At 39.4% G+C, this 72,089-nt stretch overlaps 1 protein-coding gene across 1 annotated transcript; it reads right to left on the bottom strand.

Moving 5' to 3' along the window:
* Positions 1–15,210: 15,210 nt before the first annotated feature.
* Positions 15,211–64,927, bottom strand: TTC1 (tetratricopeptide repeat domain 1). The gene is made up of 8 exons (XM_078150538.1): positions 64,807–64,927; positions 63,321–63,672; positions 47,534–47,594; positions 43,529–43,641; positions 40,288–40,324; positions 35,375–35,523; positions 22,846–22,900; positions 15,211–15,859 (listed from the first exon to the last, which is right to left on the bottom strand). The coding sequence occupies exons 2-8, from the start codon at positions 63,651–63,653 to the stop codon at positions 15,723–15,725; spliced, it is 885 nt and encodes a 294-aa protein (XP_078006664.1). The 5' UTR covers positions 63,654–63,672; positions 64,807–64,927; the 3' UTR covers positions 15,211–15,722.
* Between the last annotated feature and the right edge of the window lie 7,162 nt (positions 64,928–72,089).

Below are 72,089 nucleotides of genomic sequence, written 5' to 3'. Positions count from 1 at the left end.
TTGGCTGTTTCCTTGACAATCTTTTTAGCTAGTCATAACTGGCAGCTGGGGGCGGGCAGGAATTCAGGGTACTAGCAAAGCCTGGATTAGTTCCACAAACTGGAATCATTGGCTGGGAACCTGCAGTTTGGTTTCATATGCTGATGTATTCCCATCCTCTTAAATCCAATTTAGCAAACATTTGTTAATTCCTTACTAGGTAAAAGGCATTGGCTATTGGGAATACAAAGTAGAAAAATATGGCAATTCTTCCTTTCAAGGAGCTTACATTCTATTAGGAGGAGTGTCATATTTACAGAGATACAAGAATACAAGGTAACTAGAAAAAAAAATTCCATTATTTATTTTTAAGAATTCTTTTCTCTTTAAATTTTGAGTTCCAAAAACTCTGCCTCCCTCTCATTCCCTCCCAGTCCACTGAGAAGACAAGCAATATATCAATTATGCATGTGAAATCATGCAAAACATATTTCAATAAAGAAAATGAGAAAATTATACTTCAATTTGTACTCAGAGTTCATCAGTTCTTTCTCTGGAGGTGGAGAGCATTTTTTCATTATGAATCTTTTGGAATTGAATTGAATCATTGTATTGATCAGAGTAGCCAAGTCGTTTCACAGATGATCATTGTTACAACTTTGATGTTACTGCTCACAATGATTTCCTGGTTCTTCTCACTTCACTTTGCATCAATTCATATAGATCTTGCCATGTTTTTTTTTTTCTGAAATCACTCACCTTGTCATTTTCCACAGTGAACTCCATCACAATCACATGCTACATCTTGTTCAACCATTCTCCAACTCACCAATAGTTCATTAGAGTGCCTATTTTTTCCTCACCTTCTCCAGCATTTGTCATTTCTGATAGGTGTGAGATGGCACCTCAGAGTTGCTTTAACTTGCCTTTCTCTAATAAATAATGATTTAGAGCATTTTCTCATATGACTATAGATAGCTTTGATTTCTTCTTCTGAAAACTGCTTGTTTATACTCTTTGACCATTTGTCAATTGGGGAATGGCTCTTATTTTTATAAATTTGATTCATTTCTATACTCAATATATATTTGAGAAATGAGGCCTTTACAGAGAAATTTGCTGTAACTTTTTAATGTTAACTCATTGTCTTTGCTACCTTTTAGCAAAACATAGTTTCTTTGATTATCCTGTTTAATTAGGTCCATTTTTGCTTTTGCTTTGTCTGAGATGATTGCTACCCTGCCTTTTTTTTTTTTAGTTTACCTGAAGCATAATAGATCTGCTCCAACTCTTTATTTTAACTGTGCCTTTCTGTTTGAAGTGTGCCCCTTGTAAACAACATATTATTGACTTCTGGTTTATGATTCATTTTGCTATCTGCTTCTGTTTTATGGGTGAACTTATCCCCTTCGTATTCACAATTATGATAACTATGTATTTATCTCTATCCCATTTTCTTCTATTTCTTCTCTCTTTTTATCCTGTCCTTTTTCAAAGGTCTATTTTGCTTTTAACAACCGCCCCCTTAATTTGTCCTCTTCTATAATCTCCCCACATTCTCTTATTTCCTTCCCCTCCTTATTTTCCTTATTTCTATATACAACTGCGTATATATTTTCTTCCCTCTCTGAACCAATTACAATGAGGTGCAAGCATTGTCCCCCTGCCATTTCCCTCTCCATTGTAAAAGCTCTTCCTTGCATGCCTCTTTTATGTGAGAAATGTTTCCTCATTCTGCTTCCCCTCCTTTCCCCCTTCTCCCAATGCATTCCTTTTCCTCCCTCCATTTTTTTGGAGCTCATTCCAATATAATTGACTCCCACCCATGCCCTCTGACTATGTAAACTCATTTTAACTGCCTTAATGATGATAAAGTTCTTAGGAATTACATGTATGATCTTTCCATATAGGAATGTAAACAGTTAACTTATCGAGTTCTTTACAATTACTCTTTCATGTTTACCTTTTTATGTTTCTCTTGAGTTTTGTGTTTGAATGTTAAATTTTCTTTTCAGCTCCAGTCTTTTCATCAGGAATGTTTAAAAGTCCATTTTGCCTGTGAAGAATTATACTCAGTTTTGTGGGGCAGGTGATTCTTTGTTATGCTTTGCCTTCTGAAATATGATATTCCAAGCCCTCCACTCCTTCAACATGGAAGCCGTTAAATCTTGTGTGATTCTGACTGTGGCTCCACAGTATTTAAATTGTTTCTTTCTGGCTGCTTGAAGTATTTTCTCTTTGGCTCTGGAATTTGGCTTTCTGGGAGTTTTCATTTTGAGAGCTTTTTCAGGAGGTGATTGGTGGATTCTTTAAATCTCTATTTTATCCTCTGGCTCCAAGATATGCAGACAGTTTTCCTTGATGCTTTCTTGAAATATAATATCTTTGTTGTTTTGGTAATGTCTGATTCTTTGTGACCCCATTTGAGATTTTCTTGGCAAAGACACTGGAGTGGTATGTCATTTCCTCCTCTAGCCCACTGAACTTAGGAAGATGAGTCTTCTTGACTCCAAGTTTGGGACTCTATCCATTGTGCACTTAGCTGCCCAATATGATGTCTAAGCTCTTTCTTTGATCATTGCTTTTAGGGAGTACAATAATTTTTAAGTTATCTCTCTTTGAGCTATTTTCCAGTTCTTTTTTCAATAAGATATTTCGTATTTTCTTCTATTTTTTTTCATTTTTTAAACTTTGTTTTATTATTTCTTGATGTCTCATGAAGTCATTTGCTTCCACATGGTGAATTCTAATTTTTAAGGAATTATTTTCAGGAGCAGCTAAATGGCAAAGGGGATAGAGCACTGGCCCTGGATTCAGGAAGACCTGAGTTCAAATCTGGCCTCAGACACTTGACACTTACTAGCTGTGTGAAGTGATTTGCCCAGGGTCACATTTTCTTCTGTGAGATTTTGTATCTCTTTTTCCATTTGGGCAATTCTACTTTTTTAAGGTTTTTTTTTTTCTTCAACGAACTTCTGTACCTCCTTTTCGATTTGGCCAATTCTGCTTTTTAAGGGTTTTTTTTTCTTTAGTGAATTTTTGTGCCTCTTTTACTAAGCTGTTAATTCTCTTTCCATAATTTTCTTGCATTTCTCTTGTTTGTTTTTTCTTCTTCAATTTTTCCTCTACTAGCCTTATTTCTTTCTTTAACTCTTCCAGCAATTCTTGTTGGGGTTGGGTCCAATTACCATTTTTCTTTGAGGCTTTGTTTGTAACTTTTCACATTATTGTCTTCTTCTGAGTTTATGTCTTGCCACTGTAGAAGCTTTTTATGGTCAAATTCTTTTTGTTGTTGTTTGCTCATTGTTATAGTCTATTTCTTGACTTTGAACTTTATGTTCAAGTTGGGCCTTGCTCACTTGGGAGTGAGGAGGTACTGAACCAAGCTTCAGGCTTTTTTTATGCTGCTTTTTCAGAGCCAGTTCTGGGGGGTCTGCAAGTTTTGGGTACTTCCAAGGTGGTATGATCCTAGGAGAGATGTAGTTACTGCTCTTCTGGTCTGCGCTCAGGTCTTTACCCAGAAAGGGTCGTTAGTCCCCTGTAGCCACAAGTATTAGTGCTTCTCTTTGCCTTGGAACTGAGACCAGGGCCTCTGCTCCCTTGTGGTTGACCCCCGGTGCTCCTCTCTTCCATGGAACTGTGACTTAAAACTGCATATGGGCAATAGAGGTGCCAATCAGTGCCAACTATACTCAGTGCCAGCAAAGGGTAACTAGTTGCCCTTACCATATCTGGGCTCAGAGCTCCTGAACCTGCCGCTGTAGCCATTGCTGTTACCGCCATATGTGTATATTCAGAACAGGCTTCCACCCTGGTGTCACCCTGGAAAAATGTTTCACTCTGACTTTTTTTTTTTGCTTTGCTGCTCCAAAATTTGAATTGAGGCATTATTTTCAAGTTGTTTGGGGGAAAATGTTGAGAGAGTTCAGTTGGGTTGTCTCTAATCTGCCATCTTGGCTCTGCCCCCACCTCCCCAGTACAAGGTAATTTAAGGAAAGAGAGATCCTCAACTACTCAGGGGAGCAGGGGAATCCTGGAGAATTTTGTGGAGGAGATGGCAGTTGAACAGAGATTTGATATATAAAAATCCAGAGGACCAGAGAGGAGGAGGCTAAATATGGAATTGGAAATTTAGGGAATAGCTTGCAGTCTGGTGAGCTTGGCTGAAGTGCAGAACATGTGAAGAATAATGTGATAAAAAGCTGAAAAGAATAGTTGGAGCCAAATTTTAGAAGGCTTCCAAATGCCAGAGTGAAGAGGTTATATTTTATCACAGGACAATAGGGATTTACTTAGAGCAGGAAAATGGCCTGACATGTTAATTAGGAAGATGATTTTGAAATCCAAGCTATCATTAGTTTGATATATGAAAAAATGCTCTAAATGACTAATAATTAGAAAAATGCAAATTAAAACAATTTTGAGGTACCACCTCATATCTACTAGACTAATGAAGATGACCGAAAAGGAAAGTGACAAATGCTGGAGATGTGGGAGAATCAGTATCCTGATGCACTGTTTGTGGAACTGTGAACTATCGCTGGAAAGCAGTTTAGAAATATGCGCCAAAACTATTAAACTGTGCATACCCTTTGATCCAGCAATCCCTTTAGTAGGTCTATACCTTAAAGAGATCAAAGAAAGGGGGAAAGGACTAAAATGTATAAAAATATAGCAGCTCTTTTTGTAGCAGTAAAGAATTGGAAACTGAGGGAGTGCCCATCAATTGAGGAATGGCTGAACAAGTTATGGTATGATTATATCTTGGAGGGTGGAGCCAAGATGGCAGAGTGAAAGCAGTGACTTGCTTGAGCTCTCCCCCAAACCTCTCCAAATACTCAAAAAATGGCTCTAAACAAATTCCGAAGCAGCAGAACCCACAAAAAGACAGAGTGAAACAAATTTCCAGCCCAAGACAACCTGGATAATTGATCAGAAAGGTACATTGCACCGGGCAGGTGGAGGAGTGCAGTGTGGCATGGGTGCCCAGGCTTCAGTGAACCTGGAGCAGGCCTCACAGGACTGAATCGTGGGCAGCTGTGGTGGTTTCCAGACGCCTCAATCCATGAATGCCAAAGACAACTTAGAAGGTCAGTGGGAAAAGTCTGTTTCTGCGGTGCTGAGAGAGGAACTCGGGGTCTCAGATCCATTCCCCAAAAGTGTGGCCCTAGAGGGGCAGCTGCCTCCTGAGCTTCCAGCCCATAGACTGAGGGGGAATCCAGTGGCTGATCAGAGAGGGATTGCAGGGATCTCTTTGCCAGTGCTGAGGCAGGAATCTCTTGCTTTGCCCGTGTGTGGATCTGGGTCACACTTCTGGGCAGCAGTTCTGGGGTGAGGAGGAGCTCTGGCATGGTGGAGCTTGTAGTGGCTGTGAAGAGGAACCCCTCCTCACAGTTCCAGGACAGAAAGGAGTACTTGTGGTCACAGGCCAGGAAAGGAGTAAACATACTACCTTGGAAGAATTGAAAATTTACAGGGCCCTACAAGTATCTCTGAAAACAACTGTACAAACACCCAAAGCTTGGGACAGTACATTCTCCACATTGGAAGCAGACTCTTACCTTAACAAAGAGTTTAAAACTCAAGTAATTGGCCAGGATCATGAGCAAGCAGCGCAAAAAGAGTCAGACTATATTATCTTACTTTGGTGAAAAAGAAGATCAAAATATACAACCAGAAGAAGACAACAAAGTCAGAACTCCTATATCCAAAGCCTCCAAGAAAAATATGAATCAGTCCCAGGCCTTGGAAGAGCTCAAAAGGGATTTTGAGAAGCAAGTAAGGGAAGTAGAAGAAAAATTGCGAAGAGAAATGAGAGTGATGCAAGAAAATCACACAAAAAACAAGTCAACAGCTTGCTAAAGGAGACCCAAAAAAATACTGAAGAAAATAACACCTTAAAAAATAGCCTAACCCAAATGGCAAAAGAGGTCCAAAAAGCCAATGAGGAGAAGAATGCCCTAAAAAGAAAAATTGGCCAAATGGAAAAGGAAGTCCAAAAGATTACTGAAGAAAATACTTCCTTAAAAATTAGAATAGAGCAATTGGAAGACAGTGACTTTATGAGAAATCAAGACACTGTAAAACAAATCCAAAAGAATGAAAAATTAGAAAACAATGTGAAATATCTCATTGGAAAAACAACTGACCTGGAAAATAGATCCAGGAGAGAGAATTTAAAAATTATTGGACTATCTGAAAGCCATGATCAAAAAAAGAGCCTAGACATCATCTTTCAAGAAATTATCAAGGAAAACTGCCCTGATATTTTAGAACCAGAGGCAAAATAGAAATTGAAAGAATCCACAGATCTCCTCCTGAAAGAGATCCCCAAAGGAAAACTCCTAGGAATATAATAGCCAAATTCCAGAGTTCCCAGGTCAAGGAGAAAATCTTACAAGCTTCCAGAAAGAAACAATTCAAGTACTGTGGAAACACAATCAGGATAACACAAGATTTAGCAGCTTCTACATTAAAGGACCACAGGGCATGGAATATAATATTCTGGAGGGCAAAGGAGATAGAATTACAACCAAGAATCACCTACCCAGCAAAACTGAGTATAATACTTCAGGGGAAAAAATGGTCATTCAGTGAAATAGAGGACTTTCAAGCATTCTTGATGAAAAGACCAGAGCTGAATAGAAAATTTGACTTTCAAATACAAGACTCAAGTGGAACATGAAGAGGTAAAACAGGAAAGAGAAATCACAAGAGACTTATTAAGTTGAACTGTTTACATTCCTGCATGGAAAGATGATATTTATAACTCATGAGACCTTTGTCAGTATTAAGGTAGTTGGAGGGAAAAATTGTATGTATGTATATAGATAGATAGACAGACAGACAGATAGATAGATAGATAGATAGATAGATAGATAGATAGATAGATAGAGGGCACAGGGTCACATATGGAGAATAAAATTAAGGGATGAGAGAGGATTATACTAGGAGAAGAAGAAAGGGAGAGGTATAACAGGGTAAATTATCTCACACAAAAACAAAAAACAGAAAAGAAAAGTCTCTTACAGTAGAGGGGAAATGGGGAAGGTGAGAGGGAATGAGGGAATCTTATTCTCATAGGATTTGGCTTAAGGAGGGAATAACATACACATTCAATTGGGTATGGAAATCTGTCTTACTACAGGAAAATAGGGGGAGAAGGGGACAAGAGAGCAGGGGATGATAGAGAGGAGGGCAGACTGGGAAAGGGGGTAATCAGAAGTAAATACTTCTGAGGAAGGACAGGGTCAAAAGAAAGAATAGAATAAATGGGAGGGCAGGATAGGAGTAAGGGAAATAGAGTTAGTTTTTCACAACATGTCTATTATGGAAGTGTTTTGCATAACTGCACATGTACAACCTATATTGAGTTGCTTGCCTTTTCAATGAGGATGGGTTGGGAGGGAGGAAGGGAGAAAATTCAAAACCTAAAGTTTTAAAAACATATGTTTAAAAAAATGTTTTAACATGCTACTAGGAAATAAATACAGGAAATGGGGTACAGAAGTCTATCCTGCCCTACAGGAAAATAGAAGGGGAAGGGGATACAAGAAGGGGGGAGAGATAGGAGAGAGGACAGACTAGGGGAAGGATATTCAGAATGCATGCCATCTTGGGGTGGGGGGAGGCGTGAGATGGGGTGAAAATTTGGAACTCAAAATCTTGTGGAAGTAAATGTTGAAAACTAAAAATAAATTTATCTTAAAAAAAACAAGTTATGGTATATGAATGTGATGGAATACTTTTTGTACTGTGAGAAATATGAAGGAGATGGTTTCAGGAAAACCTGGGAAGACTTGTATGAACTGATGCAAACTGAAGTGGAGTAGAACAAGGGGAACAATTTATACAATAACAACAGTATTGTAAATATTGTTTTGTAAAAACTTTGAAAGACTTAAGAACTCTGATCGATGCAATGTCCCACCACAATTCTGAAAGACTCATAATGAAACATGCTATCTACCTCCATATAAAGAGCTGATGGACTCCGAGTACAGATTGAAGTATGTTTTTTCTTCATCCCTCCCTTTTTTCTCCCTCCCTTTTTTCTCCCTCCTTTCCTTCCTTCCTTTCTTCCTCCCTTCCTTCCTTCTTCCCTTTCTTCTTCATCCCTCCATCCCTCTTCTCACTCTTTTTTTTTTTGGACATGGCTAATATGGGAATTTATTTTGCATGATTATACATATTTATGATGGGTTTTGTTTTTCTTGTCTTCTGAATGGGAGTGGGGAGGGAAAGAAACAAGAGAGGGAGAGAATTTGGAACTGAAAATATAATTGAATTAAAAAAATACATTGGAGACTTGATATACTTCCATTGCTGTATATGTAACATGTGGCTTCTTTAGATGTGAGATCACTTGTATTTGGGTAATTCCTTTCTCTCAGTGGGGTCTAAGAAGGATTGTCCTTATACTGAAAGCTGCTCTAATAACACAAGATTGTTTTTTCCCATTATGAAAGGCAGTATGGAACTGAGGAAAGAACCCAGTATGCAGAGTCACAAACCTGTGTTTGCATCCCAATTCTGCTTCTTTTTAGCTATGATACCTCTAGGAGGTCACTTAAATTCTCTGAACTTCAGTTTCCTCATCTATAAAATGTGATAATAATATTTGTATTACCTAGGTCATAGGCATGTTATTATCAAACCAGATATTATGTTAAAAAAAAAGAATATGATTTTGTTTCTGTGTCGAGGGTAGATTGGAGTGAGAGTAGATGTGAGGTGAGGAGACCAGTTAGGAGGCTAAGCCATAGTCCAGGGAGAGGCAAGAAGAGCCTGTTTTTTTGTGGTAGCCATGTGAGTCAGGAGACCAGAAAGGGGAAAGGGTTAGGATGATGCTATGGGGGTAGGATGGAGATGAGGGATTGAGGGTAAAAGAAGAATTAAAGATGACTTTGAAGGCACTGACCTGAGTGATTGGGAGAATGGTGGGACTGTTAATGTAATGATGAAAGTGAGAGAGGAGCAGTGTTAAGGTATTAAGTATATGAATTCAGTTAAGGATATGAGATTGATGTGGCAAAAGAGCATCCAGATATGTCTGGCAACATGGAGGAGAGATTAGGACTGGATATATGTATTTGGGAATCATCTACATAAAGATAATTGAACTCACAGAAATTAAAGAAAATAGAAGCAGATATAGGGAAAAAAGAAAACAGGGCCAAATTCAGAACCTTGGCAGGGAAATCCACTTCAATTAGGGGGCAGGAGATGGATGATTATATAGATAAGAAAACTGAAGAGTGATTAGACTACAGAGAATCAGGAGAATGCAATGTCATGGAAACCAAGTGAGAAGAAAGTATCCAGGAGGAGGGAGGGGTTGACAGTGTTAAAAGTTTCAGAGAGGTCAAGGAGGATGTGGACTGCAAAGACGTCATCGAATTTAACAGTCAAGAGATCACCGGTAACTTCTGAAATAGCTTCAGTACAATGGAGGAGTCAAAGGCCAGATGACAAGGAATTGAGGTTAGTGAACAGTGAGTGGGGGTGACTTTCTAGGATTTTGGCTGTGAAAGGCAAGAGAGATCTAGGACAAGAGCTTGACGGTAGGGTTAAATTAACTTTTTTTCCTGAAGAATGGGGGAGACATGGGTATATATTCGTAGGCAGCAGGGGAAAAAGTAGGTAAGAAGAGACTGAAAATGAGATGATTGATTGGAGAAACTCCATTGATGAGGTGATAGAATAGGACTAAATAAAATGCACTCACACAGGGATTTGCCTCATCAAGGAAAATAACTCCTTCCCTAAACAGGAGTAAAAGAAAAGTGAAAAGGTGAAAGGAGTTTAGAGTCATGGAGTAGGAGAGCCTAGGGAAGTCGAGATGGATGGCTTCTATTTTCTCAGTGAAGTAGGAGAGGTCATATGATAAGGGAAAGGAGTGGGTGGCCTGGGGATAGTTTTGGGGGGCTTAAGAACGTGTTTGGAAGAGCTACTATGGAAACATATGATTGAGAGACAATCATGGAAGAAAAGCAATCGCTTTAGAACAGTGAGTGCTTCGTCATGCAATGACTAAGATTGTTAAACTGAACCCTTCTCAGCATTACGAGGATCTAAGACATCTCCAGAGGCCTCGGGATGGAAAATGCTGTCCACATCCAAAGAAAGAACTATGGAAGCTGAATTGCCATCACTTATTTTTACCTTCTGTTGAGTTTTGTTTTATCTTTCTGATGGTTCCTCCTATTGGTTTTATTTTTTACTCACAACTTCACTAACGTGAAAATATGTTTAATGGGTACGTGAATGTAAAGCCTATATCAGGTTGTGCGCTGTCTTGGGGAGGGTGGGGGGGAGGAAGGGGGGAGAAAAACTTTCAACTTAAAAGCATATGGAAGTGATTGTTGATAAGTCAAAATAAATTAATAAAATTTAAAACAAAAACAGTGAGTGAGTGCTTATGTGAAAATAGATATCCTCTCTATAATGCCAGACTCTTGATATGTTGGTTAGTTTTGCTAATGGTTCTCCTTTCCTACCTCATCTCTGTTTTATTCTGAGTTACAAAGGATAGCTCTCTGGCAAGGAGAGAAGGGAAGGATACATTAAAAAATGTGGCTGATGGGAAAACAAAATATATCAACAAAATTTTATTCAACAAAAAATAAGACATTAGATAACACATTCAAGCGGGACTTTTCTACGGGATCTTGGCTAGAATTAACAAGCAGCTTTCACAGAAATACATCCTCTGGCAAGGGAAAAGAGTAAGCATGTATGGGTCATATCACTATTCTCAGTCTCAGTTTTCCCATCTGTAAAATGTGGATAATAATAGCACTCACCTCCCAGTAGTCTTAGGTACTTTCAAAAGTACAAATCCAAAGAGGCTCCCTCCAGAAATAACTGTCATTCTATCAAACACTGTGGCCTCAAGCACTTTTCCAAATACAAGTCCACTGACCTCTTATACAAATGCAACAGTTACCCCCAGTTCTACAATAAGATGTTAGGGAAACCTAAGATGGAAGAGTGGCAGAATATTACAACATTTTTCACAGATTGTTTTTTTAAAAGAAACTGGGTACCTGCAAGTGAGGAGACTGATTATAACCGAGTCTCCTCTAGTTACTCAAACAGCATTTAAGTTGGGAGTTCCCATTCTGAGTCTGGGAGAAGTACAGCTCATGTCCAAACTGCATTTGTCACTCATTGGTGGATTCACTATATTTCAGGGTGAGTTGTACCAGCCACAAATGGCAGCCATACTTCTGGCATTCTGTGTGCACCAAAGCAAGGTGCGAGAGGACCTTTGATTTTTCTGGCAACAGGCGTTTCGGACATCTTTCCCTTCTTCACCATATTCCAATATACTCATTCCTGGGAAATCTCATCAAACTGAAAGATCCAACCACCTTTGTTACTCACACCCATCCGTACGTGGAAGCATAAGCTCTTCCATCCAAGGAGCTGGACGGACATCTCATTTCCCACCTGGCTACACTCGTTTTGGACGTCTGGTGGTTCTTCCATCACGTCCCTTCCCCTCCGTTTATGGGATTCTTTTTGTGTTGTCTCTGAGGGCAGGGACTGCTTTCCTTTTTGTATTTGTAAACCCTTTGGCACTTAATATTTATTGTAAATTGTTTATTATTGTTTATTCAATATACAGCTCCTTCCAATCGTTCAAATAATGTATTTTTCTAGGTTTCTCTAGAGTCTTGTATTTGTACTTCAGAACGCCTACTCAGCAGCTAGGTGCTACAGTGGATACAGAGCCAGACCTGGAGGCAGGAGGACCTGGGTTCAAATCTAGTCTCATATACTTATTAGCTGTGTGACCCTGGGTCAATCACTCATCTGCCTCAGTTTGGCCATCTGCAAAATGGGGATAATAATAGCACCTACCTCTCAGAGTTGTGAAACTAAAATGAGTTATTAGTAAAATGCTTTGCAAACCATAAAGATTTACATGTATATATATCTGGTATTTTCATGAGAAATGCTTGAGAAAGTCTCCTATTCCATTAAGGATTCATTCCTCCCCTGCACCTCACCTCCTTCCCTTAGGATTACGCTCAGTTTTGCTGGGTAAGCCTTTATCTTTTGCCTTTTGAATATTGTATTCCTAGATTTCTGGTTTGTTGAACATGCTGCCAAATCTTGTCCGATACTATGGTTCCTTAGTATGTGAGCTGCTTTTTTCCCAGATGTTTGTGGGTATGACATGGACGCTCTGGATTTTGGCTGTGACAGTCCCAGGACTTTTCTTTTTGAACTTCCTTTCAGGTGATTGGTGGATTGTTTTAAATTTTTATTTGGTCCTATGGCTCTAATAGAAGCAGGCAGCTTTCATGTATGATTTCTTGAGATGTGGTATCCAGGCTTTTTTTTTTTAAATGGTTTTCAGAAAGTCCAATGATTTTTTTTCTTCCTTGTTTTCTAGGTTAGTTGTTTTTGATATCATATATCATTTTATATATATTTTCAATTATTTGATTTTGTTCTAACATTTCTTGCTGTCTCATGGAATCATTGGTTTGTTTGGTCTATTCTAGTTTTCAGGGATTCAAGTTCTGCTTTTACTTTCTCTTCTAAAACACTTTCAATTCTTTAAGTTTTTATGTCACTCTAAAAGATCTCGGGTTAATTTCTTCTGGGTATTCACGCAATCCTTGTGAAATCCATTTCCCCCTCTGAGACTGCTTGCAGTTGCTGTGGAGATTTCAAGTCATTGTTGATACTGGCTGATATTTCTTTGATTCGTGCATCTCTGCGGCTTTAGTTCCTACATTGGAATTTTTTGCCAGGTCAAGGCTCTGCCCCTGCTCTGCTTTTAGATGGGGTCCTGCTAGGCCTTGTTTTGGGTCTGTCTCACCCTCCTGAGGCTTAGACATTCCTGGACTTTGCTTAGGTGCCACCAGACCGTGTTAGGGACCTCAGAACCCCTTTGCTGAGCTCTGCAGCACAGTGCGAGCTGTTTGCTGCCTCTCCCAGGACATATAAACTACCTATCCTGGGGCTTTTTCAGGGCAACCCACCACTCCTGCTGCCTTGAGACAGAATCTTGTAGGCTACATATCTCTGGTTGAGTTGGAAGGCGAGTCTGTGTCAGCCAGCATTGGCTTTGCTGGTGGGATCTCCTTTCCTATTGTCCGTGGGCTTCTCGCTGACCGCAGTTCTGGGGTTAGAGAAGTCACTGTAGTTTTTCATTTAATTTCTTGGTTGTTATTTGGTTTGATGTGAACTTAGTTCAGGGTTTTACTGGAGTTGGTGTGGGCAGCTTGCCTCTCAGTTCAGGGGGCCATCTTGGTAGGGAGTCTAGGGCTAAAATTTCTTGGCTTAAACACAGGAAATGTGTTCTGAATAGTACTTCCATGATCATGAACCCCATTTTCCCTCTCTAAATTGTGCTATTTTAATCAATTTATAACAAGAGTCCAATACTGGCATTACTCATTTTGGTATTGTTATGTGTGTAAAAGTCAGAGAGTTGAAGAAACTGAATACTCACCCACAGCCAACCTGGGAAGTGATGCCCTTGATTATCCCTCCCCCAGCACTCTTTCAAAGACCATTTTTGGGGGACGGGACTATATTTTTAATGCAGGGCTTCAAAAAACCCTTAATTTTAGACTATCTTTGTTCAGCTAAGCACAAGGTTAAGTAACTAGGACAATGGTAGACACACAGCAGGCATCAAATTTACTGGCCAAGGCTCTAAAACGGTGTTTTCCTAACTCTTCTTCCTAAAGTAATCAACCATATGTATCGCAAACCCGGCAACATTAGTCATTCCCAATCAACCTCTCCTTCATCTTTCCTATTTCGTCTCCAAAAAGAAGTTACAGTTTGAGAAAAGCTAAATGATTGCTTTGGATCCTTCAAGGTTCCTTCCAGCTCAAATTCTTTTTGATTCCGTGATCAGGCAATGGCGCCGTCTTAATACAGAAAACGGATCTGGCAAAAGATCATTCAGTAAAGACTCTGCAACATTCCCTGCACATCATCATACCAAGAGAACTTCAAGAACAGATGAGTGGAACCACAGTCATGTAATGGTCACAATAATGATAACAGGTAGCTAGCATTTTAGATAGCACCTCCTACGTGCCAGGCGCCGTGCTAGACATCTTACAAATGTAACTGATATGCACCATGCATCAATCCTGGGAGGCAGGGGTTATTACTATCCCCTTTTACAGTTGATTTTCCAAGGAACCCCCATCTTTTTGATTCCGGGCCTAGTTCTCTATCCAGTAGGCCACCTAATTTTACGTCATGTGTGACGTGTGATATTGTCCTATTTCTGTGAACACTGTGTCAGAACATTATCTACGTGAGGCTCATGCTGAGGCAGAAATTGAGCCTCCAAGTGGATGAAAACACAGAAACCACCACAGCTACTGGTGATGAGTGTTCGCCAAACAAAAGTTTCTGCACATAACATAAAAACTAACAAAATCATTTTAAAAGCTGCCTCATGCACAAGGTTAACACAACTTGGAAATGCTGGGAACGGTTTTAAGATCTGCACACATTAAAATGAAGCTACTGAAGGTTAAATTATTTTTTAAGAGGTCAGAGTAAATGCAGAACATTAAGTAAGGAGGAAACCATCATTTAGCTGAACAGGGTGAGTTTCATAACGACCTTCGGAGATGTACATCGCTGTACCACGCAAAAGAGAGAAGACTGTGCATTTCAACGTTCCAGTGCATTAATCTTTTTTTTTTTTTGCTTCTTGGTGAGGCAATGGGGGTTAAGTGACTTGCCCAGGGTCACACTGCTAGTAAATGTCAAGTGTCTGAGGCCGAATTTGAACTCAGCTCCCCGATTCCAAGGCCAGAGCTCTATTCTCTGCGCTACCTAGCTGTCCCCAGTGCATTAACCTTTTCAAGGAAATCTTCAGGGTAGGCGTTTAATATACTGAACACATCTGTGGTTCTTAAAATGCTTGTTCTGTGTTGTACTGAACTGATTGGCATTGGCTTTAATTTTTATTTTTGTCTTCTCTTTTTACAGTGCTTTTACTTCCAAATATCCTGCCCTAACCCGTGAACCACCTCTTATAATGAAGATTAGAAGAGAAAATGGTTCAACAAACTTAGCTATCACATGAGACAGTACAGGTGTAATATTTTACACCAATCCGCAAAAGAAAGGAGAGAGGTCACCGGCCTTATTGTAAAAACTGGCCCACTCTGAAAATCTTAGAAAAACCTGGTTTCCTTTGTCCATATGGGCAAAAAATTCACATCGAAATCCAGGTAAGTCACAGAAAGCCTTTATTACCACAAGGAGAGATAATAAAATATTGGAGATCACAAGAGCTTTGGCAGTGCATTTGGAGAGAAAATGGTGGAGGGGAGGAAGGGATGATGGGAAACCAATCACTTCCACTCTTTTAGACAGGCCCGGTTGATTCTCAAGGAGCTGTTTCCTGGGACTGAACAAGAGCGAATAGCTTTGTGCTGCTCAGGGGTCAGCCTTGCTTTGCAGGCCTCCTCAGAGAAAAGGACAAATGACGTGCAGAGGGCATCAAGGGCAGTAGCTGTACACCACAAAATGGAGATAAAATGAGGCCCATAGCATCAGTAAATGTATTTCACTCTGACAGTAAAACAAGAGGGAAAAAGAAGTACTGTGCTCTGTTGAATAGCTTTTCCTTTAGGTAGATGCTTTTATAAGTTAAACACTGACAGTGCCTTTTCCCTTGCTAAATACAAGCTGCACACAATTTCCAAGCCAACTTTTAAGGGAGTTACTATGGTTATCTTACGTTATCTGTTGTTATTATTTGGATTTTGAACGAAATTAATAGAGTAGGAACCAGATGAGGAATCTTGCTTGATCTGGAAGTTTTCTGTGGATAGTCCAAAAGGCCGGAGAACCAAGTTCCCAAGATCTTTTAATTTACCTGCAGTGCAAAAGAAAAAACTGATAAGTAAGGGAAGGAATCAGAGACAGGGAGAAGCCAAGTTACCTTACATTGCAACCTGAAGACAAAATGCAAAGCAAGCCTTAGGTTAGCTTTCCCCTTCTGGCAAACAAATACCTATTAACTAAAGTACCCGATGATGAATTCCAATAGTTTCCAATTCTACTCTTCCATCAAGGCCAAAATAAGAGGAAGTTGCTGTCTCAGCTATGTAGTCACTTCAATTCTGTACCCTCCCCTAGACATGTTCTCTCAATCAGAAACAGGAGAATACTGCCAGCTCTTCTTTGAAGTTCGCAATTTCCTGTCTAAACAGGCCAGAGGTATCAATGAGCTCTTACACTGGGTGAGGAAAAAAAATCTATTGTCTGTAGGTGGAGAACATCATTTCTGATGGGAGAAAATTACTGAGTCTCACGTTTCACCGTTTAGACCAGAGTACCCTAATTCTGATTGTACTACTTGTCACTCAAAATATTCTTCCCCTCTATTAGACTGCAGTTCAACCTCAACTGGCCCATGCTTGAGCTTCTTTTCTGCAATTCCTCAATAGCTCTCGTTAAACTGAACTGATGGGGCGGGGCAAAGAACAAGACAAGAAGACACACAGGAGAACATAGACTTTATTTTCTACAAAGGGAGAGACAGTATCATACTCATCTCTGTATTCTTCCCCTCTCCATCAATACTTGTACAAAGCAAGCACTCGATAAATTATTTGCTTCCCTTCCATACAAAGGTTGAGCTGCTGCCCATTAAGCAAAGAAGAGCATTTAAAATCTTTGAAACCATTTGGATTTGGAATAGATGGCCAGCTGCCGAGGGTAAACATCCTCCTTTGAAAATAACCAATACTATTAGATAACTGGGTCATCACAGGATATTATTAGCTGAAGGGAGTGAGAAGAAAGCACCAGAATTTATGAATACATTCTGGGAAAATAATGTGGTACCTAAATAAACCCAAGCAATATCAGCCCACTCAGGGGGTTAACACATCCTACAAAACACAGGTTCAATTCATGTTGGGGCTGCTTTGGTTTTGCTGGCAATCTGGCCTAGGCCTATCTGACAAAGAGTCCCTCAGATCTTCTGGGGAGCTGGGTTAGGGTCACTTTAAACCAGCACAACCTCCCATTACCGGAAAAAGAATTCTATAAATAGGTCCACTGATCTTTGTATATTAAGGATGAATCATTTTTATTAGTTAGCTTAGCAATGGTTTTATATTAAGCAACAATACTGTCCCAAAGGGCACACATATAAAACACAGAGCAAGAAACAGCTACAAGGGAATAGTAGAAATGCTCAAATATGGCATGACAGAAGTGGAACATTGTATTTTGACTCTGCCTGATCCTTTACTTCTATAGCTGGCTGACTTCTGCCCACAGAACAACTATGCATATTCTCTCTTTTTAGATGCCACCTCTGGCACTACTGCTCTGTCTTCTTTTTTTACATTCCCCAGCTTGTGTAATTATCCCTAGGCAAGAGTTCGATCTTTCTGTTTACTGGGGAGTCTTGATGGCTACAACTACAGGTCAGGCTTCTCTCACCTGCAGAGATCATCACAATAGTCTCTAAGTTAAGGAATGACAGGAATTGAGTATAATTCATGTAATAAACTTTTGCCTACTGTATTCGAGGCACTGTAGATGAAAGAGGGGGAAAAAAACCCAAACATTTCTTTCCATCGTGGAGATTCTAAAGAGAAGATAAAACATTTGTATGATGTATAATATATCCAATACATATACTGTACATATAACACATATGATGTACAGTTCAAAACAGCAACAACAACGAGTAGCATTTCTACAGCACTTCAAGGCTTGTAGAAGTGCATGTCCGAGGCGGAAGCAGAGCTCCAAGTATTCTCGGCTCCAAGCCCGGCTCACCCCTGGCTGCTTCAAATACAAGACAGAACAACGGGAGCTCAGACGAAAGGACGAACCTTTTTTTTTTTTAAACTTAGGGGGTGGAGCCAGTGGTAGAAATCAGGCAGCCAAAGTGACATGGCAGAGTTCAAAAAATGAACCAGCTTTTAAGATGCAGAAATGAAGAAAGGGGGGTGGAGATGGAAGGACAAATTCTGGATTTTAGATGAACCACAGAGGGGAGCTGTGAAGAGTTAGCGGCTTCAATAACAAGACCACTTTTTAGGAGTGCTAAAGCTCAGAATGAAGCGAGGCTGGTGATGAAGGCTAAGGACAATAACAAGGGCTTTTAAAAAGAGTTACGTTGGGATGGAAGTGATAAAGGTAATAGAAGAGATTCAGCTTATTCTACTTCTGCTTTATCTGCCAAAGCATGATCTTGGATTGTAAAGGAAAAAAAACAAAATACGGTTAACAGGGAAGTAGCCCAGGTATAGTTATGCTTATTTGGCCTCTGAAATTGCCTTTAGCTTTTTCTGTAATTCCGAGATGAAACCCCAGATAAAGAGATAATAAGAGACAATCTAGCTGCCCTCACATAGTTTAAATCATCATTTCAGGATGTATTACACCTCCCCAGGGAATGTGAAGGAGAAAAACGGCATTTTTTTTTTAAAGAGAAGAGAGTAGAGTTAAAACTATAGGCCTGTAAACTTGACTTCTATTCCTAGTAAAATTATGGAAAATATTAAAGGAATGGTTTATGAACATTTAGAAAATGAACAGTGATTACATAGAGTCAGCACAGCTTGATTGAGAATAAGTCATAGCAGACTAACAATTTCTTTTCAGACAGGATTATTAGACTGGCAAATCAGGAGAATGTAGCAGATAAAAGTTTAACAGTCATTATCCAATAACAATGCTGCCCCAACTCCACCCCCCCACCCCGAGTGCAACAACGTTAAGTAAAATCAACTAACACTGTAACCACATCTGACAGTGTATGTAACATTCCCCAACAATAGCTTTCTGCTTCTATACCAAGAGCAGGGATTATTTCCCCATCATAAGAAGTGTTTGAATGAAGGCTTGTAGGATATATTGTAGTGTGGCATCCTTTACAGTCTGGGTTAGACGGCTTCGGTGGTCCATTATTAGATATGTATCTAGAGTATCTAGATGTATGTATCTATATGTATTTAATCTGTATGTAGAGGGAAGCAGCAGAACATAAAGGCTAAAGATGTAGCTGAAAAGTCTTGAATGCTAAGCCTGGATTTCATCTTGGAGGACATAAAGACCAATGGAAAGTTTTGGAGCAGTACAGTTATGTGTTAGAGCCCTGTCTTAGGAAGATGACTTTGGCAATCTCTGCAGGAGTGATGAGACAGATGAAGCTACAGGTGGTAAGCTTAATTAAGAAGGTGTTATCACAGTGCAGGTAAGAAGGAATAACAGTGGGGGCAATGGGAGAGATCTCATGTGAAGTAATATCAATAGGATTTGGTAACTTCAAAATTCTGCAAAAAACCCCTGACATATGGACATGGACACACACACACACACACACACACACACACACACACACACACACACACACACACACACACTCTTTTTTTTTTGTTTCTTGTTTCCTATTCAGAGAGTTGTCCTGGGTGTCATGGGCTTATTCCAACTTCCCTGCACTCAAGATAGGTTCACTTTCTAGATTCACCAATCTGTTATACTTTAAAATCTGACTGCCAAATTCTACGCCTCCCCATCTGGGAAACAATTAATTAAGTGTCCTCATTTCTACTTGCGGCATGATCACTCACCAGCCTGGATGTTTCAATGAGTCCCTAACTTGTAGGAATTTCACAAGGCAAGAGACATTGTTTTTCCTTCTGAAATCCCAAGGCAGAAAGGGTTGTCCAGAATGTTGCTTGTATTGCTGGATAGGCATTTTCAGCCACTACGAGTGTGTGCTTGCCTTATTTTTTTTTAAAAGATGAATGAATTTCAGCTCTGATATGTGGTAATTTTTGTGCCTTCCAGTAGCATTAAGACCTCTCCTGGTCAAATATGCTAGTATCTCAGCAGATTCATCATACACAGTTCAGAAAGTACAGCAGCTTAAATTTGAAACTATTTTGCAAGTCAGCTGAAAGGAATAACAGAAACACCATTTGTTTTCATCACCTTAACATCACTGCTGTTTAATACACAATATAACAACTACTTTGGGGGTTTCCTTTCCCTCTAATTAGAAGGCATGAAGAGCTTAAAATTAGATCCTGACACCTCATTTCCTCTCTCATGAAGCACAAAAGTCTTAGCCATGCAGTCAGTCAATTCTGGATTTTCTGTAAGCAAAGAGATGGCCTAGTCCTGAGAAAATGAACTCCATGCCTAATGTAGAGTCACACATTAGCTACTGGATAAAAAGGAATTTGGAATCAGTCTTTCCACAGACAGTCCAAGGAGCACCAATGATTCCTGGGCAGAGGAGCTAAGAAGCAGAAAAGTGGGAAACAAGAACAAATCAAGCCTCTAGATCATTTACAAACAGGAGAGCTCATTTCTCGATAAGCAAGAATCATCTGAATTTAATGTATGAACTGCTTTGCAATAAACCACATACATAATGAGGAGGAGACAAAAAAAAAGAGACATCTTATGTATAGATCTATGTGACTGCCAGAGGTATAACTGTAATTAGGATAAGGTTTAAAATCGTTAAGACTTTAGAAGGTAGCACTGAGGGAAAGTGATACAGAAAGTCAGAACGATTTTCACAGTTTCTAAAGAGGGAATAGTGATTCCAGTTAATTCTTACTGAAGGCCCAGTAAAGCCAATATTTCTAGAAGAGAAGCAAGAAAAGACAGTCTGTCTACATGTAAACAATTTGTTATTAGTCCCAACAACACTGCGTCGGTTCAAGAGACCACTGCCTATTACTTCCATCAACCTTTTAGACTTAGAATCCATTCAAGACAGTCCTCTCAGTTCCCTGCATGCATGTGCCAATCAGATGGTCGGGAATGGCAGGGCAGAGCCAAGAGCCCATTCACATACCTGAGCATCCAGCACAGGTGGAGTCACAGGAGATGGTGGCACTGAGAAACAAACCCTAAGTCTCTCAGCAGGCTCATTATTTACTCACTATTCCAGGCAGCAGAGGTCAGCAGAACAGTAGATGAGTCAAACAACAGGGATGGTAGGAAGAAGGGGACAATACAAACCGAGGCCAGCAGGCAATATATACCTACACACAATCCCAGAAGTCCTGTTTTGGTTTCCTGAAGGTGCAGCACGAAGCAAGGGTAAAACAATGTTCACTAGCATAACTTCACCCTCCTCTGGGCTCGCTATTTCTACTCTGGACAGAGGTGACGAGGAATTCCACTTGTAGGCCAAACCACTGCTTGCTACATGCCCAATTCCATCGCCTTGTTACTCATCTGAACTGGATGACAACTGCCTCCTGCTCATTACCCCAAAACAGATTTTGTTTCAAGAGTGAGCACCTAAAATCTAGACATGGTGAACTCTTTAATCTTCAGGAAAGAAATACCAGTGCTGCCAAGTGCGGAGAAGGCCACGCACAGCCCCTTTTATTTTTCAGACGTTTTCAGCTTAGTTCATCTCCATGAAACTAAGAATCAAAACAGAGCCTAACCAAAGGAAGAATTCCTGCTGCTCACCCCTCTTCCTAATTGGGAGCTATCACAAGCATCTGCTCTGATTAGCAAGGAATTAACTGTCATCCTGAGGAATCTTCCTGAGCCCTAATGGACCGTATTAATAAATGACAGAAACTGTAAAGCCCACTAACAATTTCCATAAGGACAAGGTGCAGTAAATGGCCTCTGCTTTTTTTTCTTTTTTCTTGCTTTTTGGTGAAGCAATTGGGGTTAAGTGACTTGCCAAAGGTCACACAGCTAGTAAATGTCAAGTGTCTGAGGCCAGATTTAAACTCAGGTCCTCCTGACTCCAAGGCCTGAGCTCTATCTACTGCACCACCTAGCTGTCTCCTCTGCTTCTAATACAAAGGAAATACAACCACACAACTTTATATTTTCCAATAACAAATAGCAGCAGCTTTTGCAGGTTATTCTCAGCAAAATTACAGCCAGTTCTTCAGCCATGGCTGTCACTCCCTTGGGTACCAACACTAATGAAGTATGTAGCAAACTTCAAAAAGCTGACAGAGAAACTATATTTAAGGAAATAACACTATCTTGGGCCAAGATCGATTGTTTTCTTCCAAAGGATCTCAAAGCACATCAATCTTGGTCAGTTCAGCTGTAAAACAGAGAAAAAGTACTCCAAGGATCACTTGCGCTAAGAGTCCATGTGGAAACTGACTTTTCTTCCCTTTGCAGTTTATAGCAGGGTCACATTTAAAAGCAATATTTTAATGATTTCTATATTTACTTTAAAAATATGGCTACTGAAAAACAGCTGACATAACAATAAAAATTAAAACATATTACTAGCTGTAGCCCTTAAGTCTTCTGACAGTTAAGTACCAGATGAAAGCAAACAAGGGAATTTTGTGTGAAACAGAGGCACTGGAGATAGCTGGCAGATATCTGTAAAACCAGTGCTGCTAAGAGAGGAAAAGGACTTTTCTCTCAGGATTTCTATCAGCCAGGAGAGATCGAAATTCTGATTCCACAGAGGAACAATGGGGCCAGGTTCTGTCTGCAGCTAACTGAAAGGTCTTTCTGTATTTGGTCTGTTTGAAAAAAACAAACCAAAACAAAAAACGAAAAGAAACAAACCAAAACAATGTGTCCAGAGAGAGAGAAAGTACTCTGCCAAGCAGACTAACTGCCTGAATGGAACTTGTTCCCTGAGCAGAAAGTCTAGGCTAGTAGCAAACCACATCACTTCTCATAGCCAGTCTACAGGACTTTTCAAAACAAGATAGGACTTCACACTTTGTATGACCCACCAGAAAATCTCCCCTGAAGTCATGTAAGAACGAGTGAATGCCTCCAAGTTACCTTTCCATTAAAGTACTATGCTGAATTTATCATAAGTAGCTATTTTATTGGAATAACAGCTCCCTCAGATTGAAAGAACGCACTTACCTAACATCTCTGCCTTCAGTTTTTCGTTCCGTTCTTCAATTTGCTTAGGTAATCTCTGAGGGAGAAAAGAGAGAGAGACAATAAAGATATCTTTCTTATAGATGAAGTTTTTGGTTAGGTTACTTTGAAAACAATGATTTAGGGCCCAAAGAGGCCATATGAGCTTCATGAAGAGTGTATGGCTTGATTTTCAGATTTCAAACTACCGCTGAAACCTATAAATATGCTAGGTATTTCCCATAAATAAGGCAATCCATAAAAAGAATTTGGGAGGTCAAATAAGAATCACTACAGCAAACATGGCGTAAAATGGAAATCAACACAACTCTACCTATATATAGAACACACCTATCACAACAAATCCTTTCGCTCTTCCTACTGTGTACCCAACCGGTGTGTCCACAGTGAGAAAAAGTGACAGGCTTTATGTTTCCTAAGTGAATGTGGCAAAGACGACGGTAGGTTCATGTACTGCTCGGTAGTGTGGGAGACGCAAAAAAGGTCAGAGAAATAGGTTGTAAACAGAAGGTGCTCACCTTCTAGAGACCTCACACTAAGGGATACATGCTGAGATAACAAAGCTCTGAGAGGAATCAAACGGCCAGAATGTTCTTCTTTGAAAATCTCCTTCCTGAAGTCTTATGATTTTTTTTTTGGACCAGACCTGACATTTACTGCTATGTGGTACATATATACTCATGGTGAGGAAATCTCTAGTATATACACAAGGACAATTCTGTGACTAGCAGTCTTTAGACTGCTATACTGCCACACTGACTGGCCCAGGGTAACAGCCAAAGCCAGAATCTGTCACAGGGAGAACTCAAACCCAGGTTTTCCTCACTATGAGGCCAATTCTTCACATTGTACACCATGCAGGCAGCTCTTTTCAAAGTCCAATTTTAATGCCTCACTGTATCGAGCAGACTCTGAATTCTTGAGGGCTCAATGGGAGTAGCCAGAGTTCAGAGGCCCATCGTTAGAGTTACCCCAGGATGAGGAATTTTTTTGGAAACAGCAATTCACAAAGACCTTCTTCTGCTAAAGTTACAATCCACATTAGGGAAACCACATCAATGAAATCATGGCTTTGAAGTATAACAAAACTCTAAAAACCTGAAATGCTATCTATGCTCCTTTCTTTTATTAAATCAAATTAAGTTAGCGCAGACTAGCTTGTGCTACAGTTTTAAAGAGTAAAAACATTATAAGGCCAATAAATAAGGACAAATAAATCTTTAGAGATTAGAATACAATATAGACCCAAATGCCAGAAAAGAATATTATGTAAAGTTACTTTTTTTTTCTGGAGAAACTCTCTCCTCTGTGGGAGAAAAGGCATATATGAAGTTCAAGGAAGGTTTTAATAATTCAATCAAGTCAATCTGCATGGATTTACTATGTATCCATATGCCCGGAACTATATTAGGCAACAGGGATATGAATTTAAACAATAAAACAATCCCTACTCTCAAGGAGCTCATACTGTCTTTGAGATGCTACAATGCATACACAGGTAGGTAAATATAAATTGCCTAGTCTCTCCCATATAGGTACCAATGCTGGAAATATATATAGTACCTGGGTTGCAAGATAACTGCACCAAATTATCAGAGAAAAAAAAATTGTGACTACTTTTCCCAGAACTGGAGCAAATGAGCTGCTTCTGGATGACAATGCAGGAAATACTCTTCTCACTTAACTTGGAAATAAAAACACTTTGGAGTGGAAAAGTTACAGCATACCTAATAACACCGGAGGGTTACATTACTTCTTTTTCCTTGGAGACTCACCTGTTCTTCCCTTCGATAAACAGTGTTCTTGACATATCAATGCTTCTCTTCTACAACTGCCAGATACGTTAGCTGTAGACTACTACAGCTTGGTTTTTTTCCTAACGGAATCTTAAAGAAATCAGACTTTGAGTAGGCATGATATCGTTCCCACCATCTGGAACCTCAAGGAGGAGGGACAGAAGTGGGCACATTTTGGCTCTAAATTTTGTACTCAAGGAACAAGATTTTTGGAGGAACCATTTTTGTCTTTGACAAATGGATACATGACATACTACTGAAGCATAATTATCATCATCAAATTAAGACACAAACTTATGCATTAATTTCTCCTCACAAACACTGGCATGAACCTTGTGAAGAGCCCACAACTCTTTATCTTTTCCATGTTAGAGGATAGCTTTAAGGATGTGCTTTATCCTACTAAGTCAAATTTTTTTTTATCATCAGTAAGTAACAAACTCACTGGGAACTTTTATTTTCTGCAACTTTCAGTCAAGTGTATAACTGTAATGATATGTGGTCTTGCTATAAAAAAACCCTCCCAAAAAGCCTGATCAGTTTCTTCTATTTTCATCAAATATACTCTTAATACATGTGCATTTCCTTAAAAGTTTTACAAGGATGAGGAAGCATGCATATGTGCAAGAAGTTGTTGATGTACTTTCAGTTAAATGACTTTTTTTTTATAGTAATGGTGCTCATGATTAAATTTTTTAAAAAACTTCTTTCTAGTAATGGTGCTCATGATTAAATTTTTTTTAAAACTTCTTTCTCTCCCTTAGAGATATTGTATAAAATGATCCCTCAATATTTTCAAGATTATGCTGTTTTCAGGATAGATTTATCTTTATATATAATGAGTTTGGTCCAGACACACTATTATTCTCAACTTTCTCTTAAATTCCATTTCTATTTCTTCATATGCCCTGTTAAGATGGGGAGAGAGAGGGGAACTGAGATGTTAAGAGCCCAAACGAGGTGACTCCATTGTCACAGATAATGAAAACAGACTGTTACTGAAATGCTAACATATCTATCATATTTAATATCTATCTACTGCCCTCTTCCTATATCTATAAATATTGGGTCTCACACCAAGTTTTCTGCCCTTTTCACTTCCATGGCTTCTTACTGTTTCATGATGCAATACTGCTCATTATCTTTTGACATGCTATGTTTTACAAAAAGGGTTTGCTTTATAAATAGAGGTTGCCATTATCTCTCCGCTCATCAAGGGGATACAAGAGCATGTTGGCTAAGGAGATGCCTAGGCTCTTGTGGCCTAGCTGTGGCATTACTTTATATCAGAAAGTGGTGATCATGAAGGTCATTATCTTTCTTTCCCCATTTCTCATTTTTCAGTATTAATGGCTTATCTGGAGAGGTCAGGCAGATGCTGTTGCAACCATATGTAGTATATTCTTCTCATCTTTAATCTTTCTTCCCAGCCAATGTGGAACTTGGCCTTTGTTATAACCAATTAATGATCTGATCACACAAAGGCAGCTGATTCTGTCAGTTTGTATGAAATATTATTCAATGCTCACTAATGTCCAGGGCTTTCAGACATTATGGAATTGAATATGGCCTCAAAACATCTTTTAGAAAAAAATTTTTTTTTAAAAAAATTCCTTTTGGATTTTAACTCTGCATCCTCAGATACTGAAATAACTGGTAGATGTGACTGGTACTGTGAATTGACATCAGAGAAAATGGGAGAAAGAGCACACAAGCCTGGAAAAGGGCAAATGTCAAAAAGGGAAGATATGTGAGACAGAAAATTCTAGAGCAGTGAGCCTGATTTATTCCTAGGAAAATTCTAGAACAGATTATTAAAGAGATGTTTAGTAACTATCTAGAAAAAGAAGTGGTGATTGCAAAGAACTGGCATGGCCTGGAATAGGTCAGGCCAGACCACTGTTATTCTTTTTTTTTTGGACAGGACTAATAAACTGGTGGACAATGGTTTAACTAGATTTAGAGATCGCTAGACAGTACAGTGGAGAAAGCAATGCGTTAAAATTTAACCTCAGAAACTTACTGTCTGTGTGACCCTGGGGAAGTTGATTAACCTGTCTGCCTTAGTTTAAGCAACTGTAGAGTGGGGCTGGTAATGCCTGCCTCCCAGGGCTGTTATGAGATCACATGAAATAATCTTTATAAAGTGCTTAGCAGAGTGGCTGGCACATAGCAGGCACTTGAAAAATACTTATTCCTTTACTTAAGAGACAGCATGCAAAACAAATATCTCATGCTACTTTTGTGTTAAAGATTAGACATGTGGATTTTAAAATAGTGTATTTACATGAATTCATAACTGGCTGAATGACATGACTTGAGAGTAGCCATTAACGTTTGCATGTCAAGTTGGCAAGAGGTTTCCAGTGACTCGTCCTTAGCCCTGTGATATACGTACCTTGGAAAAACACATGGATAGCATGCTTATCACATCCATGCATGATGCAAAGCTGAGAAGGATAATTAAATAACACAATGAAAGACAGCCCTAAAATTCAAAAAGATCATGACAAAATTGGGCTGAAATGAATAATTATATTCCTTTACCTTACAATATGGATAAACATAATGTATTAAACTTAGGTTCAAAACATAGGCTTCACCATTAAAAACGAAAGAAGTATGGTTAGACAGCAATTTATCAGAAAAAATATTTGGGGGTTTTAGTGGACAGGAAGTTCACTATGACTCACTGTGTGAATCAGCAGTGTTATGGCTGCCAACAAAATAAATGCTATGTTAGGCTGTATTAAGAGAAGCACAGCTTCCAGGAATAAGGACATGGGAGTGCTGTTATATTCTACTCTAGCGAGTTTAGTACTTTGTATCTCAGTATTGTATTCAGTTCTTGGAGCCATGGTTTAGGAAATATACCAAGTTACTCTCACCCAGAGAAGTATAACCAGGATGGGGAAGAAGGGACAAGACATATTAAGGCTGGTTTAAGTAACTAGGGATGCTTAGCTTAGAGAAGACTTCGGGGGGAAATAACAGCCGTCTGCAGTATGTGGAGTGCTGTCCTATTTCCACTAAGAGGACACGTTCTGTTTGGTTCCAGCATGCAGAAGTAGGAGCATTAGGGTGGACAGTGCAAAAAAGGACAATTTTAGCCCTGCTGTCAAGAATCACTTCCTAACAATTAGAGCTACTCAAAAGCACAACTGGCATTTTATCCAAATTGATTTCATTCATATAAAGAGGGTCACTAATCCATACATGTGGGTCCCTGAGGGCCGTGTATTAACTTATTATTATCTACACTTCACTAAATTTTTATTCACTTGGTTAAGTGTCTCCCAGCTGTATTTCAGTCTGGTTTGGGGCCCACATGTTTGACACCTTTGGTTCAGCACATCAAGAAGTCAAGTGCCCATGCTCGCACAATCAGTACATGTAAGAGACAGGGCCTGCACCTGGGTCTTCCTGATTTGGAGGCTGGCCTTGTACCCACTGTGCCATGTGCCTCTCACAACTGGCTTAAATAGTATAAATATCTCGATTAAAGCAAAACAAACTCAAACTTTCACAAGAGAGGGAAAAAAGGATTAACCTCAGGAGGTGAGTTATAACTACGGCTCACACACGACAAGCATTAACATAAATTTCTTGCTCGGCATCTTAAAAAATTAGCATCTTTTTATGCTGTCATGTGAGACTATGTCTTTTGTACTGGGTCTAGCTAAACTCTCAATTAACTATTGGCATTTAGTTTTTATTTCGTCACTACTGGTACCATGAATTCAGGTACTTTTTTTCACCATCAGTACTAGTTTTGGGGTCTTAAAACTTGGCATATTGGTCACTGAATAGCTCAGAATATAATTTTTTTTGGAGAAGTTGGGGAGTTTCTATACATGACTATAATGATACTCAGTGTGGAATGGTTATCCAATCCATCTATTTTATGTAGTGAGAAACAGACATCATGTGCTTATAACGAAAGAAAAAAATTCAACTTTGGAGAAAAATCACCTGTCTTGATTTGACTAATGCTAAGTAAATATGTACTATCCTACAAAAAAGCTGATAAAAAACCTGACCAACTCTGGCCACACACATGGACCTTTCTTAAAGTACCCACAAAGATTTCTCATTGCATTTTCCTGCCTCATTTAACTTCCTTCTTCATGGGTCTTGTAACATTTATCTTTGCTCTGGTTGCTAATTCCTTTCATTCACTTTTAAATAAGTTGCTGGATATCCAAAGATTTAAGGACACAATTGGTATTTATCACACTCTGCAAAACTGTCCTTTGGGACAATGACAGTGACTAGGCTGGTGTTTTTATCTTGCCCTGCACCATCTGAGATGAGCAGCATGAAGCATAATAAGGTATCACAGATGGGAATTAATGATGCAGATGGGAATTAATGATGCACACAGGGCTGGATGTTTACAAATCAAAAGCAAAAAAACAAGATTGGGAGCAGGCGGGTGGGGGAGCAAGAGTACGTTAGCTACTCTTTGGAGCATGGCTGGCAATCCAACCCAGATCGATGGCGATGATACACTCCAGCCAAGCTGTGTGCCTGTTAGTCTTTATTAAAACACCAACATTCTTCTAAGACTTTTTGTTCAACAGAGAGCATTCAAGCCCTAACGTTGGCCACATCACTACCTAGCTACTGCAAATGTTTAGAAACTATTGTTCTATGACCCCTCATTCAGCACACGGATATGCACATCAGAGTTTTATTAGTAAGAGCATCTTTTGGACTTCCATCCCTTCAAAAGGGTCTTAACGTGGTAACCCATATTAACCTAATTTTCCCTTAAGAATGAAAATCCTGAATACGATTTTCTATCAGAGAGCCATATAAAAGCAGACTTGGAATCAGAAATCTGAAAGCCACATCTAACATCACTTGTAGGACATTGTGTTACTGAAGACGTATTTGCTCCAGACCTCTCCCAGGGAGCCCTGAATCAGTCCCAGATCAAGGCCACTCACCTCTTGGCCTCTGTCTCCCTGTCAGGTCCTTCCTGCAGAGCCTTGTGTCAGCCTGGATCTAATCCTCTGCTCCTTTTTGGTCCAGAGACCTCTGTTCCAGAAACCTTTCTCAAACCTGACCTACCTTGAATTACCAGTTCTTGCCTCTTTTTTTTCCATTTTTTTTTTTTTGGTGAGGCAATTGGGGTTAAGTGACTTGCCCAAGGTCACACAGCTAGTACACGTCAAGTGTTTGGTCTGAGGCTGGATTTGAACTCAGGTCCTCATGACTTCAGGGCCGGTGCTCTATCCGCTGCGCCACCTAGCTGTCCCCAGTTCTTGCCTCTTGACTGGGCTCCTTCAGGCCACGCCTTTGCCTCCACCTGTCTGCAGTTCAGTGAGCCTCCTAGATCTCATGGGATACAATACAATACTATGACCCTCGATGAAAGTACATCACCTATCCTCAATAAACCTCCCTCCAGCTACAGATACTCTGCCTGAACTCATTCATCAGTGGTTAGCATAACCCTTCATATTGCCATCCCAGTGATTCTGAACCACCAAGTTACTGAAGTACAAATCATAGTCATCATCCCCAATTGTCTGCTCCCACCATCCCTCTCAACCTTTTCCAATAAATGTCCTACTTGAGATCTACCCACCCCCTCCACTGTGTTCTCTGGAATGCCTGCTCCAAAATGACCAAATCTGTTTTCATCCTAAACCTTTTCCTTTCCTATTCCTTCTGTCTACTGACTTTCACTGAGACTTGGCTCCCTTTCAATGACACTGCATCCTTGGTCACTCTTTCCAGTCTTGTACACAAATCCCTCATCTCACTGGTTATGGTGGGCAAGTTGGAATACTTTTTGCCCCTATTGCCACTTCTAGACTCTCCTTCTACCACCACCACTCAGCAATCCCTCCTACTTCGAGGTTCACACATCAAACTTATCACCCAATCTAGACCCTGGTAGTGGTTTTCTACTGATCCCATAAGACATTCTCTTTCCTTCCTCAAGGAATTCATTGCCTGGCTCACAGTCTTCTCTCGTTCCCATCTCCTGCTCTCATAGACTTCAACACACCTGTACTGATCCCTCAGTTACCCTAACTTTTCACTTTTCTATCTACTCAGCTTCCATGCTTGTTCCTCCACTCTACCTCAGGCGCAACACAAAGAGACGGCCATACCCTTGAACTTGCCACCAGCCACAAGTACTCTCCTTCTATGTTTATGAAGTCTGCAATTCCTTTATCTCGTGACAGTCTGTTACTCCATCTTTCCCTCTGCTTTAGGCCTCCTAACTCTTGTTCTCTGTCCTCATCATGACCTTCACATCTCAGACCTTTCCTCGGGTACCACCCTATATTAGCTACATTCTTCTCGCTTGTCTATTCTGACCCTTTGGAGAAATCAGTTCACTTCTACACTTAAATCCCGTATGCTCTTACTCTGCTGCTAATCACGCTTTTCCAAAGCCCAATTCTGGATTACTCCCATCACTATCACTTAAGCTTCTATTCATGTACAACAGTATCTGAAAACATGAAAACAGAGCTGGACAAAGTCACAAAACTGTGTTGACTGGGTCCACTGCAAATTAATGTTCTATAATCTTAACTGGGCCCTCAATGTAGCAATAATCCTTTTATACTCCTCTAACTGATCAGAGGCTATTCAAAACTGTTTTACTTTTCAAGCCTCCTGTGGCACGCTCCTCTCATTCTCTCTGCTAAGGACACTGCCTCATACTTCGCTAAAAAAATTAGGGCCACTGGCCAAGAGGTCTCTCGTCTCATATCACTCACATGCTCTCCCCCATTTATCTTCTCCTTCACCAATTTTTTAGGAATAGGCAGCCCGTCTCCTTACCAAGGCAAATCCCTACAGATGCTTCCTTGATTCCACTCCATCTTCTCCAGCAGACTGCCCCTTCTGTCATCCTCCCTCCCTCTCTCTCTCTTCTAGTCTCTATCTACTACTGGCTGCTTCTTTAATGCCTACAAACATACCCATGTCTCTCCCATCCTTAAAAATACCCACATTTGATTCTATCATTCCTGGCAGATAACTATCCAGTATCTTTCATCTCCTTCTTGGCTAAATTCCTGAGAAAGCCATCTATACTTAAGGCCTCCTTTTCCTCTCTTCTCTCTGTCTTTTAAACTCTCTACAATCTGGCTTCTGATATCATCATTTGACTGAAACCATTCTCTTCCAATGATCTCTTAATTGTCAAACCCAATGTCCTTTACTCAATCTTCAACCTTCTTGTCCTTTCTGCAACATTCAAAATGACCGATAACCTACTTCTCCTGGATATTCTTTCCTCTTTAGGGTTTTGTGATGTTACTGTTTCATAGTTCTCCTATCTGCCTACTCCTCAGTTTGCTTTGCTGGCTCTTCATCCAGGCCATGCCTATTACTGGATCCTGTCCTGGGTTATCTTCTCTTCTTCCTTCACACACTCAGTGACCTCATCAGTTCCCCCGGGTTCAAGCATCTCTATGCAGAGGATTCCCACATCTCAATATATATCCCTAGTTTCTCTCTTGACCGCTGGTCTTAAATCACTGAGTGTCTTTTGGACATTCTGAACTGTATGTCCCATAGTTATCTTAAACTTCACAAGTAAAAACCGAACTGATTAACGCCCCTTCTTTACCCTCTCCACCCAACTCTACTTTCTGTCAAACTTCCCTATTACCGCTGAGGAAACTCAATCACAAAACCTAATTATCATTCTTGCTTCCTTATTCAAACTCCCTATATCCACCCAGTTGTAAAATCCTGTTGATTTTATCTTAGCAATATCTTTTGTATACGACCACTATTCTTCTTTGAAAATGCCACCACCCTGGGTGTAGGCCCTCACCATGTCTTGACTGTTGCAGCAGCCTTCTGGTAGGTCACCTCATCTCAAGTCCTTCTCCCACTCTTCCTAAAGTGCAGGTCTATGTCACCCCCTAGTCAAGCAACTCCAGTGGCTTCCAGTTATCTCCAGCATAAAATCAAACTTCCTGTTTTAACTTTCCATTCTGGTTACACCTAACTCCCTTGTACATACCTCTAGGATCCTGGAATACCTGCATTCCTTGCAAACAGCACTTTACCTCCTGACTGTTCTTTTTCCCTGGCTGTCCTCCACGCCTGGAATTCTCTCCCTTTTAATTTCCTCTTCTTGGCTTCCTTCAAGTCTCAGGTCAAATCTCACCTTCTGAAAGAAGCTTTTCCTGATCCCTCTTAATGATAGTGTTGTCCCTCTGTTGATTTGCTCTAATTTATTCCGTATATATGTTATTTGTACACAGCTGTTTGCATGTTGTCTCCCTCATCAGACTGAGCTCCTTGAGAGCAGCTGACTGTTTATGCCTTATCACTGCTTATCCCCAGTGATTATCATGGTGCTTGGCCCATAGTAGGTGCTCAATAAATTCTTGTCGATTTCAAACTGAAGGCATCTCAAACTCACCACGTGCAAAGCGGAACTCATTATCTTCTTCCCTAAACCTTCCCCTCTACCAAATTCCCTATTACTGTTGAGGAGACCATCATTTTTCCAGGTGCCCATGTGAACTTCCATCTACTCTGTTGATATTTTGTACATACAGTTGGGAGGTGAAGTGCTCTTTGCAAGGAATGCAGAACGCAGGTGCTGCAGGATCCTAAAGTTAGGCAGAAGGGATTTAAGTGCAGCAAGAATGGAAAGTTAAGACAGAAGGTTTGAGAGCTGTTCACATATTGTCTCCTTGAGGGCAGGCACCTGGTTTTCGCCTTCCTTTGTGTTCTCAGGACTTAGCACAATGCCTGGCACAGAATAAACCCTTGCTGAGTGAATGACAGCTCTTCCATATTTTGGAGTATTGGACTGAAGTAGTGGAAAATCTAATTTCCCTTACTACTGAAAAGGCAATTAGATAAGAAGATTCTATTTATAGCAAGAGGGCCTTTCATTTAAACAAGATAGTAGGCTAATGTACGTCAGTAGCAAATTTAAGCTGTCAAAGCAAACAAAGGCATTTCATAAGCACACATGTTAGAAAGGACAGGCACCAATAGTTTACATAGTGTTTTAGGAAATTGCTTCATCTTTTTCAATAATATCATACTCATAGTATAAACAAACAGAACAGAATTTCTGAGCTTCATTTTCACAGTCTTTGGCTTTCTTTCCCACTTTTTCCCACAACATATAGTGAAAAATCAATGGGGTACAGAGAAAAGGAAATGAATATACACTATGAATGTGCAATATTGTCAGATATGGCTGACATATTGGTTGGTTTTGCTGAATTGCCTTTTTCTCCCTTTCCTCTCAAATCTCTGATGGGTCAGTGAGTAGAGGAGTGGAGAAAGATAGATTTAGACAAAAAGTTGATGTAAAAGCAATATATCAACACAAACAAGATATAAATTCAAATAAAAACCAACTGGGAAGCTTTGTAGATTATGTAGTTACTAAATAGCTTATTCACATGTGTTTTTAAAGACTATTAATTAGGGGCAGCTAGGTGGCATAGTAGATAACAGCACCAGTCCTGGAATCAGGAGGACCCGAGTTCAAATCTGGCCTCAGACACAAGATACACACTAGCTATGTGACCCTGGGCAAGTCACTTAAATTAACCCCAACTGCCTTGCCAAAAGAAAAAAAAAATAAAGACTTAATGAGAAAATATTTTCTACAATTTGGTTACACACTGTAGATCTCTGTAGTGTGAAGCAAAACATGCATTCATAATGTAGCCATTATCACAAAACTTTGTTAGGTCAAATTTAAGATAATCTGGCTAGCATTCACAACTTGAGGTAGAAGAAGGGAACAATGGTAAGGCTGGTAGATGATAAGGTTTTATCTGCTGTCTGCTTTGGAACTATTTATGGAGTTTAATTGCCAATAAATTAAGAGCAGGTTGAAATTCAAGTTGTTCAACTGGAAGCCCAAATAAAAGTCAAAAGACTGTGGAGGCAAGGACACTATTTAGGGTGTTGCAATTATCCAGGCATTAAATGCCAAGGGCCCGGATTTGTGTGGTGCTGGTGGTAAATGAAAAAGCTGGGTGAATGTAGAGGACATTTTGAAGGAAAAACCAATTTGGTAACCAACTGAATATGGAGGATGAAGGGGTTAAAGAAGATTACTGAGGTTTTATGACTGGAGTCCTAGGCATGTGGTAGGCAGTCAACAGCTATTAATAAAATTTTTAAAAAGCCTCCTAATACACTGCAGCAAAATAAGGTAACCCTTATCCTGTAGGACTTTGGAATGTTAGACTAAGTTATTCTAAGAACAGTGTAGATTTGGAAACTGCTTTTAGAGCAAACATTATTGGGAATACAATTAGAGTAGGCATACATTTATGTTATAAGTAGGCTTCTCTTGGATTTTAATGGGTGTGTAAATCAAAACTGTTGTTGTTGTTCAGTCCTGTCTGACTCTCCGTGACCCCATTTGGGGTTTTCTTAGCAAAGACACTGGAGTGGTTTGCCATTTCCTTCTCCAGCTCATTTTACAGATAAGGAACTGAGGCAAACAGAGTGAAGTGACTTGCCCAGGGTCACATAGCTAGTATGTGTCTGAGGCAGGATTTGAACTCACAAAGATTCCTTACTTCAGGCCCAGCACACTTCCCCACTGTGTCACCTAGCTGCCCCAATCAAAATTAGGCTAATAGTATAACCAGTAGGGCCCAAAGGGTTGTGACTCAGATGTGTAATAACAAAAAGAATAGAAAAAAAAACAACAGAAAAGTTCTATGAATCTAAAAAGTACTTACCATACAAGCTTCTCCAGCTTGGTATATTGATGGATCTTTTTCTAGAACAGATTTGTAATCTTCTAGGGCTTCATCTAGCTTGTCGGTTTTCTCATATAATTCTGCTCTCCTCAATATTGCCCTGATATAACTGGGATTTAATTCAATTGCTGGAGAAAAAAGGAAGCAATTATTATGATTCGAATTAAGTTGGTACATCTGCTTTGGGCTAGATTCCTTCTTTGATGCTGCCACCCAATGGTACAAAATGGAATTTCACATCAATCTACTTGCTAGCTATATGAACTAGGACAAGTCACTTATTTCTCTGAGTTTCACTTTCTTCATTTGCAAAATGGGAATAATACTACTTACTTCAAGGAGTTTTGCTGTGAAACTCAAGTGAAATAATGAACTGCTATATGAAGAATACACTATATGACACTGGTCATTTTAAATGAAGGGCTTAAAATTTTAGGGTTTTTAGTCTTACTTATGTCTAATGGAAGGTGTTTATGGATACAAGGTGGGAGATCTCTTTTGAGCATCAGTAGGCAAATGAATATGGGTTTAAATAGCTGTTTTAGGAAAAACTAGGCATGTGCTTCTATTGCAATTCCTTGCTTTCCTCTTGATTTACTGGCAGGGATGACAATACCTGGTGCTACAGCTGGAACTGAATGCTAAACTGTTCCCCCTCTTTGCCCTGCTAATCATAAGCTCTCGAGGCATTTCTCTGCCTATCTGGTTACACGGGAAGAAGCAGAGAAAAAATCAGGCTGCTATCTCATTTAAACTATTCAGAAAGTACAAATCTTACACGAGAGAAAAATCCTCATAGCACTGGAATTTTTTCTTTTTTTCTTAATAAAGAAAACGTATATTAAAAGATTAAGTTCTGGCCTAAGTAAGGCACTAGTAAGTAGAAGTTAATTTGCAGATGTCAGACACTTGAGAGTCTAGAATGCTGTTGCAAACTTATAAACATAATGAAGATATGAAGGAAGGTAATTGAGTGCAAGGAGCAGGGAAGGAGATACGACTACATACTAAATAAGGAAAATGGCTAAACCCAAGATGTACAGGACAGGAATATTACATCCTCAATCCTTTGGCATCACAGTAGATTTGAAGACAAGTGGGGCAGGACTTCAGTCACCGAATTTGTTGAAAAAGACAGTCGTCAGGGTCGTCAAGTGAAATTTCAAAAGAACATTTGTGACTTGACATATGGTGTTCAGCACTCAGGTTAGTGGGTGTGATGGTAAGTAAAAAAAGCTCAAAAGAGAACTAAAACATTTGATGACATAGACTGAACGACAGTATGTAAGAGGTGAACCAGGAATATAGTTTTAAAATGATGGAAAACTGGTATAGGGAGAGAACTACCGCACTGTGAGAAAATAGCAAACACCCTAATGAAAACACAGAACAAACCAGAAAACAGCCCCCACAAACACGGAACTACTTTGGCTGACATAATTTGAAGAAACTGTATATAGCAGGTTTAGGCATGGTAATGTATAGAGCTAGAATAGCTTTGAATTCTCAATGACATACCACCTCTCTCCTACTTAAAAATCTTCAGTGGCTCTCTAATGCTTTTAGGAGAAAATATAAACATTTCACTCTTATTTCATACTTGAAACTCTCACAGTCTGCTTCCAATCTACCTTTCCAAACTTATTTCATATTCTCTTTCAGCTAACCTAGCCGATCAGCTGTTCCCTGAATTCAATATTATATCCCATCTCTGAACTTTGGAAAGACCATCTCCCATGCCTGGAATGTTCTTCCTCTGAGAATACTTTTCTTTCTTTAAGGATATGCTCCTTAATGGAACCTTTCCTAGTACTCTCTTCCTTCTTAAATTACTTTATATGTACTCCTGTCTTATCCAGTAGATTACGATGTCAATCATCTCTCCCCTCTAATTTTCAACTACTCTCTATTTATTGGTTTGTTTCCTACCACCTTCAAACATTCTTGAGTTTCCTCTATCCTTTAAAAACCTTCACTAGGTACTCAAGTCATAACTCAAGCTCCCATATACCTCTTCTCTTTCTTCAAACCATAGACAATGCTTTGTATGCTTGCCACCTCCACTTTCTTTCTTTATTCCTTAACCCTCCGAAATCTGGTTTCCAACCTCATCATTTAAACAAAATGGGTTTCTTGCCAAATCCTACTTTATTTCACTTCCCTTCGTTCTTGGCACATCTTCTGGATCTAATCCTGTTGATTACCTGCTCCCCTGGACATTCTCTCCTTTCTGGGCTTTTAGACACTACTCTCTTGCAGTTCTTCTTTCTAAACACTCTTTAGTTTCCTTTGATGGCTTATCATCTAAATCAAGCCCCCTAGCTATAGCTATTTACCAAACTCAGTACTAGGCCTCCTATTTACAATGTCTTAGTGACATCATTGGCTCTCATGGGTTTAATCATTACCTCTACGCAGACAACTCCCAGAATTAAATATTTAGCCGCAGTCTCTCCACTGAGCATCAATTCTATGTTACCAAATGTCTACTGGATAGTTCAAACCAGATGTCTTGGAGATATCTCAAACTTAACAGATCTAAAACAGATGATCTTTCCTCCTTAATTTACCTCTTTTCTAAATTTCCCTGTTTCTGTAGAAGGCACCACCATTCTTCCAGGTTTGCATATAAGTACTGGCCTTTATTCCTCCATCTCCCTTACCCCTTTTAGCTAATCAGTTGCTAAATTCTGCTATTTCTATTTCTGTAACATCTCTAGCATTTGCCAACTCCTCCCCATCCCTCAACTCACACAGTTGCCACCTTAGTTCAGGCTCTTAACACCTCTTGCCTAGATCAGACTTCCTAATCAGTTTCCCTTCTTTGAGACTTGGCCCACACTCCACTCAGCTGCCCAAGTGATTTTCCTTAAGCACAGTTCTGACTATGTCATTCTTGCAGTCAAGAAGCTCCAGAGACTATCACCACTAGAATCAAATATAACTTTTGTCTATTAGACAAGTCAACAAGCATTTAAGCAAGGTACAATGCTAAGCACTGACTGTGCAAAAGAGAGCAAAAACATGGTCTCTGCTCAAGGAACTCACATTCAAACTGGAAAACAAACTGTAAACAAGTATGCACATACAAGTATTATGAGTGGATGAAAGACAACCTCAGAAGTAAAACACGAGGAACAGGGCAGACGAGGAAAGGCTTCCTGCAGAAGGTGGGATTGAGGTGAGTCTTGAAGGAAACCAGGAGTGCACTCCAGGTTTACGAAACAGCCACTGAAAAGGCAGAGTTGGAAGATATTCCTTTTGGCAAGGAACAGTCACAGAAGGTAGGTATTGCTGGTACACAAAGTATATGGAAGGCAAAAATGTATAAGCAGACTGGAAAAATAAGAAGAGGCAAGGTTATGAACAGTTTGAAATGTTAAAGAGGGACTTTTTTTTTTTAATCCTGAAGGCTATGGGGGGTGGCTGGGGTGGAGGAGGGAAAGAGACATGGTCAAATCTGCACTTGAAGAAAATCTCTGGCAGTTAAGTAGAGACTGGACTGGAGTCCGAAGAGATGAAGCAGGGAGATCCACCATCAGGCTAGCACAAAGTCAAGGAATGAGGTGATGAGGGCCTATACCAGGGTGGCAGGAGTAACAGAAGAGAGAAGGGGATACATTGAAGAGATGCTGCAAAGGTAAAAGAACAGAAATTGGCAAGTGATTGACTACAGGAGGTGAAAGAATGAGGAGTCTGAAGATTAATAATACCTACTTTCCTAACCTGGGTGACTGGGAGGATGGTGGTCCCCTTTGACAAAAACAGGGAAGTTTGGCAGAGAAAAAGGGTTCAGGGAGAGAGGTGATGAGTTCAATTTTGGAGATAATGAATTTAAGCTATCTTAGGACATCTAGTTTCAGATTTCCTATAGGCAAATTGGTTATATAAGCCTGGAGATCAAGGGAGAGGTTAGGGATAGATAAAGAGATTTGAGAATCATCTGCATTGAGATGATAATTGAATCTATGGGAACTAATGAGATTCCCAAGGGTGACAGTATAGAGAAAGAAAAGAGTGCCCAGGACAGATCTGTGAAGGATGCCCACAGTTAGCAGGTATGAGTAGGGTCAGTGTCAGGGTAATAGTGACAAGGTATATGGAAAAAGGCACCGTACGTGGAGGCAAAGCTCGTTTGGGTTCACATTTCAGTTCTGACACTTCAGATAAACCATTTCACCTCCTGTGCCTCAGTTTCTTCATCTATAAAGCAAGGAGGCTGCACTAAGAAGTTTTGCTCTTGATCTTTTTTTGTGTCACGGGCTCCTATGGCAGTATGATGAAGCCTATGGACCCCTTCTAGAACAACGTTTTTAAATAAATTAATTCAGATGCATAGAATTACAAAGGAAACCAATTATGGTAAAATACAGTATTTTTTTAAAAGTCAAAAAAACCCAAGTTAACAGACACCAGCTTAAGAATTCCTAGATAAGATAATATTTAAGGGACCCTCAGATTCAAATCATTCTATCCTATGAATATAAATAGGGAGTACAGGATAGATATAAGATATTTCAGAGGTGATATATCAACAGGAATTGATAACTGAGAGGTGAAAGAGAGTAAATAGATTAAATTAACCCCAAGGTTGGTAGAACACAAAGAAATAAAGAAGAAGGAAAACAGCTTTAGCAAAAAAAGAGATAACAAGCCTGGTTTTTTAAGGTGTTGAATCTGAAACCAGTTGGAGAAAGACATCTTGGTTAGATCATTATGATTATCCAACATCATCGCTTCTACCTGAAATACAAAGCCTCTTCTTGAATATTTCCATATTACAAAATCCCTTCTCCTTTCTCACCCAACAGAAAAGAGTCCTAGTACAAGTTCCCACATTTGCTTCTTTGAGCAGTCCTGTGCTCATACTAATAAGACCAAAATCATCATACCTTTGCTACAGTCATTGATAGCAGCATCTTTTTTGTCCTAAAACGAAATATATCATTAATATGCTTTATCCAATTTTACTGTCTTAATCAACAAAAGAATCAATAACATGGGAATCTGCTGTTTTTATATTTCAATGGGTCTGTGATTTCTTTAACGTGAGTACTCTCTTTACTTGTTCAGAGAGCAGTCCATGCACACCTTAATACTATGTAATTCCTATCCATGTCCTTTGTAAAGGATATAGATTTACCCAACGAACTGGAGGCTTTACTGTTTTGTTTTTTGACACTCCATAGGTACCAACGTGTCATTTAGACAGTCCGTCTGTTATTCTGTGCTTCTGATACGTGCCTGGCTTGCTTTTCTTTCTCAATTTTATTTTTCCTATATTACTGTTTATACCACTCTTTCTTAGAAACTCCAGGTAATATGATTGCATATCTCCGTTGCCTTTTGGGTCACCTGAAATTTTGATTTTTGACAACTGTGGTATTCCATGATTCAGCCATATAGTATTACTGGAATACTTATGGTAAAACAAATTTTTTTTTGCATGTGTTGAAGAACAGCTTGAGGAAGTGGAAAGTACTATGCATTTTCTTAAATGCAATACAACCTGTGTTCTTACCTCTATTTAAATAAATTTTGGGCCTTTCACTGTCCATCTGTAGAAGACATGCATCAAGACTTGGAAGGCTTAATGTATTACTTCCTCAATGAGATCTACAACCATTCAAAAGAGATCAGTCCAACAAACTGGATGGGAAAAACTAAATGAAGAATGCTGACTGCTCAGACTATGCCTGTAGTTACGCAGGGCAGTCCACCGAAAAAATTCACCCCTACATACTTGGACAGATACTTCATTTTACTCTTTTTTCTTTTCTTTTCATTTCTTTTATTTATTTCTTGTTGTTTGTGGGTTTTGTCTTTTTTGAGAGTCTCCTTCAGAGCAAAGATAAAAGGGATGAGAAATGGGGAGATGGTCTTTCTGCAACTGCAGGACCATTTCGAGTAAATATTTCATTAAAATGTGCAGAGGTATCTTCAGGCTATAGTTTTTACTTAAGGCATGCTCACTTTCTCAGGTGAAAGTTATTCGATGGGACTTATGAATCTGAATCAATGAACGAAGGTTGGTCACTAGATGATGAACTTTTTGGTCACAGAAACCAGTAAAACTATAGAACGCTATGATGTGGGTTGGTGAGGGGAATATTTATACTGAGAATATCTTTTAAAATATATAACCAGTCTACTACATCTGACATGAAAAGTGGAAAGTGAGCTTGCCCAAATCACTGTTTCTTTTGGAGCATTTGATAATTACTGAATAAGATAGGTGATTATAAATTATTACTGGTACTGCCATTCAATTCATTACTGGGAATTCACCACAAGAGATGAAAATTTGTGACGCATTCTGCATTTTTGGCTTTAAATATGCTCTCCCTCTTCAACCTGCCTTCAGTTTCAAGTCTTTGTACTGTCATAACTTCTACATATGATCACAGATCTAACGCTCACCCAATCAACACCTTTAATTTTATAGACAAGCAAACCAAAGCACAAAAAAGATAATCGACTGGCCCTACGTTACAGAAGTAGTAAAAGGCAGACCTGAGACGTGAACTCAGGTTTCATGACTCCAAGTTCAATGTTTCAAATCTAGCAATCTTTCTATTGCACCAGGAAGCCTTGCTTGACTCTCTAGCCATCAGTGCTCTTCCCTTTTTCCAAGAATCTACACTTCGGATCCTCAGGTCCTTTGATGGTTTCAGGGGCCCATGAATTTGGGTGGGAAAAATGATGTCTTTATTTTTACTAACCTCTAGCTGAAATTTAGCATTTGCTTCAATTAATTATGAATTGAAAACATATTATTCCGAGAAAGGGTGCAGAGGCTTAACTAAGTACATGACACCAAAAAGGCTTAAGAAACCCTGTTCTAGTTGTTAGTACTCCTCATGTGGAACAGAATTCCTAGGAAGCCCATAAATTCCCCTACCACAAGGAATCAACTCTGGCAATCTTACAGTAATTGTAGAATCATACAATTTTCAAAGCCCCAAAGGCAAATGTTTATATTGTCTCTGTATTTATGGATTTTTAAAATTACATTTCACAATGATTAACCATCCTGTCTTAGTATGTGGCAACATTCAAAAGCAGAGATTCTGATTTTCTAACCTTTCTACTTTTAATATCTACCTAAAATAAATTTTACAATTAGCAAATGAATTCTTCCAGAGAATTTTAGTACTAACTTCAATCAACATCACAAGTTTTTTCCTTTAAGCTATCTGATCCATATAACAAGAGTATTTCTTTTAATCTTGATTCAGATTCCTGGTAAATGGAATTTGGCATGCTGTCATGTACATACAACACCTGTTTTATACTACAGAGGCATGTGTATCTATTAGGACTTGTAGTTTCTTATATTAATCTTTCCTAAAACCAGTAAAATCTGTTTACTGGAAAACTGGACAAGTAAGCATAATAGGAAAATAACTAGACCTGTGATTTCATTGTTAAAGGAAATTCTCTCTACCAGCGTAAGTCAGCACCATCAAAGCCAGTTTGTATCAGAGGTAGGATTTGAACCCAGGTCTGGCCAGCTTTCTATCAAGTATTATAGGGGCTGCCTCTCATATACAAAGTATCAGAAAATTCTCCCACCAGCGTGTAAATAAAACTATTCTCTACACGTGATGTTTCTTTTAGTCGTCTGGAAACACTTTGCAAGTGGCCCTTGACTATAACTCTGCATTTTATAGAGCACCTTTTATACTAACATATAGGAGCTTAGGTTTCCCCTATATATTTTATATATAAAGAGAAGTACAATAACTTGCCCCATCTCAGAGATGAGTAAATTTAAGTTGAAGATTTTAATGAGCGGTCACCCGTCTGTATTGCAAGTCTTCCTTGGGCCTGAATAAGTGATAACTATTCAAAGTTAAATATCACTTGGCTCTTTCACTTACTTGTCCTAACCCAGTAGATGTTTTGTCAGTGCCCTAAGAAAGTATTCAATCATCTATATTAATGGGGAATGGTAATAGTAAGTTGACTTAAACTTATAAAAAAAATTTTTCTTTCTGTTTTTCACACCCAGAGAGGCAATCAGACTGCCAAGCTAATTTTCAGGAAAGCAACACTGTGGAATATTAGAATTCCATTAGTTCCAATTTAATAATTTGTTGTTAAAAGTTGGGGCCATGGAAGAACACATACCTGTTTCATCCTTGCAGCAGCTCGGTTTGAAAACAGAACTGATCTGTCTTTTTGATAGCAGGCAGGGCAAGTCTGAATGGCTCGGCTATAAGAACTTTCTGCTTCTACATATTCTGAAATTTGTAAGGTAAAGAGGTAAGTCTTTAGTATTTCGTTTTTTTATGCTATTTCTATTCTACAAGATTCCCTCAGTATATTACAGTATTTTCTATTAAGTCTCATCCCTAGAACAGTGGTCACAGCCATAGTAACTTTTCTGCCATGGAAATCACTATAATTATCTTTAGTTTGTTTTAAAGAAATAGTGCTTCTTATGCTCATCTCACAAAGCATTTTCCTTTGCTCACTGAGATCCAAAACAGGTGTCCTGACTAACTAATGACTTTTTTAAAAAAAAAATCACCCATAACTATCTTTCATTTCTAGGGATGCAGAATCAGAGGACTCCGTAAGTAAAAACTCCCATAAGTTTCCTACTATACTAAATCCCAAGTTCCAACTATCATAAAGCTCCACCAATTTAGTTAGGCATTTTTCAAAGAGGGGAGCATAAATAAAAAGAGAAGGGACTCAAATCTACGCCACTCAGCATGGAAGAAAAAGAAATTATTTTGTTTGCGGTTAAAACTGAATGGCAAAAGCCATCCCCCAATAAATAAGTCATGAAAGGATATGAACAGACAGTTCGGAAAAGAATTATAAACTATTAACAAACTGTGAAAGAATACTCCACATCACCAATATGAGAAATGATAGTAAAAACAACCTTGAGGTTTCAACACAAACCCAGCAGACTGGCAAAGATGATGAAAGATGGAACAGTCAACGTTAGATGTGTTGTGTAAAGACAGAAATGCTGATACATTATTTTTGGATCTGTGAATAAACACAGCCATTGGGGAAAGGAATTTGGAATTAGATGTCTATACCTCTAAATCCAGAGAGTCCACTGACAAGAAATATACCCCAAAGAGATCAATGACAAAAATAAAGTCTCCACATACATCAAAACATTTATACCAACACTTTTTGTAGTAGCAAAGAACTAAATACAAAGTAGATGTCTGTTGATTGGGGAATAGCTAAAAAAATTGTGGTATACGAATACAATGGTGTATTACTGTGTCGTGAGAAATGATAAATGTGATAAATATGGAGAAGCATGGAAAGATCTACATGCAAATCAAAGTAAACAGTCACAAAACACGACCAATGACTACAACAGTGTAAACAGGAAAAAAAGCACACCAGCATCAATCAAAAATAGACAAAAGCCTGGTTTCAGAAACCAGAGGAGAAGACACTGCTCCCACTGCTTGGCAGAGAAGGGGAGGGTCCACAGGTGTGCAGCACTGTATACGATGTCAGAATTTTCTGATGTATTGATTGGCTTTGGTGAATTTTATCTTTTTAAAAAATTCTTTGTCATAAAAATAGCTCTCATGGAGAGGGAGAAAAATGGGAGGAAAATCTAGGTAATGTAAAAACAAAACACAAACAAAAACTTATTTTAAAAAAAACTGAAAGGCTACCACAGACTGCTCAGAGACAAACATGTTTTTAAGCCCAACACATACCTAATATACAAGATAGATATGTATATATGTATACTATATACATGCAGGCACACACACACACACACACACTCTCTCTCTCTCTCTCTCTCTCTCTAATGGGTGCCTATTTAATCTCAGAGGTAGTAGAGAAGCACTGGAGTTTACTGGGGCAGGCTGACTTGGTCAGGCTACTATTTAGGAAGATTACTTAGAGGACTGTGTGGAGAATGGACTCTAGTAGAGAGGGAAGAGACTCAAGATAGGGAGAACAAGTAGGAGGCTCTTATAATAATCCAGGGGAGAAGTGATGAGGACCCTGCATGAGGGTGATGACTTTATATATGATAATTTTATATTATTTTTACATATACATACAATGTTCCACTTGTGTCAGTGTTAAAATGTCTTATTTATGCCCTCTTAGGTCTAATATTTAACTAGATTAAAATGCATGACCTTTAGAAGTCATAAAGAGGTTGGCATAGTGTGTAAAGAGCCTGACCTCACTCTTGCCGCTGGGTAACCTCGGGAAGTCATTTAACCTCATAGTGCCCCTAGGCAACTCTCTAAAATGATAAGTAGCTGAGAAAGTGCCAAAATGCATTGGTAAAGGAAGTTCCTCAACAGGAAAGAGGACATTTCTCAATGAGATCATCCTACAATAATCAAGTACATCAGTAAAAACAAAAATAACTAAAATAAATACTCTACTCTTAAAGTGGGCTGACGTTACTAAATAACTGTTTGAAGCAAACATTTAAGCAGAAGACTCCCAGATACATAGATCCAGCCCTAATTTCTCAAGCTCCAGTCTTAAAACACCTGCTGCCTACTAGACATTTTAAACCTGCATGTCCAAAACGGAACTCCTCTTTCTTCCCAAACGCAGCCCTCTTCTGAACTTCTGGACTCTCTAGACTGCTGCCATCTCTCTAGCATTTCAGGTTTGCAACTTTTAGCACCATCCTTAACTTTTCACTCTCATTCCACTCAAATCAACAATCAGTTGCCAAATCTTGTCATTTCTGTCTCCACAACATCTCTCACACACATCCCCTTATTTATAAAGCCAACAGGCTAATGCAGGGTCCTTCTCACTTGCGTTATTGTAAGAGCCTCCTGCTTGTTATCCCTGTCTCAAGCCTCTTCCCTCCCCACTCAAAGCCACTCTCCATACAGCTCCCTAAGTGGCTTTCCTAAATAGCAGGCCTGACCATGCTAACCTTTCCCAAGATACTCCAGGGTTCTCTATCACCTCGAGGATGAAATAAACACTCTCTCGTCTGGCATTTAAAGTTCTTTACAATCAGCTCCCTCCCTACTCTTACACATGAATCTTCTCCACATATCATATGGTCCAGTACTAGTGATCTATTTGCTGCCCCTCACTCATGACATTCAATCTCCCATCTCCGTGCCTCTGCCCTGACTAACCCCCAATGCCTGGAATGTTCTTCCTCTTTACCTCTGCTTGTTGGAATGCCAGGCTTTCTTAAAAATTAACTGCCTTCTATAGAAAGCCACAAATCCGTTCCTTATCCCAAGTGCTAATACTCTCTGTCCCAAAATTACCTTGCATTCATTTTGCATACAGTCTGCATACATTTATATAGGGTGTCCCAAAAGTCTTAGTGCAGTATTATGCTTTTAGTACCTTTAAAAATAGTTTTTAAAACTATCAGAGCTTAACACTACGCTAACACTTTTGGGTCAGTCGGTCTATGTACAAGTTGTCTCCCTTGATAGACCCATAAGATCCTGACAAGCAGGACTGTTTCACTTTTGTCTGTTACCCCAGCACTAACCACATGCCTGGCCCTCATTAAATTCTTGTTAGTTCATATCTTTTTCATGTGAAAATAGCTAATAAAATGACTAATATATCTAGAATGCTCAAAGCATACACATATCTTTTGAAATTATGTGACAGAGTATTCTTACAAAAGTAAATGCCTCTTCAAAATTATGTAAAACCATATTAATCCAAAAGCCACTATAGGCTATGAGAGTAGATGTGTGGAACATTTATCTCATTAAAGCATCATGGAAAGGATTCATTAGGCTCATGCCTAGAGACAGATGCAAGGAAAACTTAAACAGGAGCTTCAGTCAAACCTTAAAGGTTAGGGTTTTCCAAGGTAACAAGAGGGTTTTTTCCTTTAATTTTTGGACTGAAAGATAATAAATCACAGGAAAAGAAAATGAGATTTCTGCCAAAAAGACTCATGTGGAAGATGACCTGTATCAGCTAAGAATGTTGCCTATGACTTAGTTAAGTAAACAAAAATCCAAGGTATAGGGAAGCAAAACTTAAATAGCAGAGAATGTAGCTCTAGCAGAGGCCGCAAAATCTTCTTTTGTTGCATTATTTCTTCACAGTTTTGACAAAAAATAAAGGTTTAGGAAGACCACCATCATCAGTTCTAAAACATTTTATTTTTTAACTTACCTCCTTTCTTAAACTGTTCATTCCCTTCCTCCTTTAGTCTGGTGCTCTCCTCTCTTCTTTTCTAAAAAACACGAGAGGCTTTATCTTGCAGGGTCTAAATGGAGTGACAAAGCAGGTCAGTGTCCCATGACTGAAAAGTAATTCTCCTGATAGCTGGTCAGTGTTCTTGCTCTACTTTCAGAGACACATATGCGGAAGATGAAGGGTGCTTAGACTTTTGCATGGAAGGTGCAAAAAAAAATCAATAAATCAATCAACAAACATTTATTAGCTGCTTAGACAATAAATGTTGGGCACTGTGTTAGGTGAATCAGGGAGAATTATATGTCCTGAACTCTGAGAAGCTACCAACCTCTTACAAAATGCTGCCCTGATGACATTACCAAAGCAGAATTCTGACTGACCTGGATCCAATATGCCACTCTTTTTGTGAGAGATCAATTATAATAAAGAAAAGCTACACTCTGGGATAACTCAAAATGGCCACTACTTTCAAAAGGTATTGAATTCTCTCTCTTTTTTTGGGGGGTGGTGGTGGCAGCAGCTAGGCAATGGGGTTAAGTGACTTGCCTCAGGGCACACAGCTGTCAAGTGCCTGAGCAGGATTTGAACACAGGTCCTCCTGACTCCAGGGCCGGTGCTCTATCTACTGTACCACCTACTACCCCCAAAAGGTATCAAATTCTTAATTGGTGAAAATGTTAAGGTTTACACTACTAAAATAAAGCGGCTAAAATGACCTATACATTATCCCACATCAACCTAATCACCCTAAGCTGGAAAAGTGACAACAGTAGTACTAAATGTGGTCAACCTTCAATATTGTTTCTGGCATTTATTACCGAAGCTGTACGAAAAGCAAACACTTCCTCACTTGCCCCTTACTTACTCACTCTGTTCCCTCACTACTTTCTCTTCCTTCTTCCAGCCAAGACTGCTCAGTTGCCAATTTTGTAGTTTTCTCTTTTTACATATGACATTTCTAAAGAGTAACTTTATGTTTTGGTAGGGAAAAGACATACAGATCATTACAGCACAAGTGCTACATTCTTGGTCATGAGATTTGTAAAGGCAAATGATGGTGAGAATGCCTGATTTTCTGGTGCCTCCTCTCTGTTGATTATTTCCTATTTATCCTCTACATGATTTGTTAGCATATAGCTGTCTGAATGTTGTCTTCCCCATTAGACTGCAAACTCCTTGAGGACAGGGGAATTATCTTTTGCCTTTCTTTGCCCAGTACTTATAATCCCTGGCACCCAGCAGGTGCTTAAATATTTATTGATCATTTTAAGGCAGTGGAATAATTTAAATCAGCATAATCTTTGTATACAAATTAGATAGTGTTAATTAATTTCTTCCCCTCCTGGATCACAGCCTTATCTGGCAAAGGGGCTTGCTTAGATCAATGAAACCATGAGCTACGCTGTGCAGGGTTGCCCAAAACGGCCATGTCACAGTGGAGAATTCTGACAAGAGGTGATCCACTGGAGAAGGGAATGGCAAACTACTCCAGTACCTTTGCCAAGAAAAACTCATGGACACCATTAAAATGCTAAAAGAGACGACACTGGGAAAAGATGAGCCCCTCAGGCTGGAAGGTGTCCAGCACCTTGGTGGAGGACAGAAGGGCCTGCTGTGCTATAGTCCATGGGCATGAAGAGTCAGATGTAACTAAACAACAACAACAATTAATTTCTTTCATTAAGATGTTCTAAAGAGACAGAGAAAAAGACTGTGAAGGAATCAAGATAAATAAAATCTCTTTTTTCCCTTAGTTTCTCTTCTTACTCTAACTGAATTTCAGACAGGCAAAAAAAAAAATCATTACACTCAACTCCACAGCAAAGATGGCACATGCTCAGCACGCAAGCGCTTTCAACCATGAACATCTTAACACCACTGCTGGTAAATGCAAAATCAGCACATATCCATGCCTGTCAGCTTTTGACAATGCAGTTTCAGAGACTCCAAAAGCACTTCTCTACTCTAGAAGGTCTTGTGTATAACACAACCCTGGAGAGATGAAAGAGAATACTAGGGATAAAAAGTTTAATCCATAGTGGGCTTCCAAACAGACTCCTGAGGCCAATTTCATGTTTTGGCCAGCATACATTTTTCACCCAGAGCACAAAGCAAAGGTCGAAAAAATTACAATGCAGCACACAATTAAGCAGCAAACATTAGAAAAGGAACTGCTGCCCTCTGCACACATTGTGTAAATTGAGGATTAATGCAATTGTCAATATCGAGCAGAACATCTCCTTGGTAACAGCAAAAAATAGAACTCCACCATCCTAGCTGTGCTAAGAGATCTGCTTTATCCTTACAAAAAGACAGGGGTTCGTTTCGTTGCCAGTATGTTCTCTGTACAGTACTACACCACAAACATACTATGTTATTGGAAGTTCTTCCAAATACAGATTCAAGAGGCTGTGAGGCAGTCTTACAGCTGTATAGTAGTTATCATGTTACGCTGCTTACAAAGAACCTTTAGGTAGCGGTGCGAGATGATGGCAGTCAGAGGCGCTGCTTCTCAGGATATATTCTTTTTACTCTAAAAATGAAAAGCTTCTAATTACGGCAAGGAAGCCCCTCACACTCCTTCACAACGCCTTTTAAAGAATTCCAGAAAGGCTCACAAGGACACATCTGCTCTCTTATTCTATTTCAGTAAGGGATGGAATAGATTATACTGGACTCTTACCTCAGCACTCAAGGAATTCAGTGCTCAACTCACTACTAAAAACTTAGGGAAGGGAAATAGTAAAACACACTGCAGATAAATTTCACTAGAAGTTGCTTAGGACAAATTCCAAACAGAAAAGGCCCTCAAAAAAAGTCATATGATTTGGAGTCAGAGGACATGGATTTGAATCCTGGCTTTACCATTTACTTCCTATGTGATCCTGGGCAAATAATTTCCTCTGTGGGATTCAATTTCTTCATCTGTAAAGCGAGGTAGTTGGACTACATAGGCCTAAGGTTAGAATCTACTGATTTTGGTCCTAAGAATGGAATGTAATTTAACCAATGGCAACCATATTGTTAACTCCTTGCCTTGAATTGAGATTCTTCATAATCTATCTCTATTCTACCTAACCAACCTTATCTCCCACTATTTTCCTCAACTAATCCTCTATGACACAATATGCTAATTTCTAAGACTTTACTAGTGCAGTTCCCAAACCTTTGGAATATCCTTACTTTTCTTTTCATTACCTCTTAGAATTTCTATTAGCACTGTCACTTGAATGTACATGTATAATATCCTAAATTTTATTCTAATTTTGTGTATACTTTCACTTACGTCCCCAACTAGACTGTACACTGCTGAAGGTCAGAGACATTTTTACATTTCTTTCATATCTTTCAGCATCAAGTCCAATGTTGGAGATAGAGCAGCAGCTTCATAAATGCTTGATACAAAATGGATGGTGGGAGGGGTTACAGTTTTTGCATTCATAGATACTCAATTTTTCTGATGACCATTTCTTGAATGCATTAATACTGTAGGACATCTTCAGTGAGATCCATGGATGTTCAAAAGAGAGTCACTTGGAGTTTCCCTTCCAAGATTCAAGATGGCGGAGTAAGAAGTAAGTCACTCTCACCCTCCCTTATTGACCTTGACCTCTGAAAGCCCAGAAAATATCAATCCAGGAAAAAATGGGGCGCAGCAGTCTCATAGCCCAGGAAGCTTGGGGGATTAACAGGAAAGTCCTCTCTTGTTCTGGGGGAGGGAGGAGCAGTACAGGACAGGAGGTGTCCCAACAAGCCAGCGGCAAGTCCCACCTCAATATACCAGGGAGGGATCCTGAGTCCCAGGATGGTAGAGCAGGCAAATGCCAACACCAGGACTCAGTACATGCAGGGGACCGGTAGATAACAGTTCAGAAAACTACCACGGGAGACAGCATTCTCCAGCAGCCAAATCACCAGTGCCTCAGCACAAGTCCAGGAGGCAAAGCTACAGGCTGACAGACATCCTCCAGCACCAAAACATCCCTGTGCAAGGCTTGGGTAAGCAGGAGCCAAACATTCAAGTGCAAGGCCCGGCTGAGCAGGTGCCTCCTGTGCTCCAGCAGGAGAGCTCAACTTTTTTTTTTTTAAAGTCAGGAAATAGGCAAACATCATGAGCAAAAAGCAGAAATGGACAAGGACAACAGATTCTTATTATGAGGACAGGGAAGATCAAGCACAAATCCAGAAGAGGACAATATTCCCACATCTAAAACCTCAAAAGGAAAATATGAACTGGTCTCAAGCCCAAAAAGCCTTCTTGGAAGAGCTCAAGAAGGATTTTAAAAGTCAAATAAGAGAGTAGAAGAAAAATTGGGGAAAGAAATGAGAGGTATGCAAGAGTGAGTCAATAGCAAAAATTAACTATAGAAAACAAGTCCTTAAAAAATAGAATTGGCCAAATGGAAAAGTAGGTACAAAAATTCACTGAAGAGAAGAACTTCTTAAAAAGTAAAATGGGCCAAATGGAGAAGGAGGTACAAAATCCAATATAAGGAAACAATCCGCTAAAAGTCAGAATGGGGCAAATGGAAGCTAATGATGCTATGACAGAACAAGAATCAGTCAAACAGAAACAAAAGACTGAAAAAATAGAAGAAAACGTAAAATACCTCACTGGTAAAACAACTGACTTGGAAAATCTAGGAGAGACAATTTAAAAATTATTGGTCTACCTGAAAACTAGGATGAAAAAAAGAGCCTAGATAACATTCTTCAGGAAATCATCAAAGAAAACTGTCCTAAGGTCCTAGAACCAGAGGGTAAAACAGTCATCGAAAAATCTACCTGATCGCCTCCTGAAAGAGATCCCAAATTGAAAACACCAAGGAATATAGCCAAACTCCAAAACTGCCAGATCAAAGAGAAAATACTGCAAGCTGCCAGAAAGAAACAATTTAAATACCATGGAACCAGTGAGGATTACGCAGGACCTTGCAGCTTCTACATTAAAAGATCAGAGGGTATGGAATATGATATTCCATAAAGCAAGGGAGCTTGGATTACAATCAAGCACCAACCACCCAGCAAAACTGGGCATAATCTTTCAGGGGAGAAAATGGACATTCAACAAAACAGGGGACTTCCAAACCTTCCTGATGAAAGACCAGAGCTCAACAGAAAATTTGAACTTCAAATACAAAAGAGAGTCACCTACCACTGTACACTGAAGGAAAAATAAAACATGAAAAAATACTATTGCCTAGATTATAGCACACAGTTTGGTGGGCCTATCCAAAGCCTATACTGACCACGTTTAGGAAATTAGACAGTGCTTTCAATGGCACCAAGTTGCTCCCTGGGCCCACTTTTTATTACCAATATTTTCCTAGTGATGCTCTATGGCTGCAGACCAAGAACGTCATATTCTTACAAGAACTGAAACTGCAGGTGATCCAAAGGACTCCAGACTACACACAGCACATTAGCAAGCATGACTGGCATTTAAGAAGCGGTATAAAAAGCATGATCAAGGACATGCACGATCTGAAAAGATTACAGACCCTTTATGTAATAAAACAAAACAAAACAGAAATACTGCCCTGGATACTGCACTGCTACCTACAAAACACAGCACGATCCAGAGGAAGACCTCTGGTGTGTTGGATACTCTAGGAAAGATTCACAGAAGATCACGGACAAAAACTGCATGAAAAGGCATGGCCAGGTTTCACTTTATATAGTTGAAAGAATGCTCACATAAATGAAATCATGGATCTACTGAGGTAGCAAAGGACTGATATAACACAAAAAATTACTGAGCTACATACACCTTTAGTTTGTGACTCAGTTTGCCATCTTAAAATGAGCGACTACACTGGACGATGTTCATGGAACCACTATTTTGTTGTGAAAGGCTCAAGTGAGTTTTGTCTTCATCCCAGGTTTGGATTTGAATAATACATATACAAGAGAAAAGGGAGGAATGAATACCACAGAATACCCTCTAGAGTATAACAACTGGTTTATGATGATGCTTTACAGTCCTAAAAGAAATAATTTCTTGTCAGGAAAGCTAGGAGGTGCAATGGAAGAGTACCGGGTCTAGAGTCAGACCTAGTCTCAGATACTTCCTGGTTGTGACACTAGGCAAGCTAATTAATCACTTTCTGCCTTAGTTTCCTTGTCTATAAAATGGGAATAATAGCACCTACTGCCCAAGGTTTGTTGTGAGGATCAAATGGGATAATTGTGCCTAGTACGTAACGGGTTCTATACAAATATTAGCGATTATTCTCATATTTTCATGAGTCAGAGGCCCCAGGTTCTGATCTCAGCTCCATCTTGGCTAAGTGTCTTCCCTGGGCTTTAGTTTCCTCATTTGCAAAAGGAGGGCACTGAATTAGATGATTTCTAAGATACCTTCCCAATCCTATAATACTAATGATTAAGGACAGTTCCACAGAGAGTATTGAAGCCATATAATTGAATTTTTAAGTTTTGAGCTCTATTTATGTGTCCCACATAAAAAAAATACAATTATAATGCTCCAACTGTGGGTTTCAGTTTGCTTAAATTGCTACTCACATGAAACTATTTTCAAGTGTCTGAGTTACATATCAGATTCCTGTTTTGTTGAACTGCAAGTATTTTTTTAAGACCACCTCTGCCCTAGCTAACATTGGAAAGAACACCATCTGCCAAGAGATGTGAAAATTAAGAACCTTAGTGAAGCTGAAGGATTCAGTATTCATTCTTAATTTTCAGGTACTGATTTTCTAAAGGGGAAAGTGAAAAAAAAAAGGAAACTGACATAGGAGACTTTGTGCTGATTAAAAAAAATTACAAAACAAAGCTTTTAAAAATAATTACATTTGTTCGAAACAATCATCTAAGAAACTACATTTTTTGTTTCTCCTTACTGTCTCAAACCTTCAGTTTTTTAATCTGTAACTTTCTCATCACCACTTATAAGACTGATTATCCTTCTGTTAAAGTAACATTTTGGTTGTATTGTACTAGAGAGCCTTTTGGACAACTGTTTGTGTGAATGATACAACACTACAAAAACTGGCAATTCAAGTTAAAAGTGGATGTTCTGAAATAAGTTCCCTGCTTTTATTTACCATTAAGGTCCAAACAAATCAGAGTTGCAGAATTAAGCCTCTCTTTTCCTGAAGTATGTTGACAAAAGTATTGCTTCTAAATGAACAGCAGAAAATGACTGGTCTTCAGGCAAGATGTTTAAGAGTCACCCTGGATCATCACATTTGAAAGGACTCATCATTTTAAATACGTGTCTTTAGCAAAATAAATGGCTTCATCCAGTCCCTAAATAGAACCCCTAACATAAGGGAAGCCCTGCATAGCTGTATTTCACCATGCTACAGAGGGTGAAACATTCTCAACTTCCAAAGAGGTTTCTCTTGAGTGCATGGCTTTGCTCTAAGATTTGAGATGCCATTAAAACAGGAATACAGGATTACAGCTGGAAGGGATTTTAGATCTTTTAGAGTTCAGTGGTTTCAAACTCAAATGGAAATGAGAAGCCACATTAATCTGTACATAAGGATTGCTGCAGGCCACATAATGGTTAGTTGTTTTATTGCATTTTTATTTATACTGTTATTACATTTTAATCTCATTTGGGCTACACAAGGAAGTGTTGGGCCACACATGGCCCATCGGCTGCATGTGTGACACCCAAGGTCACACAGCTAGTGAGTATCATGTGTCTGAGGTCACATTTGAACTCAGATCCTCCTGACTTCAGGGCTAGTGCTCTATCCACTGCACCACCTAGCTGCCCCTTGACACCACTTTTCTAGTTTAACACCTTTACTTTATAGAAGGGGAAACTAAAGCTCAGAGAAACTTGTTCAAGATGGCAACGGTAGTAGGAAGCAGAGCCAGGAATTGACTTTGATAGATTCCAAGGTCAGTGCTATTCTGAAGCTTTATTTTGATGTGGAGCTGTGAAAGCTCTATTAGGTCCTATCAAGCTAGGAAGATTGAGTTATGTCCTTCAGTCGCTATCTTCTTATTTGAGTTGGGAAAGGCACATCAAGAGACTACCTGCAGGATGACAGATTTCTGATCCATGAACACTGTCAAAAATTATGTACTAAGTTGCAGAGGATGGATGGGCTGCAATCTTTCTTGGTGGAGGTAGCAGCTAGCCGATAAAATCACAGATCCTTAAATTACTGAAGAATCTGAAAAGACATTATGTTCAAAAGGGTAGGAAAAGAAAAAAACATCTCACCTTTCTGCAGAATAAAAGCTTTTCAAAGTTATAAGTGGTTAATACATGTAAATTTTTAAATCTGGTTTTAAAAGTCTGCTTGATATAACATCATACCCTCCCACACCTGTTATTTCATCAGTATAGGAAACTCTTCACTAAGAGCTGCCTGGGACACTGAGAATTTAAGTGACTTGCCCATGGTCATATAGCTAATATGTATCAGTGGCAGTACTTGAACTCAGGTATTCTTGATTCCAAGACTAGTCTTCTATGCTGTCTTTCCATAACAGAATAATAAAAGCTGGCATTTATACAGTGTTTTTAAGGTTTGTAAAGCACTTTACAAATATTATCTTAGTTTATCCTCAAGACAACCCTGGGAGGTGGGGGCTATTATTTCCATTTTACAAACTAAGAAACTAAGGCAAAGAGAAGTTAAATAATTATCCAGGGTCACATAGCTAGGTAACTTGTCTGAGCCAGGATTTGAACTTGGGTCTTGCTGACTCCAGGTCCAATGTTCTATCTGACTTCTGACGTTATCATTCCACTGAAAGTGCTCTCTACAAAGTTACTGATGATCTCTGTTGTCAAATTAATGGCCTTTTCTCAACCCTTATTCTCCTTGACTTCCATGCAGCTTTTGACACTGCTGATCACTCTTACTTCCTTGATGCTCTCTAGGTTTTCCAAATACCATTCTCTCCTGGTTCTCCTTCTTGTCTGACCTCTCCTCTTTTTCTTTTGCCCTCTAACCAAAAGTGTCCCATAGGTTCTCTTCTCTTCTCCCTTTACACTACTTTACTTGGTGATCTCATCAGCAACCAGGGATTTAATCACCGTGTCTATGCTGATGATTCTCAAATATACCTTATCCTGCTCCATCCTCTCTGCTGACCTCTAATCTTGTATCTCCAGCTGCCTTCAGACATGTCAAAGTGGATGACTAGCAGACATCTTAAATTCAACATTCTAAAACTGAACTCATTCTCTTTTCTCCCTAAACCCTCCCTCCTCCTACCTTCCTTGGCTACTACAGGGGACAACATCTTCCCAGTCCCTCAGATTTGCAACTTAGGGGTCACTCTAAGTCATCTCACTATCTCCCAACTGCCCTGCCTGTCCTCAAGGTCTGTCCATTTCACCTTTGCAACATCTCTGGAATATGCCCCCTTCTCTGCTCTAACATTGGCATCACTCTAGTAGAGACCCTCATCACCTCACACCTAGAGTATTACAATAGCCTGCTCATAGGTCTGCCTAGCTCAAGTCTCTCCCCATTCCAATCCATCCTCCACTCAGTCACTAAAGTGATTTTCCTAAACTGCAGGTCTTACCGGGTCACCCCGGCCCCTCAATAAACTGCAGTAGTTCCTGATCCCTTCCAAGATCAAATACAAAATACTCTAGTTGGCATCCAAAACCCTGCATAACTTAGTGTTCCCTCACTCTGCTCCCCCTCCCCACCCCATGCCCTCCAGTCTTCTTCCATCTGTCTTTCTGACACATATTCTTCAATCCAGTGACACTGGTCTCCCGGTTCTTCCACAAACAAGACTCTCCATCTTTCTGCTCTGGGCATTTTCTCTGGCTGTCTCCCATACCTAAAACATTCTCCCTCCTCTACTCTACCTACTGACTTCTCTGGCTTCCTTTAAGGCTCAATTAAAATCCTATCTTTTACTAGAAGGCTCCCCCAACTTCTCTTAATTCTAGTGCCTCTTTCTGTTAATTATCTTCTATTTATCCTATACGTAGTTTGGTATCGTATACATTTTCATGTTGTCTTCCTTATTAGATTGTGAGGCCTACAACATAGTAGGGCATTTAATAAATGTATTGGTTGATTACGCACTATGCCACCCAGCTGCCTCTATAAGATAATGGATTACTTAATGGTATACCCTACTTTAAGCAAACCTGCTACTGTATATGAAAATTTGGATATTAAAATATAAACTGTATCACTTCATAAAATAATTCACAATACTCTTGAATTCCTCTATATAGTAAAAGCCCTCTAGTGTATTTAAAAATGACTCAACAAAAAGTCTGTTCATACATGTTTTAGAAACAAATCTAACAAGTATAACATTCAATAAAATACTAGTAAGATATTCCTTGAAAGTGAAGATGCTAGTAATAGCTGGTATTTATATAACACTTTCAAGGTTTGAAATGTGCTTTATAAATATTAGTTCATTTTATCCTTACAACAACCTGGGAGATCAGTGCTATTATTATCATTTCCACTTAACAGATGAGGAAGCTGAGGCAGATGTCATGGCCAAGGTTACACAACTGTTAAATGTCTGAGGATTTGATTTCGCTTTTTTTTTTTTTTAGTGAGGCAACAGGGGTTAAGTGACTTGCCCAGGGTCACAAAGCTAAGTAAGTGTCAAGTGTCTGAAGGTATATTTGAGAATCATCAGCATAGAGATGGTAACTAAATCCCTGGGAGCTGATGAGTGTAGTGAAGTAGTGCAGAGGGAGAAGAGAAGAGTGGTGTCTTAAAAATCTAGAGACAGCACCAAGAAGGAGAGTATGATCAACAGTGTCAAAGAAGTCAAGGAGAATGAGGACTGAGAATAGGTCACTAATTTGGCAACTAAGATTATTAGTAACTCTGGAGAGGGCACTTTCAGGGGAATTAAGGTCAGAAGCTAGATTGTATGGGGTTAAGAAGAAAATAAGAGGAGAGAAGTGAAGGCACAGGCACCTACCGTAGATGGTTACAAAAGGTAGAAAAGCTACAGGACAACAGTAAGCTGGGATGGAAGGATCAGGTGAAGTTTTTTTTTTCAGGTTGAGGCAGGAAAAGACTGAAAATAAGTGACAGATGGGGGTAAAAGAGGGGACAATCTGTTTTAGCAAAGAGGATGGAATGGCATTGCTTGATCAAGCAGAGGGATTAGTTTGGTAAGGAGTAAGACCACTTCATGTGAGCCAGGGATGAATGAGAAGAGTGGGAAAAGAAGCATTAGTATTGTGAGATGAGGAAGAGGACAGAAGAATTCACAGTGAATGGCCTCATTTTTTTCCATGGGAAGTTAGAGGGATGAAAAAGTTCGGAAGAGCCACTGTGGACAGTGGGATAGTGAGCTGATAAGGCAAATATGATAAGAATGCTTAGCCAGCAGTGATGGCTCAGTTGAGGTTGTGTAACAGAAATTCGTAGTGGACCAAATCAGAACAATTAGCATGATTTTCTCCACCTTTGTTCAACAGCACAAAGGCAGCAAATGATGGGAGTGATCCAAGGTTGAGGCTTAGCAGTTTTGCTTTAAGATTTGCAAAATGTTCTACATATATTACCTCATTTGATCTTCATAACAACACTATGAGGTAAATGCTATTATTATCCCCATTCTGCAGATGAGGAAACTGAGGCTGAGAAGTTGTTTAAGTGACTTGCCCACGGTCACATAGCTATGTGTCTGTCCTAATTCCATGTCCAACACTCTATCCACTGCATACGTAGCTACAAAAATGCCTTTTCCCTTAAGAATGCAACATTTGGCAAAAGACAATGAAGCCGGGTATAAACCTTATAAAAAGCAAACTCTCACATCTTTTGTTAATACCATGATGGTTATCTACATAGACATTCAACTAAACTCCAACTGTATTTGTTGACTATGTTAGACGCCATTATCCATACCGGAAACCCTTAAAAGATTTTTTTTAAAATTAAGTACAAAAGAGCAATATATAGTTACTTCTACATTTTGAGGAAATAGTTGACAGATCAAATATAGGACGTTTAAGACAAAATTTTAGATAGAACACCTTTTTCCTTAGTTATTAATTAAAACAAACATCTATCAGAGAAGCATTCCTTCCTTTCAATGAGATCCCAGGCAATGTGAGGGATTGCCTGGAGGATATTTATCCCTATGGTCTGAGGCAATCTATGTAACACAAGTGGTTAGGACATATAGGGAAGTCATATCCTTTGAAGTGTCATTAAGCAGCAATCACTTATTCTAAACACAAGGGTTTTTGGCTTTTTTTGCTCTTTGTAGAAACAACTATAGTAGTTAAAGGAAAGAAATAAAGAGAATAAATTCAAGGACTTAAGGCAGATAGGTTTATTTCCAAATCTTAAGTCTGTCAACAGCTATCTGCTACCACCTACAGTTTAGAGAAGCAATTGCTATAAAACAAATCTGTCTGATTTTAACATTGGAATACCAAAAAGGCAGAGTTCACAATAGAAACTCAGGCAAGAGGTAAGAGTGACACAGATTTACCAAGATACCCACAATAACTGTTATTATGACAACATCAACCATTATGGTATAGCAGAAATATTTGATTTGCAACCAGAAACTTGGATTCAAATCCAGCCTCTGCCTTACTACCTGTGTGACCTTGGAATGGTCATTTCAACTCTCTGGGTCTCAGTTTCCTTATCTGTACAATGAAGGGGTTGTATTCTAAAGGGGACTCTTCCAGGTCTAAATCTATGATGCTATGAAGCATTTTTCTATAAAGTAAATTATTAAGTATATTACCCCAATATAATACAAAAAAGGAGGCAGGTTTACAAGGCCCGTGAAGGTCAGAGCACTTGGGACTAGAACTCATGTCTTTTGAGCCCAACACCTAACCTTCTAGTTTCTGAGTTGCTGAACACAACATCTTAAGAGTGCTGTGAAGATTACAATGGCAAAACACTCAGAAAACACTGAAAGTACTGGAGAAATCAGTCCTTCAAACTGTCCTAAGACTAGAAGGGGAGATTCACACGTTTTTAAGCAGTCTCATAAAAAAGGTAAACAGTGGCTTTGCCAAAATTACTGTCTTTGAAATCAGAGATCATTTCTCTTACAAACATTTACACAAAGAGATGCAGTCTGTTTCATAAATAACTTTCAAAGGTCTTCTTGAAATGCTTCCTTAGAGTGTAAATTACCAGCAATTCTAGGGAGATCTATTGTTAATGGAGACTTTTGGAGATCTTTTTTTAAATTACTTTATGGTTAAAACTGATTTATCACTAATCCTTGTCTATCCTCCTGTGGAAAATTGATCCATCTGATTATCTCTACCTTGATGAGTACTTATTGCCTGCTAATGCTGAATTTCAATTTCTTAGAAATGGCTTTAACAAAATTAAGACTCCCTTTTAAAGTCCTAGGGCTTTGCCAGAAGCACAATACAAACTCTAGAGGTTCCTACACCAGGCAAGATTATTGAGCACAGGTTAAGCAACAATATGCCTATCACTGGGGAGCAGAATCCCTAAATTCAGAAAGTTTGCTATCAAGTGATAATGATGATTTTTTTTTTTTACCACAATAACATCCTGAAGGCCATCTGCTAAAGCATGGCCTGGTTATCTGGGCTGACAGAAGGAGCATGCACAATGACAAAATCTTGGAAAGTATTAAAATGAAGTTCTGCCACAAATTTTTCTTTAGAATGAAAACCCAGTTAATTAAACCCAGATGAAGAGGTGATATATTCTCTAGTTCAGACTCAGCTTGACAATACCCCTGTGGCATTTGTCCAGTGTTCATTTAGACCAAATACTAATAAATATAGCAAGCTGTCAATGAATGCAGGCAGGTTTAAAAATAAGACATGTTAAAATCTAGGGAAAATGAAAAATGAGAAAGAAAATATCTTTTGTGATATTAACAGGAATTCCATAGAGGCATAATAGATGAAATTATAGGCCTTTCCAGAGGCAACCAGAGAAAAGCCCAATGAAAACAATTCATTTCCCCCCAAGTATGCTGATGTTGCAAAGATATTTAAATCAAGCAGAAATATAGGATGGAAGAAATATAGACTCTAGAAAAAAGAGAGAGTATAAATATCTGCCAGAGTTAGACCCATATTTAAAATGCTGAAGGGTAATCTTTAGAACAGTTCTTAAGGAAAATTCTTTTGCTTTGATTCAATGTTCACCAAGCAAGCTTCTGAACTATTATGTAATTTGGTTTTCTGAATTTGCACACACACACACACACACACACACACACAGATAAGAACACCCCAGTGCTAGCCATCATACCCATTATATATGAACAAATTGGCAGTCTGGCTTTATGATAAGTTTGCTTAGCATCAATTAATTCATCTGAACCTGAAAGAACTAATAAAACTCAGTTGCAGGATACACAAGACTGAAAACCTTGGATGGGTAGATACACCATGGTGCACTAACCTTGGAAGTCCTTGCAGAAAAGCTTTGTCATCTTAACAGAAACACTGAAAACATTCTCAAAAGCTGTCAGATCTGTCAGGCCTTCACCCTAGCAAAGACCCAGGCAGAAGGGCAGGGAAGTCCTGTACTGATTTTTACAATTGAATAATTAAGAAATAGCACTAGTGAAATAAATGCTAAACTAAAAAAATCTTATGCATTTCTGGAAATAATTTCTCTAAGATTATCAAATCATTAAGTGCCTAATGATTTCATTTTCAGAGGTATTTTCACTAAGGCAACATTCTCTCATTCTTTTTTGCAAGACAATAGTCATAATTTGAAACCAATAAATTTAATAAAGAAAACTGACCTCCAGAAGATATTAAGAAACATTCTACTCTCCACTCTCTGCTTCCCACCCAGCTTTCTGATGTAACTATAAAAGAGACACTCTATAGACCTTAATGGCATTTTTTTTTGTATATTTTTTTTCTTCAAATGCTTTCCAACACTTAATACAGTGCTTGGCACACAGTGGATGCTTAATAAATGCTCGTTGACTTATGTTGAAGTCCACTTCTAACCTAATGTGACCAGTTGTCAACTATTAATGACCTAAGTTGAGAACTTCAATAATCTCTTGGCAGAAAAGTAGGAACATCAGATGGATGGCCACATGGAAAAGTCTCACTTGAGGTCAAAGGACTCAGAGAACATCCACACTTCCTTATCTCTAAAAGAGGTGGCTTGCCCATTGGTAAAGCAGCATACAAAGGTCTATCTGCTGTGTTGTCACTTGATGAACCTTTGCATCCATGTGTACATAAAGCTGTTATGTACAATATTTAGTAATGTAAATGGAGATGACACACAGTTATATATGTCTTGTCTCTTTCATTAGACCAAAAGCTCTTTATAAGAAATTATTTTCATCTATTGTATTTTTATCCTTAGTGACTAATAGAGATTATGTAAAGTACTTTACAACCTTTAAAGTCCTATGTAAATGTTCACTTTAATGATGAAGCTAAAACAAAAAAATACAACCTACCAAAAACCTCATGAAACCAAAAGAAGAAACCTTAACTTTACAGGACTCTGGAATCCATTTTAAAGAACAAGAATGTTTTTCCTATTTTCTCAAAATTGCCTTTTTATGTTTTTGCTGTTGAGGATAGTAAACAGAAAGGAAAACATTTAAGACTCGATTAGACAATGCCGTTCAATTGCTGCAATGTTACACACTTCTAGTCTATCACTGCAGTATTTATGACAATACAGAAAAGAGGAAGATACTAATGAAGTGCTACATAGTAATACTCTACTAGTCATTTCCAAACATCTTTAATTGGTTAATTTGAAGAGATGTACCTTCAATGAAGGTGACTTTTTTCCATAACGGAGGTGAAGATGTTTACCTGTTTCTCCTCATCTGGCATATCTTTTTCCAGTCTCAGTAAGTATTCTTCCTCTAGTTCTGAGGGATTCACATCATCACCCAGTTTGTCTGTTGGCTCTTCCACTCTCGCATCCTCCTTGTCTTCAAATGAGTCATTACAGTCATGAAAGCACTCATCTTCTCCCTGGTCCTGAACATCCTTTGGTACTTTGCTGTGAATATACTCATCTTTTACACTAGACACCAGGGGGCTAGCACACTCTGATTTCTGGGGATCAGTAATCTTTAAACCATTGAACAAGTCCTCCGGAGGCCCAGAATCTTCTGCTTTCTCCCCCATGTTGACTTCCATGGGAGGTTAAGGATAAGAACTTTGGGAGACAAAAAAAATTATTTAAGTTGGCCAGTGCTGTATACAAAAAGGATACTATTTGCCCATTTTATGTATACAGTACTGTTTTCTTATACACATTCAAAAAGTTGTGCATAACAATACTGTTTCATATGCATTGAAAAGTAGGAGTAAAGCGATCAAACATTTAAGCCGAGGAAGGAATGCAGATAATTTTAAATGAAGACCACTTTCCAGGTCAAATATATTACCAAGACTGCTTATAAACAGTAATTCACCTTTTACCTCTTCCTCACTAAACCTTTGTTGGAAATGCTAATTGATGGGATCACTTACCCACTATTTATTAACCATCTACAGTGTGCAAAACAATGAAAGAAAAGGAAAAATTTGGCTATAACTTGATCTCTCCCCTCATAGAACTTTCTCGTAGAAGAATAAGACCAGAATTCTCCCTTCACAGAATTTTCTAGTAGAGGAACAAGACATAAGTACTAAGTAGCAGAGAATGGTCAAAAGATAGTCAGGAGAACTGAACGGGCTGGGATACCCAGCCCCTTCCCATTTCTGCACAATGACACTGCCACCTAACACAGTCAGAGGACCACAAAGGGAACTGTAAGGATGATCTAGTCAAACACCCTCATTTTTCCAGAGGAGGAAACAGGTCCGGAGAGGGGAAGGACCTTGCATGAGGTCACAGAAGAGGGAAGGGGAGAGAGAGAGAGGTGAGGAGAGGTGGGGGGGCAGAGAAAGACATTCACACACGCAGAGACACGAGAGAGATAGGGAGGCAGAGAGAGAGTAGTGGGAGAGAGGGATCTAGATAGTGTTCATTTGGGGGAGGGGGAGCGTAGTGTTCCCAGAGGGAAGCCAGGCCCCCCATGGGGATTTTGGTCTGATGACGCCCGGCTCCCCCCCGCCCCAGCTCCTAGCACTAGCCGCGAAAGGCCCCGTGACGAGCCCCGCCTCCGGCCTCGCCTCGCAGGGCCCCGCGCCCGGCTGCCCACAACGGCTCCGTTCTACTCCCCTCCCCCCGAGGGCTCGGGCTCGGCCCCCCAATCGCCGACCCCGGAGTCCGAGCTCCTAGCAACCAAAAAGCCCCCGCCCCCAGGGCCCGAAACGTCTCCGCCTCCTTCCTCCCCGCTCTCACCGGAGGCCTGTCAGGCCCGGCCCCGAGGGCTCTTCTCTCCGCAGAACCTGCAGCCCCGACGCGGCTTCACCTTCTTCACAACTTTCACCCTTCACCTCGCGGACGCCGGTGCACTTCCGCTCGCGCTGACCAATGGCCTCGGCGCCGCGAAGCATTCTGGGAGTCGGCTACGGGCCCTAGGGCGGGGAAGCAACGACTCCCGCGGAGCTACGTCACTGTACGGACTGTGTCTTCAGCAGGTCGACGCCATGTTGTACGGAGGGGAATGAGCTGTGTGAGAGACCGAGAAACCTCTGGGAAAAGAACGCCTTATGACCCTGCAAAGTTTTCCTTTCTATGAGCCGTGGGGAACTTCCCCCTCCATTGCATTTAGTGCCCTCCTGGGAGTAGTAAACACAAAACAGCCCCCTGGTAGGAGCTAGCCTTTTCCAAACCCTTCTCTGTAAAGGCTCCTTTCCCCAAAAGCTGCCAGGGTTTCTTCTGGTGCTTTCTGGGAAGTCGTTCAACAATCAATCAACAAACATTAAGCACTTACTACGTGCCAGGAGCTATGCTAAGCAATTGCGGAATCAAAGAAAGGGGGAAAAATAAATTGACCCCAAGAGGCCTCCATTGGAATGAGACAGACAACATGTAAATATCTTTAAAAAAATAAACAAATTAGAACATAGGATGTGACAGGAAGATAATCTCAACACGGAAAGGCCTTTCGGAGAAGTGAGATTTGAGCTGAGTCTTGAAGGAAGCCAGGGAAACTTCGTTACTTAGAAAAGAAACAAAAACAACCCGATAAGCTCTGTCACTCTCTCCGCCCTTCTTCCCCTCCTTCCTGCCTCTCTTTTTCTGAGTCGTGATGACCCAGTGCTGAGTGGGCGGCCACACTGAGTAGGGTGCCAATACGGTTAGTCTCCTGGAGGGGGAGGGGGTTGGGTTAGTGTCTGAATCTACATTTGAACTCAGGTTTTCCTGCCTCCTATCCACTGCACTGCCTTGGGTAATTTCACAATGCTTTTAAGAATGTGTATTATATAATTACTATGTAAATTATTATTAAATATTTTGGTTGTTCAATAATTTATATCATAATTAGGTAATACACATTCTTAAAATTCTTCTTCTTCTTCTATAGATGAGGCAGGGATGCAACTCGTCCAATATCAGAAGCAGTGCTTGTTCCACTACAATACGACTTTAGATATCTAGTATCTTACCCTTCCATGCTGCAAACTATACTAATCACCAGAAGAAAACTCTCTAAAGACGATTTTTTAAAATATCTGCCATGAAGCCTCAGCAGTTACTTTTTTAGTGACAAGCAAGGTGACTAAGATGGTGGTTTAGAAGCTGGCTATGGACAATGGTTGTTAATGCCAGTGATAAGTGGATGAAGATGACGGATTAAATGGAGTTCGTGAATATTCTGCATTGAGGAAGCCATTAGGAAGACTGCAAATTACATTGAAATCAAACGTGATATGGCTTCTGAACTAAGTTCCCCTCCTTTACACCCCGGTTGGCACCCATCTTTGGACAGTGAAAGGAAATTCAGTCACAGCTGGCATGGACTGAGCTAGCAAAGCTTTCTTTCTGGGTTCATCAGCTTGAACCATACAATATTTCCCAGCCCCCACATCATTATATTAAATATCTATGCCTATGTAGGGACTAAAAACTGGGTGGTGTGACGGCCCAAACACTGCCTGGTAACTCCACTTCAGGCATGATGACAGTTGCCATTAACCCTGGAGTAAAAGGAAAGGCATTTCTTTGTACCTTCCCAATCTCTGCAGTCCCTGGATCATTGTGCTTTGTGGTCTGGATGCAGAGGTTCTGAGAGGAGAATTGAGAAGGGAGATAAAAGGGTCCCACCTATGTGACACTTTCTTCCTTGATGTGAGAAGGAAAAGGTGACCAGCTTCTCACTATGTAATAGGAGACACTACTCTTGAAAGAAAAGGATGCTTTTCAGGCCTTTGGCCCCAACTCCTCAGGGCACCATTCTTCAGGGATACCACTTAATAATTAGCAAAGCAAGGGAACAATCCTTTATTAAGTGCTTACTATGTGCTGGGCATCACAATAAACCGTAAGAATACAAATACGAGCAAAAAGAAGGACAGTCCTTGCCCTTAAAGAGCCTATGTTCTAATGAGGGAAGATGACACCCAAAAGGGAGTGGAAATGATTCTTCTCTTATTGGCTTGCTAGGCTCTATCACAGATCAAGTCTGGAGAACCATTTTTATTCTGGTTCCCTTTATATGGAAAAAAGAGGAAGGAGGGGCTATCAAATCTGTGTTTCCAGCCTAAGATACTTTTTTGGGCTCTTGTTCAGTCCAATCCAACCCTTCATGACCCTATTTGGGGTTTTCCTGGCAAAGATACTGGAGTGGTTTGCCATTTCCTTCTCCAGCTCATTTGACAGAGGAGGGAACTGAGGCAGAGTTAAGTGATTTGCCCAGGGTCACACAACTAGGAAGTATCAGGCTGGATTTGAACTCAGGAAGGCCAGTCTTTCTGACTTCAGGCCAGGCACTCTATCCACCTAGCTGCCCAGACTTTTTATACTGTAGGATCAAATATTAAAATTTAAAATATGTAAAGATTTATGGTTGGAGGACATCAGTAAGGTATGTTGTTTGAATTGTTTTTGTAGATGTGATGAATTTGTGTGGCTATCCCTACTACTTTATTGCCTGTTTACTGTCATAAGGAATTAGCAAATATTTACTGAGCCCCTACTTTGGTCAAAAGAGACATCCTAAAGGTACTCTGAGGATAAAGAAAAAAAAGGAATAAGAACTAGTCTTGCCCTCATTGAGCTTACAACATAGTTAGAGATATAAAGTATACTTAGGTGAAGTGTTAGCTTTCATAATGCAGGTAACATGTAGGTATCCAAACCTTAAAAAGTAGTATAGAAGTTGAGAGGAAGGAGATATCACTGGTTCAGCAGGACCAGAAAGTTTTCATGGAGGAGGGAGGACTTGAACTGGGTCTTAAAGGATGATGGTTAACGCTTAGATAAGCAGAGGGAAAGATAGGGAGTATATCAGGTGGGGGGAATGCTTTTGTTCCTACAAAAGATGGTGTGATTTAACATCAATTCTCAGCCTCCAACAAAATCCAGATAGGCAGAAAGGGGGGCAGCAGGACAGGCCTTCCAGGTAAGGGGAAAAGAAGTAGCACATCTTTCGCCACCCCTCCAACCTCTTTCCAGTCCCACTGGTACTATTTAGTTCAGGCTTTCATCTCTTTTTTCCTCTTTATTCCTCATTTGGCTGCAATCTTCTGAATTTCTTCATCATGCCTCAGGAAACTCTTCCTTTTGCAAGATCACATCAGCCCTGGAACTCACACATAATCAGTACCCTCTGTCCTGGTAGCCCTCTGATTAATCAGAAGGGCAGACAGCTCCTCCAGAACCTTGGATTTAGGAGGGCACCCAGGCCAGCCATCTCTTTATTTCCTACTCAGCTGTATTCTTTTGGATTTGGGTTTCTCCATCTTGCCCCAGTGTGGGGGTACTTTACCACTTCCCCCTCCACTTCAGTTTCCTTTTGTGTATTGTCTTCCCCCTTTAGATTGTAAGCCCCCTGAGGGCAAGGACTGTTTGTATATGTATTCCCAGCACTTAGCACGGTGCCTGACACTTAGTAGGCATGATAATAATTTTTCATCTTTGATTTCTTTTTATTAACATTTGTTAGGAGGTCAGGGCCATTTCTCCTACCTAGGAGGTTACTGAGCTGTTTGAAACCTGTCCCATGGGATATAAAAATTTATTTAAGGTCTCAAACATTCCTCAGATTAGAAGCCGAAAAATGTAGTTAAGGTTTCCTGAAACAAATTACCTTACCTTATTTGAGAAATGGATTCTGCTCTGTAGACATGTAAATCTCCCCTCTCCTCATTTAAATTTAGTTTAATCTGTAACCTGACTTAGATTATTAGGTTTACTTCCTTAGGAGATGTATGAGATAATGATTCTGCTTAACTAATAAAACCCAGTTTTTAAAATTCTGCAATTTCTGCATTTTGGTAGATTTATTTCAGCAGTAGTACCACATGAACTCAAAGAGGAGGCATTTTTCCCATAACACAGGTGCTTAATAAATGTTTATTGACTGACTGACTCAGACTACTTTAACAGAGTGTGCTCATGGGCCTTTTCTACCTCTAGTATCTTCCCTCTAATGCATACTCCGTATCACTTAGGTAACAATTCTTAGAAATTAATTTCTTTACAATGTTTTTTTAAATATAGTCTTTATTTCCAACTATATCCTTTCCCTATCTTTCCCCACAATGAGCCATCCTTGTAACAAACAAAATAAACTAACTAAACCAAAAAAGAAAGGTGACAAAGATGTGATGAACTAGAGGTAAAGACTCAATCAACCAGTCAACAAGGATTTATTAAACACTGCTAGTGTCAGTCGCTGTACTAAGCTCTAGGGATACAGACAGGCAAAAACAGTCTTTGACCTGAACGTTTTAGACATAGTCAATATGTAGATCTGTTTTGTATAATTATGCTAATATGGAGGCATATATATATGTATGTATATATATATATATACACATATATATACATACATCATATATATATATGTATATATATATATATATATACATATATATACATACATCATATATATATATATATATATAAAGCTCAAAACTCTTTTTAAATTTTTCTGGAAATGTTAATAAATGATTTTTTTTCTAACTTAAAAACCCTTTCCAAGACCTTTCTGTATTTGAAAGTGTGCAGAAGGCCAAGAATTAAAGGGAATTCTTAGGGAAATGGACTAGGAATGGAAACCATGCCTTCAACAAAGAATACCTTTTGTCTTATTAAACTCCTTGCCTGCTCCTTCCCTTGAAGATAGGGTTATGACCCACCTAGGGACCATTTTCCCTTCTCTCTTCATAAAAGATTAAGATGTTGATCAAAGGGAGAAGATCCTTTTGATTACTCTAAGAAAACACTGGAGAGGAGTGGTCAAGGAAGAAATTGAATATTGACTATTGTTTTGGAATATTAATACTAAACTGTATTTTAACATTTAAAACCTTCATCTTGTTCAAGATGACTATAAATGTTACCTCAAATCATCTGGGGGAGAGAGGGATGGGCTACGGGCATGAGGAGATTATGCCAGGTTGAACATTTTTCTCTTTATGATAGAAATGCTTGGAATTAGGCTGTTAAATTAAATAAAATAGTTTCTGACAGATCTGTGCCTAAAACACAGATTATTATTAATATTATGAAACATTAATTTTTTTAAAAAGGGGAGGAGCAGTTTAGCAAATCTAATTGACACAAAATTCAAATCTTATTTGATATTGATTTGATTTGAAATATTCCACTCTGGAAGTAATCTTACTTCAACACCCCCCCCCCAATCTGGCTCCACTATGTTCAATCTTATCTCATACTACTCTTCTTCTTGTATTTTACATTCAAATTGTACTGGAATGCTTCCCTGTTCCACTTACCTTACCCTGTGTATTGGAGTCCCTCCCTATTTTCAAGGTCCAACAGAGATGATAATTTCATCAAGCCCTCCTAAACAATATTCTTTCCCTCCTTAAAGCTGTCGTAGAACTTTTCCTATATATCCTTTTTTCATTCATTTTATTCTTCATCTTATAGATTTAGAGCTAAAAGGGATCTTAGAGTCCATTTAGTCCAATTCCAACTCCATTATTTTACAAACAGGGAAACTGAGGCCCCTAGATTTATCCAAGACCATGCAGGTAGTAAGTGGTAGGAGTGGAATTTGAACCCAGATCCTATTATTCCTAATCCATTGCTTCTCCCCCCCTCAACTGTATCATACTTTTGTACTTTTCTTCACTACTCTGAATTAGATTGTAAGCTCCTTGAGAGCAGGGCTTCAAGCAGATCTTTGTATTCTTGGTGCCTAGCATATTGTAGACACTTAATAAATGTGTGTTGAATAATTGTGAAAATAGATCACTTAAAAGGAGGAAGGAAATCTTATCACTTTGGAGTGGGGCAGGTGATTCTGCTATTATCTTGTTAAGGTTTATATGGCCAAAGGAGAGGGTAGCTTAGTTATCCAGTATTAAAACACTAACTATAAATCTGAATATTCAACATATCAGAAGAAAGATGGTATCCACCTGGAGATTTGAATGATGGGTTTTTGGCTTTATGGTAAGTGAGTGATGAATTTTCCATTTGATATATATGTGTGTTTTAACATATAGGGCAATGAGCTGGCACAGTGGATAGAGCAGTGGGCTTGGAATCAAGAAGATTCATTTATCTGACTTCAAATCTGGCCTCAGATACTTCCTAGCTGTGTGACCCTGGGCAAGTCACTTAACTCTGTTTGCCTCAGTTTCCTCATCTACAAAATGAGCTGGAGAAGGAAATGGCAAACCAGTCCAGTATCCTTGCCAAGAAATCCCCAAATGGGGTCATGAAGAGTTGGACACGACTGAACAACATGTTTTGACCCCTGATTCTAGCTTATTAGCACTGTTTCTTATTTCACAATATGCATTTAGAGCTGGAAGTGAAATCAGAGGCTACTGAGTTCAACCTTCTCATTTTACAGATGTCAAGAAGGAGGATTAGAGAGGTTAAATGATTTGCTTGAAGTGGCAGAGCTGGGATTTGGATATGAGCCCTTAGGCTAAAATCAAGCACTTTCCACCTGCAACATCCTTCCTCAAGCCACATTATGAAACTGGACTTCTTTGGGGAGAAGCAGCAAGCAGTAGCAGCCTTCAATGAGCAACTCAGTTCTCAGCAGTAATATAAACATCACAAAGTGTTTCCATAAATTGTTTGGAAAAGCTATTGAAATACTAGATTGTTTAGAGACTTATCTTCCTTGGGAAGGCAGCATGCATAACTAATAAAAATAACAAATTCCCTGCTACTTTGTATCATGAAGTCGTGATGGATTTATGCAACTCCCTGAACACTGTTGAATGACATCTCTTAAATTTTATTCATGTTATGAGGCATAAAAGTTGAAGGAGACAGACATCGTCTATTCTAATTTCTTCAGTTTATGAATGATACGACAAGTATTGTCAATTGAACTAATTCACCTAGGTCATATAGCTAGTTAGGGATAGAAACAGGACTAGAAGTTAGATTTCTGGCTTCTCTCAGTTTAGAGTTCTTTTCACTGGTACTACTCCTGTTTCAATCGTTGTCGCTCTTCTCCCTTTACCCTCTACTTATTTTGTATTTCCATTATAACTATTTTGTAGTTATTTATCTCCATACAT

The sequence above is a fragment of the Phascolarctos cinereus genome, unplaced genomic scaffold, assembly GCF_003287225.1.
Source record: "Phascolarctos cinereus isolate Bilbo 61053 unplaced genomic scaffold, phaCin_HiC Scaffold_2;HRSCAF=192, whole genome shotgun sequence".
Taxonomy (NCBI): Eukaryota; Metazoa; Chordata; class Mammalia; order Diprotodontia; family Phascolarctidae; genus Phascolarctos; species Phascolarctos cinereus.
This window is presented reverse-complemented; position numbering and strand designations above follow the sequence as displayed.

Coding starts and splice junctions, on each gene's coding strand:
- TTC1 (XM_078150538.1), bottom strand. CDS start 63,653: ATGGAAGTCAACATGGGGGAGAAAGCAGAAGATTCTGGGCCTCCGGAG. Junction 47,595..63,320: donor TGCCAGATGAGGAGAAACAG/GTAAACATCTTC, acceptor CGTGTTTTTTAG/AAAAGAAGAGAGGAGAGCAC. Junction 15,860..22,845: donor ACTGAAGGCAGAGATGTTAG/GTAAGTGCGTTC, acceptor TTTGCACTGCAG/GTAAATTAAAAGATCTTGGG.